Source organism: Lepisma saccharinum, chromosome 2 (assembly GCF_977018435.1).
Source record: "Lepisma saccharinum chromosome 2, izLepSacc3.1, whole genome shotgun sequence".
NCBI lineage: Eukaryota > Metazoa > Arthropoda > Insecta > Zygentoma > Lepismatidae > Lepisma > Lepisma saccharinum.
Window position 1 is genome coordinate 4,086,370 of NC_139230.1, and position 72,089 is coordinate 4,158,458.

Here is a 72,089-nt window from a genome sequence, read left to right on the forward strand (position 1 = left end):
ACACCGAGTGCCAACTATCCATGTGGTGCGCAAAAACAGAAACCCAGTTCAGACATCCAAAAAACAGAGATAACCCGAACCAAAATCCTAAACCCAAATGGATCGCCTTTCCATACCACCCCACCACATCTGGAAAATTTGCCAAGGCCCTCAAACCCTTCAACATCCGAGTAGCACATAAACCCATATCCCAAATCGGAAGGGCACTACCCAACTTCAAGAGATACTACCTACCCAAACTTGCATCCCCCGGTGTCTACAAGACCACATGCCAATGCCACAACACCTACATTGGCAGAACCATCCGCACCGTCCAAGAACGGATTAATGAACATGTAAAAGATTCCAAAAACGACACACCTAAATCAGGCCTCTCCCAACACCTCCACTCCACTAACCACACCATCTCCTCCGTATCCATGCTTCACCCAACCGGCTCAGTCATAGAAAACACCATCAAAGAAACCCATGCTATCATCCAGCAGAAACCAGCACTAAACCTGGACAATGGACAAGCACACCCAACTTGGCACCCTGTCCTCAGAAAGATCCCCGACCTGAAAAAGAAAAGATGCTATACACATACTCGACCCCCCTCCAGCCACGCGGGGAACAGGAACGGCACATTACCGAGCAACACGGCCCAGCCCCCCAACCCCCAACTGACAACGCCACCGGACAACAGGAAGCAGACGACGCAAACCAAGATGCGCGCGCCAGTGCTGCCGAACGGGAAAAATCGCAACCACCGCCGCCCGGGAACAAACAATGTACTGACGCGGTACCATCTCCGCTTCAAACGCCGTACCCTTTTGTGAATGAAGACAGTGGATCTTCGAAATTAATAGGATTGAACCATTAAATTGTGCAACACGGAATTACGAAATCTTTTAAATTTCACGTAAGTAATTTTAAACCGCGTTTACCGCAACCACCATGAACAGCTAGATAGATTACAATTTATTTCCTCCATGTGGTGGTAGTTGGATTGGCTTCTTTAGTGTACGCCAATGTTATTATTCTCCTTGTTCATTAATATCAGTGGAGCGGAGGAGGAAGTTTTTATAAAATATTTTGCAAATTGACAATAGTATTGATATTGTAGATCGGTACTTATAAGGTGCCATCAAATGAAAAGGTCCATTTCTGTGTACAGAGTTTATTACTGACATTGACTACACATATTTGCCATATGAGGTAAGGCATTTATCCCACTTGGGTACCAACTGATGAATACCTTGGTAGAAGAAGTCCTTGGGTTGCAAGGCAAGCCATTCTGTCACTGCAGCCTGCAGATCTGCACCCAAAGCATAGCGGCATCCTCTGAGGTGTTTCTTCATTGGATCGAAAATGTGGAAATCACAAGGACTCAAGTCAGGCCTGTAAGCAGGGTGGTCAAGCACTTCCCAACTGAAGGAATTCAACAGGCCCTGTGTTTCAATGGCAAGATGGGGACGAGTATTATCGTGCAGTAAAATGATGCCTGTGCTGAGCTTGCCGGGTTGCTTATGCTTTATTGCTGTCCACAAATGACGCAGTGTTTTGCAGTATGTGTCGGCATTAATGGTGTGTTCTTTTGCAAGGAACTCCACTAATAGGGAACCACGGTCATCGAAGAATTTACTTTCACATCAGGAATGAGCTTTGTCAATTGTCCTGACCGTGAATCATCCTTCAATGTTCATGGTGGTTGCGGTAAACGCGGTTTAAAATTACTTACGTGAAATTTAAAAGATTTCGTAATTCCGCGTTGCACAATTTAATGGTTCAATCCTATTAATTTCGAAGATCCACTGTCTTCATTCACAAAAGGGTACGGCGTTTGAAGCGGAGATGGTACCGCGTCAGTACATTGTTTGTACAACCACCGCCGCCCGGGAACAAACAATGTACTGACGCGGTACCATCTCCGCTTCAAACGCCGTACCCTTTTGTGAATGAAGACAGTGGATCTTCGAAATTAATAGGATTGAACCATTAAATTGTGCAACGCGGAATTACGAAATCTTTTAAATTTCACGTAAGTAATCCTTCAATGTGTTGCATCCCTTTCCTCACAGTTTTGTCCAATACACATTTGTCACAGTATACAGCTTGCATTCTCCGGTAAATGTCCACTTGATGCGTACCTTCAGCGTATCACACCACGGTGTTCTTCCATGGTCATGTCTGTGAGCGGCACCTCCATGGTTCCGTCACACAGCACCATGTTTCACTTGGAGGGCAGAAAGAGAAGTAATTAGCCAATGCCACCAGAGTCAACATTGCGCATGCACTGATCCCCTGCCGCTGAAATGTCACATACACCTATGGGTGGGTATACACAGCACTCAAATGCACTGTAGCAGGTAACATGTATTTCAGGATATTTTCCGTTGGACCTTTTCATTTGATGGGACCTTATACATGTATTGAGTGATTTTGTCGCATTATCGACTGCTGAATTACATATTGCATAATAACATCGTTCTTCTCGTGATTGGCTGGATAATTTCCGAAATATTTCAAATTTGTCAAAGATCAGTTTTAAAAAAAAAAATCATGAAATATAACTCTATCATAGCCTGATTTTCAGTGAAAGTTGATCAAAACTTGGTTGCCAATATATTAAGCATCAAAATGTGCTCAAAAATGGGTGCTAGTATTTGACAGGGTATTATAACACTTCTGGACGTTAGACTAAAGTGCACACCCATACAGCCAGACCACGAGTCGCCACTGCCTCTTTCTGTACTAAACTTCTATTGTTGTTCCTAATTAAAGAGAAGGAAAGCATTCTTTAAATATGGGATTGCACACTAGAAATACTATTAAGAAAAATGAACCTTGTAACTTACCTTTTGACCAGATGAGGACTATCTGCATGAAATACTAATGGTGGTTGGCCTTTATGTTTCAACTGGAAAACCAAACGTGCCTCTACTCCCTCATACAGTTCAAAGTGTCTCTAAAAAGTAGGAAATTACAACACATTCAACTTTTTATTCAAAAAGACATTTCTGGCGACAAAATTTCATTCAAATGAGAAAATACCACTGAGTTCCAAACTGGTGACTGCCTCTTGATATTAAATCAGTACAATATTAGCAGTTAAAATTTATATCACAACTTTATCATTATTGATTGAATTTCTTTCTTGGATTCTCCCTCCCTGATTTTATTTTTAACTTTCACTGAAAATCCATTAATTAGCTATATTTTAGAGCAATAATTTTTTCTTAAATTCACTATTGCACTCATCTCTACTGATGAATATTCATTTGTATACATGAGTTTTATTAGACTTTCAGCATATGATTGACACCTTTCTCTAGAGCATGATACCATTATTAATCAAGAGAAACAGAAAAGTACTATCTAACTCCAGTACTACTTTTGAATATAGTACTACTAATACAAAAGTCAGAAACTACATTATTATGATGCAACCAATCAGTTCTTTTCCAAAACTGATAACAGTTCTCCCAACCGATTACCACCAAAACTCTCAAATGTTGATTGATAATTGAAGGGCTTGGGTGTCAAACATGGTGACATTTTGGCCATTTCTGAGTTCATTAACCTCTTAACTGGGTATGACGTAATACTCCGTTCTGGCTCTACTGATTTATAATGGGCATGACGAGATACTACGTTCTCATGTTCTTACTGCTGATATCTGTTGTGTATGACGAGATACTTCGTACAATTACTTTCTTCTTTGTTTCACCAGATGGCTCTGACTTCCAGACTGTTGTAACCGTTAGAGTTAGCGGGAAGCAACGAACACAGCCCGACGTTCAGTTCTATCGCGTATGCAATAATGGCTCAGGCAAATCGGAAGCGACGGCGTGTTTTTCCTGCTGAGGAAATCCGAGATATATTGTAGTTGTAAATCTCGCATATTGTAAAAAGTACAAGAAGGACCAATAAAAGAATAAACAATACCTAAATGGTATGCCATGGAGCACAGAAATATTAACTCAAATATTGGTTTACGAAATTCATCAATTTATCAACAAAAATCCCCAGGGCAGATTGGGCTTTCGACGAGGAAATTACCCAGTTAAGAGGTTAAGAAAAAAGGTTATTAAAAGCTATACTGTAGATAAATTGTTTTCGTGTTGTGTTTACCAATTTCACAAGGCTTTATCGAGTCCAATGCAAATTGTATGACATGGCAATTTCACTCTAAAATTGAAGGATGGCACATTTTACTTTGTAACTCAATGACAACCAAAATGTCACTTACCATGTTTTACACCTGAGCCCTTCAATTAATAAAGAAACTTATGCCTGGTGAATGAACAACAGGTAAGAGGATAAGTTACATAAATATTAGCACAATATTACATTGCAATCTATAAATTTGATTGAATGTTTGATTTGGTTTACTTTGCCTTGCTTTTCTGCCACTTTTGGCTAATCACAATGATGAGAATGAGTGATGATATGATGAAATTGATGAATGGACACTCACAAACACCAATGCCCAGGCCAGGATTCAAACCTGGGACCCTTGGCATAGTAGTGCGATTTGCTAACCACTCCGCCACAGAGGCTGACTACTATAGATTTGACATTAAGCACATAATCACCACAATATTTGCCTAGCATTAGTATTTCAAGATGTTCGCTTTCAAGGAACTACGTATAATGTAAACTAAATACAAATATCATATCAATAATCATTCACACAAATACAACTATTTCCAGAGTAAAATAGAAAAGAGTGCTGTTGCACACCATAATTTTGTTCTAGACCAGCTATAAATGCTACAGTTGCCATGATTAACCATGTAAATCAGATATTATTATTAAAGAGCACTCACCTCAGTAAAAGACTCAACTTCGTATCCCAATATTGGGATGCTTTCCAGTGCAACTACGTCTTCTGAAGCTCTATATACATATAATACTTGCTCCTTCAAAACAAACCACATTCGTTTCCATGAACGACGAGAACGTCGCTGCAACCAACCACTCATCTGGGACCCAGCATCATTGGCACATACCTACAATTTCAGATGCACATGCATCAGTCAACAAAGTAAACATAACTTCACATAAGCACTAATACATTGAATGCTTTGTTTATGGTGTAATGGTGGTCATTTAAGTATATCTCTGTCCACTACATTTTAGATATGAAACTTTAGATCTATCATTAGGTTTGTGGAATTAATTCCTGACTTGCACATAACACTGTTGACTTAAATGACAGCTATACAATGTAGCACATATTGGTATTTCATGGTTTTTCAGCCCATCAAATTTAATTCTTACTGTGTTAGTACTTTGAGATATTGATACATCACTATGAGTCAATTATGACTGATTGACTCCAATGAAGACACACGTGACGAGGACAAATTGAGAAAATCTTTGGCACTGGCCTAGCATTTTTAGCTCTATCCGTTCATATTTTCCTTGGAGAGATTGTGAAGAAACAGGAATACTTACATGATGATGATGACAACAGCAACATCTTTCCATGTTTAACATTGAAATTGTTGTTGTTGAGTTGCTGTTTTAAGTGCACTTTATGTACAGATAGGCTAATTGGCATATTTTTGGTAAATAAGAAACTAAAATTTCGGTACAAAAACAAAGTCAATTTCAGGTTCAAAACTGGTAAATAAAATAAAATTTTGGTGTTATAGCTGTGAAAAAAATGGATCAAAAGCAGTATATAAAATGACATTTTGGTTTTAAAATGGTGAACATAATCCAAAATTTGATTTAAAAACTGCACTTATTAAAATAATAAACATAACCCTTCTAATAGCACATTTATGTAGTTACCAGAGTATTAAGTTTATCCCTAAAGGAGCCCATTCTTGCTTCTCAAATATTTACCGCAGAATTAATCAATTTTCCGTGAATTGCATAAATCACAGGATAATTCAAACTTCAGAAAGTGTTGAGTCGGTAAATAAACATAGGAATAAACTTAATACTCTGGTAACTACATAAATGTGCTATTAGAAGGGATAAGTTTATTTTGTGTAATAAGTGCAGCTTTTAAATCAAATTTAGGATTATATTCACAATTTTAAAACCAAAATGTCATTTCATATAGCACTTTTGACGGGATTATTCACCGCTATAACACCGAAATTTTATTTTATTTATTGCTTTTGAACCCGAAATAGACTGTTTTTGTACCAAAATTTTGCTTTTTCATTTACCAAAAATATGTGCCTCTAGCAATATGTAAATACAGGTAAAACTAACTGTTAAGGATAACTCACTTCTTTAAGCCGCTGAGGTATGTACTTTTTGTTTTTCTTGCCACTTGGGCCATACTTCTTGAACTGTGATCTTATGTATTCCAAGGATGACGACACTTCAGAATTCCCTTCTGTCTGTAATTCTTTCTTAATTATTTCACGCAAGCTTGTACCCGATGCTTCAAATTCTGGAACAAGACACACTATGAGTTGATACATTATGCTTCACATTTATGTTAAAATATTAAAAAGTAATAAATATCCCATAAACTAGAGTTTGATTTAGAATTTATAGAACCTGTATAAAGGCATGTTCATAATCGGCAATTTAAGAACTGAATGGCAGAGTAAAATACCTGTACAATGCACAGATCAGAGATTTTCAAAATTTTCTCAGATTCCCTTGTTGTTCAATAGTGTAATTACAGTGATTAGTGAAATTATTTTTAAAAAAAAAATCCTTAATGTATACAATCACACTAGTAATTTTATCTGTCCAAACACATTTGATCAACAGGTACTAATATTAAATTTTGAAATACTTAGCTTCATAAAAGTTCTCAAGAATCTGAGAATAATTCTGTGCACTTCTAGAAATGTCAATGCTTGAACTTACACCTTCAGTCAGTCATGAAACAAAAGTATCCTACAAGACATTTTACTACTCATGACAGTAACATTCGTTCAGATCTTCAGTATGCCTTAGGATCCTAGGGCAACACTGCAATACAATGTATCAGAACTTTTCCCTTCACCTGAAATGCTTGTATTAAGTTTTTATTAACATTACAGTGATTGGCTGTATTGAAGGGGGTGGGGGAACAAAATAATTCCCTCCCTTGCGAATATATATCATTGTTATTTCGTTACAATTACAAGGATTCGCTACAAGGATTTGCAGAATGGAAATGTCATTTTAAGGAAGGCAAGCTATAATTGTACAACTGGCAGCCAAATCTTCCCTAAACCTTAATATTCCTGGAATCAGAAATATAGCTGACCTTTAATTGAATCGGCAGGTTTAAGGAGGGAATGAAGACCAAAAAATGGCAAAATGACATTTTGTACTCGACAGCATCATAAAGCATCACTCTACACATGTGTGTGAAGAAAGATATAAAAAGCCATCCATAAAGGAAAATATAGAACCCTGAAATCAACATAAGGTGTAAGAAGGAAATGAATCCCGGACCTATTACCACAGCTATTACAATGCCACATTACTAATTAACGAAAAAACCTTTCTACGATGTCATGGTAACTTGGCCTACAACTTCTGACCACAATGAAGATCAGTCAGTGGATGAAGACTGTTGTTTGACTTGCCTACAAATTTCCAAAATTTGGGTATTATTTTGTATTATTCATTCCGTTGTGCACTTTCGTGTTGTAAACATCATGATAATATATTTTCTTTTCCATTGTACACTTTATTTCCATTTTTTCCCCAGCACAAACTTCATATGTTTTAAGAAGGAAATAAATCCACCACCTTTTTTTTTTACTTTTTACACAAGTTCTGGTTACATGTACATTGTTTTTCATGTACTACTCTATATCTACACACGGTTCTCACGTTCCAGTACGAATTTTGTTGTTCTTGGATGCACACTCTCTCATTTATACAGTTTTTCTTGATTTCCCACAAATTTACTTTTTGGACTTATTCCCTTCTTAAACCTGCTGATTCAATTATGCATTTCAAAGGCACCGTGACTAAAGAACTTATAAATGTTGGAAAATGTATAATGTGGAAAAATATAAAATCCAGGAATGCATAATCAAGAGTTCCACTGTATACTTCAGTTAATATATATTTTTTTCAAATCTTATTACAATGAAACAATTTGAATTTACTTCTATTTCATTAGGGACCATAACAATTACAACTGTTGAAATGTGACAAGTAAAATTTCTGAAGCGTTGTTCTTCAATTGAAACATTGCCGATCAGTCAAAAATATAATTCATGTACTTTTTTCTAATGCATATGGTAAGTTGATAATGATTAAATAATAAAGTTACTAGCTTTACATAGCACTACAAATATCAATATTATGTTGTCAAAGTGGCAGCAAAGTCGTTACTGAAGAATCTTTATTTACCAGGGGGACTCTTTGATCCCAAGAAAATGTTTCTAAAATCCCTGACTAGTTACTTCTTTCATTAATAATTACACAAATACATGTAGTAATTGCTGTTTCTTTTCCAATCAATCTAGAAGTACAGTCACACACTTCCTGATATACAGAACTCACTTCCAACACTACAATAGTAAATAATAATGTAAAAAATTTACCTTTTAAAAGTGTCTCGTAACAATCATCACAAACTCGTTCTGAATGAAATTTCATGTATCGAAGTGGTGCACGATTAGCTGAACAATTACCACAAACAACCTGGAAGAAACAACACAAAAAGTTATTAATTATATGAGCAATGTCTCACCAACAGTAAAATTTTGATGATCTAAACAGAATACTGCATTAAAGTTTTAGAATATTTGCTAGTAGACTTCAGTTAACCAATGTAAAATGAAGACTGTCATTTAAATTATAGATAACTTGTCATTTAAATTATAGTTATAGGGCAACACATGGCTAGGGTCACACAATAGCACAAATGAGCACTGAAATCAAGATAAAGCATAGTTTCACATGCAAGCTTTTATTACTACATGCTGTATTGTCATGACTAGTCACCTTGCGTGAATAAATATTTAATACTGTACTTGTTGATACAAAAGTAACCCTTATAATCTCTCTACTAATGGATATTACAAATGCACCAGCAGAGATGCAAGAACTTTATAAAAATGTCAATGCTGTTGTTACTGGTGTTCACAACTATTGCATGGTTTTTACATTTGTTCTAATGGCAATAATGCAATACTTGCCACAATTCAGTACACACACTCAACTGCAAGGTAAACAGAGAAATTCTATACAAAGGTAAAAAAATGTTTTCCCTCCTTGTCTAACACATACCTTTCCACATGCTCGGCAATGATGCCTTCGAAATGTAACGGTAAATTCTGCGGTGCATGACTGACACATGGTAACTCTCCGATCTTGTATCCACACTGGGGCCTAAAATCAAATATGAAAATAATCATATCTTGAAATAATAAGGTTGTTCTTTAAAACTCCTTAAAAAATAATAAATAATGCACAGCTGAAATTACCCTGGCTGACAACAATTACTGTCTACAAGATTTCCTCCACATAAATAAGATTTAGCATTCACCCAAAATCCTTGCCCCACCAAGCATGATCTGATTGGGCATCAAATTTGAAAATTTAATTTTTGATTTTCTCAATTTATTTTCATTGCCAACAAACAAGATATCTTACAGTAATTTCTAAAATGTTATAAACTTTGGGCACTGATTACTGTGGCATGTTTCATTATCCAATCAAGATGATAGTATATCATTAGTATGATAATCTAAGTTAGTTTAAGGTGTAGTATAGTACTTCATAAATTCTTCAGTTACTCATCAGGAAAAGGACATTTTTCCATGCAAGCAAATTATTAATGTAAAATTACTCTGACTATAACTGCTTCAACACACAAAGGTAACTTACACAATTTCTCACAACGAATTTGATACCACTTTTTTCTATTGATAGCATTTTCCATTTTTCCCATTTACAATGACTTATTTTTAATAAAATTAACACACACGGCAAACTTTACCTCATGACCAAGCTTGAATGATTCTCCAACTTCTTGCTTTGACGATTTTGTAGATAGGTTGGTGGGCATGAACGTTAACTGCCGTAAAATATAATCTTTTATTGCACCTTGAAGAGCATCCACCCAAACGCTTCTTTCTTGCAGTGACCTTAAAGACAAATAGATTGAATTTATTATTTTTGGATAACATATACATACATACATATATTGGCAACATTCTATAACACTGTGTCTTGCAGTTACACTCACCATATAAAATTCCAAGTGCTGACACTTAATTGCAGTTTGCAGGCAACATACAATAAATTAGTTTGTCTTTTTGTTTTATATTCTACACATTTTATTTTCCCAGTTTTACATCAGCTGTTTTCATATTACCTCGAGTTTAATAACTTAACAAGGGAAGAATGTATCATATAGGTATTACTTATATTTTTAAATACAGAACTTAAGAATTTATATGGAGAGTAACCTATAAAACAATAACAGTCAATATGCCATGTTTCAATGTTTCTGGGGGGGGGGGGGGTAAAGGCGGTCAGGGGCATGATGCTGATCACATCACCCCCACTCACGACCGGATCAAGGAACCCCCACACCCCCTATACGCCTTCATGGCGTGGTGCTAAGCACAGGGGAGCACTTTACCTTTACCTTTTTCAATGTGTATATGTGATTTTCTTGTTCAGAGTTGCTTCTCTGTCACTTTTGGCTAATCTATGATGATGATGATGATGAATAGACAAAATTGATGGATGGATACCTATGCCTAGATCAGAACCTTACATTACATGAGTTAACCACTGAACACACACAACCGCCAAGGCAGAATGTTCCATCATGTCACATCCCTATTTGCAATGTATGAAAATAATTTTCAATAAGTTCTAAGATGAATTACAGACAGTTCACCAATACACAATCTATAAAAACAGAAATAATGTGGATACAAAAAAAAAAAAAATTGTAATTTATAACCTTAAACTGGGAGTGCATTGAACATTCAGTAGTAGGTAGGGTTACCAGACGTCCGGATTTTCCCGGACATGTCCTACATTTTTTCCTTATGTCCGGCATCCGGGAGAAATTTGAAATATATCATAATCATAAATGTCCTACATTTTGAGCGTCACTTAATATTAATTAGGAAAATACATGATTCAGTTAAAGTGAAATTTATTTTGATTCAGTCATTGCCCAAAAAGAAAAGAAAAGTTTCTGCTAGAACAAAAATGGAAGCAGTTAATAAACAAAGTTTTGGGGCCACATTCTGACGATGCCACTGTTCAGTGCCTGAGTGGAATTTCTTGGGTTGGGATTTATACTGATGGAACAAGGTGTTTCCCATTCTTATTCAATATTTTGGTTGTAAAGCATGGGGCATAGAGAACATAGTTACTGAACTAAAAACTACCCTAGATGAAACTTCTGAAACCATTTCAAGTTACGGTAATTGCTCAATATTTGTTTGCCATTCCAGGTCATAATGAGAGAGTACTTTCATTACCATCAGCGCAATGGAGTCATGATAGAAATATTTCTTTTCAAAAAGTCTGTAAAAAGTTTGGTACTGGAGTTCAGTGTAATTTCAAAGAGTTCAACTGTTCAGTCTCTCATAAATATACTTTGACTAAAAAAAAAATTTTGATAAAAATTGGCTTCTCTGAGAAGTAAAGTTAAAACATGTGTACTGAGAAGTGTATCGTTTAGTATTGATTACAGGTTTGGAAATTTAGCATTTAAGAATTCATTGAGAAATCATGTTTTTTAAAAGCTGCAAAGTATAAACTTTACATTACTTTCTAACATGTTCTAGATATGTGTATTATTTATTGTGAATGTTAAAGTATCCTACATTTTAACTGAAAGTCCTACATTTTGGGATATTATGTCCTACTTTTCCTTTATAGCGATCTGGTAACCCTAGTAGTAGGGGATATGCAAGAAGCCATTCAACTCAATAGAAATAAGCTTCAAACAGTACATTTCTGAAAAAAATAATTTGATCAAGCAATATACTCTTCAAACGTTCAACAATAAATTCACATATATACATAAATGCACATGCAATTCTCACATGAATTTAAACCCAAAAATAAGATATTCATTAATCCTTTCTTAAAAACGGAAAATTTTGAAACAGATATGCACGAACTGAACAAGGTAATATTTGACTGCATGGATGAAACATTTCATTCAAGGAAATGTCTCTACTTATCACCGACAACAGCAAGAATTCTTACACTCGTTTTTCCTTATGAGATGTCGTAAAAACTAACACCGGTTACATGGAAAGTTTAAAAAATATAGCTGTAATGAGAAAACTCTTATCACATCCTTTTAAAAATGCCTGGGCATGCTTCAACTGCTAAATTTTGCAACAAAGTAACGTTTTTGTGTATTCATTGATCAGTAATGCCACTTTTCCACAACAAAACTTTGATAATTGTACAGATTTATAGTGTTCTCTTTAAAGCATTTCCTCTTATGGTAAGTAGTCTTAAATTTATTTGGAGTAGAAGTATACTTGCATTGTAAAAGTATTAAAAATAAAACATAACATACTGTGCTGCCAGAGTAAAGCTCCTTGTCTTGCTAATTATACTGAACTCATTTTTGTAATCTTCGGCCACAGGAATGCTAACTTTCATTCCAGCGAGAGGCAGTTCATAATTAACTTTGAAACCAGGACCTGGATTACAATATGTAGTGTAGAGGAGACAATCGTTAAGCTGAAAAATAATGAAAGTTATATACTTCTATTGTAATTATTTTACAGACACACACACCCAACTATAAAAATCAGGTTGAAATTGAAACAAGATGGATAATGTTTATGGTGTATAACTGTATCTGACCTGAACATGCACACAGATGGACAAATCAAGAGAACATATACAAAATATACCTTTTACATTATTATTCTTACAAAACTATATATTTTAATGCCAGAAAATTCACTATCCCCATACACTTTTGGTTGTTAGCGTAATTGCAACAATTGAGAATATTATTCTACATCATCTTACTTCCGATTTCATCAATGTGTTTCTTAAAACTTATTATAGCTTGGCATTAATAAAAAACAAAACACAAATATTTCTTTAACAAAGGATTCCACATACAGCATTAGCCATTATACATTAACAAGAAAATGTATGTTGAATAATTTTATTTTGTGTGCTTTCATATTTTGATGTTATGAACACTTAAACAGACAAACTTGTCTATACTAACAGGTCTGGTGGTACATTTTTCCAACATTACACAATCTTGATGGTCCCAATAAAGCCATATAAAATATAAAATTTTCCCAGGTTTTACAATTTTCCACAATTTTTTATGAATTTTAATCTTGTTTCCCAAAAAAACATAAAAACAAGGTTTCACCATTCTTTGTCTGTCAATTTTATGACCAAGAGCTTATTTGTAAGTTGAGAATTTTATTTCTCTTTTCATGGGAAATAAATAAATATATCATAATTCAAGCAAATAATAATTTCATTTTGCTTCTGACTGTACAACATAACTGCAGTTATTCTTTATAAATTAGTTACTTTGTCCAATCTTATTTATCCTTTTTGCTACTTGCATGAAGCCCAGAATAAAAGAACAAAAAAAACTAAAAGAAATGTCACTATATCAATGGACAAAAAAAACTAAAAGAAATGTCACTATATCAATATGTAATTTATAAAGCCTTCATTCACTGAAGTGAGTAATTCATGTAAACTAAGCCTGAGAAACACATTCTGGCAACAGTGTGAACAAACAACTCCCCACCAATCCAAAAATGTAAAAAGTAGCCATCTATCCTAGAGTAATTTTGGAAGTGGTTTATAACATTATTTACACTGCTTTATATTCATATTATTAATAATTAACAATTCTACTATATTCTCACCAAAATAAAATACCGAGGCTGCATTCCTTTCCTACAAAGCTTCAAAAGTTCACCTTCCTTGAGAAATTCTCTGCCTGGCTTGATAACTTCAAAATTTCCAAGTAAAGATTGTAATTGCAATAATTTGGAAAAGTGGTCCTTCAAAAGAAAAAGCACTCATATTAATGTGAATACACACATAATCAGTACAACATTAACCATGTTCTTACATCTGGCAAACCTCTAGTTAGAATATGCATTCACTAGCAAAAAATTAAAAGTTACGACTTCACCCTTCAATAATCATCAATTATATTTGTATGAGAAAGGATCTAGTCATGAGGCGAAAAAGATACTTGCTCTTCACAGACTGTCACCAAAGCCTGCAAAGGTTGTATATCTACCTCCCCATCTAACTATTTTTATTTTGGTTTAGCAAGGTGTATATGTCAAGTTGCAAATAGGTTCAAATTTTAAAAAAAATATTTTGTGTTTATTTAAAAGGATTTTCTTTATTAGGACAATACAAGTATGTTTAACAAGAAAATGAAAAAAAATTGCTTTCTTATTATGGGTATTTGCTAAAGATAAAAATAATCAACACATCTCCTTCATTGGTTTTGTACAAAAAATAAGTCATGCTCCTAATCACTCATCTACTTGAAATATATGAAATATAAATTTACAGAAATGTTTGTTAATGCATCTAGGAGATTCTGTTACACATATTATCAAAACCATAGAGAGTATTTATTTCTAAAAGCTTAATTTTTTTAATTCAATATACCATAATTAAAAAATGCACTGCAATGAGTAAGTTATGATTAATTTTTGAGCTAACCTCTGCCATACACGCCATTTTTTTAAAAAATAAAATAAAATGTAAGTCATCATTGCATAAAATAATTGGTACTCTGATATAGCTGGCTCCTGTATATTACTCTTACTATAGACAACTTAATGTGATGACTACAGTTAAAATGTTTTCATTTCATTATAAATTTCAGAATTACTGTCAAAATCCTGTCAATTTTAGGTATGTTGAATTAAAAAACAATCACCAAATTTCTCTTTTTGGCATTAAAAAATATGTATGATATTTAGTATTAGTTAATTAAAAAAGTAAACAGTAAGTTATCACACTTACCCCTTGTTTCATGCTTCTATTTGCATGGTCAGCTACATCTGAAACAATACGTAATGCTGTCTGGGTGTCTTCAAAGTCCAATGATTCAGGAGAAAGGTGTCTCAGGTAATCCTCTAGAAGTAATCTATATTGAGGAATCCTTTGAATGGGTTTGAGCATATAATGTTTCAAAGAAAGCTTCTGGCATCGCTGTGAAGTTTCAAAATCTTTCACAACTTTGGCAAACTTACCATATTTCTGGCAGCAATCGTCAAAAAAATTGCACTGTGTTTCAAAATTTTGTATGTATGAATTATATAATTTCAAAAATGGCCCTTTCTTCACAATCACATCAGCTATTTTCTGAGAACAGCTCCAATTTTCTATTCTACTTTCCAAGTCATGCAATATATCTTCATTCAGGCTTTGTAGTTGAGGTAGAAAATTTAATATTTTACACAAATCTGCTTCTGGAATTACTGCATGCTTTGATTCCTTACTAGTACCTTCGACTGTTCTTCTAAAATCAACATTTAATAATTTTAAAACATCAATGAAAACTTTCTCTGACGTCATTATTTCTTGTGCGATGTAAAATGCCTTCTTGGCTTTTCGTTGCTCCTCTGAAAGTAATGATTCTGCACTTCCATCAGGTACAGCTGTGTGATAGTTATCTTCGTTTTCAGATTCTGAATGTGCATCATTTTCAAAACTTTCTTCTGTTATTGCTGCTGTAGTTCCTGTTGTATCAGGGTGGCTTTTTTCTGAACAACTCTCATGCAACGATGAGTTGTCACAAAGTTCCTTGCATTCGTCCACTTTTAGAAGTGAATTATCTTTAAGCCGTTGGTCGGGTACCAACTGACAGCTACCATCGTTTTCTCTATCGCTCGTCCCAATTTCCTGGAAAGAATTGTCTTCCTCCAAATCATTTTTAGAACTATTTGCTTCAACAGGAGTCTCCTCGGTATCAGAACTATCTGGAGGATTACAATAAAACTGACTGTTACAAATTTCTTTCCTGTCCTTTGTTTTATATCCCCCACTTGACTTTTTAACTCCTTTCCCAAAAGATCCAAACAGAGCTGCAAATTTTCTTCGTACAGGGGAAGAACCTTCTGTATCACTACAGCTGCCTCCGATGCACTCGTCAAAAGAGCTATGGTGAGCAGCGTCTGAACTATCCACATCACCCATAGCACCACTCGACAAGTCATCTTCATCACACCACCATGAGCGACTTTTGTGCTTTCGTCTCCTGCACGATATGCTTTCAGGGGATGGGGAATCATCTTTTCTACTGTCACTCCACGATTGCCTTCGGTACACCTGTTTATTTTTATCATTTGTGCTTGCTTTACATTTTACCAGAAGCACAGCGCTTGGGGATGAAATATTCTGAGTACTTATCACAGGTGGAGCAGGACGTGCACCATTAGCATTTGTTGTCTTCCTATTTGTGCTTTTATCAGGCTGTTGTACAATTATTGTATTATTTTCGTTGCTTAATGTTTCAGATACTGAAGTGTCATGTAAAGGTAAGTTAAAACATTTTACACCAGTTGTAATTTCTTTACATGAATCCTCAAGTTTCTTTATACTGGATGCATCATTGGGACTTTCTACATGTTCGCTTCCATCAGCAGATAAAGTGTTACTTCCATTTTTAAAATCTAGCAATATGGTTTCAGCTTGCTGAATGGATAACTCAGCCCCTTTCAACACCTGCGAAATATCATCCTCGATGACAGGATTCAGTCTCATTTCACAACATTTCTCTGATGTATAACTAATCACGTTTTCAAATTCATTTTCCATTTCCTTAATGCCAGCCATGGATTGCTTATCACAGGTATCAGAATTTGGTAAAACAACAGACTCTATCTGCTGAGTGTCACTTTCACTACTATGCAGCGATAGATTTGCAGATTGGAACTCCAATTTACTAGATGAGACAGACTCATCGAGTGCTTCGGCAGACATCCACTCACAAGAATCACTACACTTCTCTTCAGACTCGGTCCTTTGCTTTTCTTTGTCTGCCATTTCAGAATGCTGATCTGACATATCGTCTCTATTTGGCTGAATATCTACACATATGGCACCACCGTTACCTGTAACGTTGTCTTCACATTGCACAATAGTAACTTTTTCCAGATTACAAATTTCAGATACAGTCTTTGACGAGTTTGTACGCTTTATTGGTCTTATATTAGCTTGTGTAGATGCTTCAACTTTGATGACTTGCTCACATTTTACCTTCTGCTTGGAATCTGTCTGAACAGCAGAACTTTCCACAGCCGATGCCCTATCAGGGACACACTCTTCCAACTGACTTGCATTTGACAATGTTCCTTCCAGGGTTGCACTTGATTTTAAGTCTTCTTCTGTAGTGTGGTCCACAGAACTACTGATGTCTTTTGTTTCATCCCTTTCCTCACTTTGTTCTTTAGATACATCTAATGTAGTACATTCTTGCGTACTTTCTACACTGTTTGATTGCACATCTGTATTGCACAAATCCTCTCTTGTTGACTTTTCCACTTCATGGTAACTAACTTCCTCATGTACTGAGCAAGATTGATCACTATTTTTATCCTGGGATACATTTTTCAGGCAAATTTCATTGTCATCTTTGGTTTCAGTTGCATTTAACAATTTCACATCAAACCATGATGAATTAGTACTATTAGGAACTGATTCCACATACTGTACACTATCTGATTTACTAATTTCATCAGGTGCATTGCTTTGGGACAGCTGCCTTCGATTCTTCTTCAAATTATAATTCACTTCAGCATAAATAGGAAATACTTTAGATGCCTGAATGCTTAAATTGTCTGATGGGTTGCTATGCTCCTCAACGACAGGAGATGCTTCATCTGCTTTGCTAAGAGATTTCTTCTTGGTCCGTCTTGGTGGTGGAACAGGGCCATTCTTCAACTCCCCAAGCCTATTATGATCTAAGGACGAGTCAATTAGCAAATCATCTGATGAATACTTGAAAGGGCACGATGGATATTCAGGGACTCTATTTCGTTCCAAGCTGGCAGTCTTGCAGGTGAAACCTTGGTACGCGAAAGTGGGAGTTCGACCTAAGCTTGCACTTTTTCTCTTGTCAATTTCCAATTTCCTTGTTACGGATGATGATGAATTTGTAAATATGGGAAGGGATGTGTGAGTATCCTGATTTGCTCTTTCTTGCAAATATTTCTTTTTCACAGGAAGCGCAGGTTTCTCATCAGCACAGGAGAAAGGGCTTTCTAACACCTTTTGCCTGGGGGAACGGGGTGGCCTTACCGGGCTTCCGCACTGTGAAAATTCATTTAAATTGTTAGCTTCTCCAAACTTCAGCACGGGGGATTTAACAAGCAAAGGTGAAAGATACTTTCCTTTTTCACTAAGTTTAGAAGTTACATAACTCTTTGGTTTTGATACATCTTGTTGAGAATTTAATTCTCGGTTTCTTTTTTCTGTCCATAATAATAATTCTGGGCACTTTGGGACGATAGCCGGCTTCAAATTTGCTTGTTCATCCTTGATACGTGGAGCAGTTGAAAGTTTGGGTGAAGTAGGGGTGACGGTTGTGGAAACTACGGGTTTGGGAAGAAGGGGAGGTTTTTCTGTTGCCTTTCCTGGGGGTTTATTAATATAGTCTTTCACAAATCTGTTAGGAAGAACTAGGCTTGTTAGTTTCACTACATTGCACGTGCAGTCCAGATCCGATGAACAAGTACAGGTACTGTCACTACTGTTCTTAACATAAGAGTCCTTCTGTGTTACATCATCACCCTCAAATATTCCATCGCAAGGTCTTTCAGAAGAAGTTCCATTAAGTCTTGAACGTGACAAATGTTGTTCGTCTTTTTCTTCAGTTCCTTTTATCTTACTAGCATCAAAATCTATTTCATCATACGTGTGGTCATCAGAATTTAATTTTCCAGTTCTGACAGCTGATGTGGAGACACCAGACCTACAAAAATAAAATAAACAAAATACAGGGCTGCTGATTTTATATTCTGCCATATTCAAAACATATCCCATGAACTAAACTTTACATGATCAAACAGCAAACGGTAGAAAATTTATCAGAATATCTTGCATGAATTTATCTTAAGAAACAAAATAAAAATATACATTCCAAACATTACAAAAGTTTTATCTTTTATTTAAATGTGTGGCTATGTCTCACTAATGAGCTCAGGGATGCTGCGATGGGTGGGCGAGGGTGGGCAAGCACCCACCCAAAAATTCCTCTGCCCAGCTGAACAAATTCAAGACGTAAGTGTTTAGGAAAATTTGAAAGCCTCAATAAAAAAAAGAATGTTCTTGTCTTGACTCCATTACATTTTTCTTATGAATATTGTTGAGAAATTTGTCAGAAATTATCCTATAAGAAGTTTCGCTTATTCGCTATTTTTGGATTTACATTAGTTTACTCAGTATGAAAAGGAAAATGGTTAGAAAATATAATGATGAATAATACCTGTCAAATTTATCTCTTATTTAAAACTTGAAACATGATTCAGTTAATACTTCTGTGGCTAGAGAAGTAGTGCAATATCTGGCTGTAGCCAAAGTACATGCTTTCTGAGGTGGGGAGTACAAAATCATACAAAATGGAACAAGTATCAAAAACAACCCAACATGTAAACAAACACACTTTACTTCTGTGTGGTATAAGAGAGAACTTCGATCCATGACAAGGCTATCTTATCCTAGCATTTTGGGTAATGGATGTTTTATTTCGATAGTATGATCAGAGGGTGCCAACTTCATGTAAACAATTGGGGATGGGGGGGAAGGCAAGATTAACAACAATAATTTTTATTCATGATTGGGAAAAGAGAGACGCGGTAGTATATAAATACGGAGAAACTAGTACTAACTTTTATCCGCGAAGCTGTTTTTTCTTCTTTTTCGATTAATTTCAGTGGCCACTGCCACCATCCTCGTTGGAACTTGCTGCGCTGTTGCTTGGCGTGCGTCTTTTGTTCGTAGTTCTCTGGCTGCCGTTAGGTGCGCTGCTAGGTGCACTGTGCATCTTGGTGCGTCGTCTGCTATTTCCGGGCGATAACTGCTGCAGTAGTGGAATCCAAATATGGTGCGCTTGCCCGCTATCGATGTTTAGTTCATGCGGGAAGTGCATTATGGCGTGCGTTTCCTTGATTCCTACCACAATCAACCCATCCACAAGCAACCCAGCCACAACCAACCCCCAGCGACCAATATAAATGGTTTGCCTTCCCCTACCATCCCACCACTTCCAACCGCATAGCCAAAGCCCTTCTCCCATTTGGCATCAAAGTAGCGCACAAACCCAACTCCAAAATAACTGATAAACTGAACAAGCACAAACGGTACTTCCTCTCCCCCCTTGACAACCCAGGTGTATATGATGCAGAGTGTGAATGCAAGGCTCATTACATTGGCAGGTCCATCAGATCTGTCAATGAAAGAATCCAACAACACCTAGCAGATGCGAAAAAAGCCCAACCCACTACTGGTCTTGCTAGACATATCAAATACAATAGCCATAAAATTCAAAAGGTTCGAGTCAAACACACTGCCCACACGCTCATAGACACCAAAATCAAGGAAACGCACGCCATAATGCACTTCCCGCATGAACTAAACATCGATAGCGGGCAAGCGCACCATATTTGGATTCCACTACTGCAGCAGTTATCGCCCGGAAATAGCAGACGACGCACCAAGATGCACAGTGCACCTAGCAGCGCACCTAACGGCAGCCAGAGAACTACGAACAAAAGACGCACGCCAAGCAACAGCGCAGCAAGTTCCAACGAGGATGGTGGCAGTGGCCACTGAAATTAATCGAAAAAGAAGAAAAAACAGCTTCGCGGATAAAAGTGAGTACTAGTTTCTCCGTATTTAATAATTTTTAATGTATAATGTATGTACTTCTTGAGGAATTTGGAAGGCAGAAAGTACTTTGCCCCTCTAAAGTCAATGCCTATGGTGATAATTGTATATACATGATACTTTTTTCAAGAGTTTTAAAGCGCTATGAACAAGAGAAGAATTGCTACGTAGCTACTGCAATGATCAAATTTGATTATTTTTTTGTCTAAATTACTTCCACAATATGGTAAGTAAAAATATTTGATTTCACAAGCGCCATGCATAATATTGAGTCCTATTGAGAAATCTCTTGTTCTGCATTGGCCAGACGAACATTTACTTCAGTAAGTTCAGTGAGAAATTCATCTTCAGGATTTCTACCCTCCCAACTTTGTCAACTTTAGATGGCAGCTGCTGATAAAGGATGAGCACCCCTCCACCCTAAATAAAATCCTGGCTACGGGCCTGGACCAAAACCTGCAGTGTGTTTTTTTCAATACGTAACGTCATAGTGTCTCTTCTCCACCTTTTTCTAGAGTGGAGTGCATAGAGAGAATTCACATGAGAAATTTGATTAGAAAAATTTATGAAAGAGAGAGAGAGGGGGGAGACATAAACCAAGGAAAAAAGGTATGTAAATGATAAATAAGAAAATGTACACCATTAAAAATAAATGAGGAAAGAAACACAAATGAAATCAGGAGAGAGCAGGGGGGGGGAGGGAATGTATGTTTGTGAAGCTCACATATATATTTTATAAATATACGTATCTGCCCACCCCAATTTATCAATATATGGTTCATGCCCACCCGGTCATAGTTTTCTGGTGCCGCACCTGAATGAGCTGAAATCAGAATACAATAGAGACATGATAAGTCTAAGGCAAATTTTCATTGAGCCTAAGGACCATAATTTATTTTTAATGTTTTGAATGGTTAACACTCCTGCATCTTTGAAGCAGAGTTCATTGCCAGTGGGAAAACCAAACTTTCAGTGTTGACCCATTGGAAAATAACCTGATATGTAAAGAAACAGTAGCGAGCTTCAATTTAGTAAAGCACATAACAGCAGCAATAGGAATCAATGCCCTGGTTGTGCATAACCCAACAAAAACAAAATAACTACCTGGCAGGCATTGATGTTGTGCATTGGATTGATCGAATTGGTTAATTTTATTTCACTTATCTGCCACTTTTGGCTAATCGTGAAGATGGGGATGATTGATGAATGGACACTCACAAACACCCATGCCCAGGCCAGGATTTGAACCTGGGACCCCTGGCATTGTAGTGCAATGTGCTAACCACTCCACCATGGTGGGCATTGAAGTTTAATTGTATATACTAGATATACTTTCAAGATAAGAGCCCCTGTCAATCAAGAAGGTTCTGCTGCATGATTGGAAAACAAGTGCATTGTCACCAAATGGATAAGTGACCGGATTTACCATGTGTCAAATGCAGCTTTCTGTAGGCTTTGAGCACAAGTGAAGAATGTGACATCCCTCCAACAAATGGGAATGAAGAATTAACGACAGGGCATGAATGTTATTTGCTTCTTTTCTCCTCACTATAACAAGAACATTTCTGCTAGATGCTTTCCTAGCTGATAGTGGCTCTAGGAATTGATGAAGACTTGTTCACTGAAGATTTGTTGGAAATTGAAGTGTTCTACCTAACCTTTCACATTTTTAATTGTTGAGTACATCTGCCATGAAGGAGAAAGCAAATATTGAGTAAGAAAAGGCCAAAGAAAGTAAAGATAAGTTACCAAAAACATATCTAAATTCAAGGATGTTTCACACTGAGCTGTAAGCGTGAAGGAAGAAGAAAAGAAGACTACAGCAAACAGAAAAATTAATGTGAGGTACTTTGCAGGAAATTCAAAACATGTTCAGCTGCTGAAATTTATAAGTAGCAGTGCTCGTATAAGATTAAGATATATCAGCTTAGTTCTAATAAACCACATGTGCCTGGTTGTATTCTTAAAACATAATTGGAATGTTCAGTATAACTGGCGGAAAAATTACGAGAAAAATAAAAAGAAATACTAAATTTATTAGAGGATGTATGGGAAAATTACTGCACTTGTGATTAGAAGCATGCTTTTCAACATACATATACCACACCAAAGATAGCATTTAAGATCAACCCTCAAACATTGCCCTTAGGATTCAATGTAGCAATTTTTCACAATAGAGGACATAATATTTAAAAATTCTACATAGACATGCAAAGACTTGTTTGTTACAGTTTTGAGGGTACTGAAACAGATGAATTGTCAAAAATGTTCTTGTGTTTGGTAAGTTTTAGTGCTTTGCTAAATCAAGTAAGTCATAAAGATCATTTGTGTGTAAACACTGGCAGTCATATTTTTCAGCCACACATGTGATATATGACAATTCTGGCAACTTAACTTCTTTGTGTGCCTCTAATACATAAGATATTTTATTCAATGTGACTATCTTAGTCAACGTGATGCATAAAAGTAAATTTTAACTTTTGGACAAAAATGAAATGATCATGTTATGGTTAAAATTTTGAGTCATCACATTTTAACCAGCCCCCTTAAAAATGTAGGGAACAATATCTTGCATGCCTATGATAGCTGTTAAAAATTACTTTCTCCATTTTGAATTCTTCCTATGCAGGTATATGCTTGCCAAATGGCTTGCTTTCACCCACAAATGCAGTACAGTAGAGTCTCGTTTATCCGACCTTCTGTATTATCCGACATACCACCGGGAAAAAAATCATAAATTTGCAACAAGAACTGCAAGTTGCGAGCGTGGTCTATTTTTAGTTTCTCCCAACTCTACCGCATGGCACGCCTCCCTACACTATGACTCATGTGTCTGTTACTCGCTACTGAGTGCAGTGCAGTTCATCATTGTATGCGGATCGGTTTATCGTCTGTTATATGCATATGTGTCTCTGTGAAAAACGCATGGATGAGCCAGTGAAATTTTCAAAGACAGTTTTTTTTAAGGAAAATAATTTACCCAGAAAAGCAGTTTTGGTGCTAGATAATGCTCCAATGCACCCTGATGCAGAGAAGCTTCAAGATGGTGACATTAAGGCAATGTTTCTGCCCCCAATGTAACTGCCATATGCCAACCTATGGATCAGGGCATTTTGGAAACGATAAAAAGGAACTATCGCAGGAAGCTACTGTCTACAGTGATAGAAGACATTGAAGGAGGACAAAACATGATTGAAACATATCAATGTAAAGGACGTTGCTTATTGGGTTTCAAGGGCCTGGGCTGACGTAAGGGCTCCAACAATTGCCAAATAATGGAAGAAGCTGCTAGACAATGATGAAAGTATGGGAACGGAAAGCTCAGATGAAACCGAAGAAACCATTCTACCTTTAGTGCAACGTATCCCTGGATGTGAGGATGCAACTTTGCAAAAAATCGAAAGTTGGATGAAGGATGATGATCAGTATGAAATAACTAATGAAGAAATTGTCGCTCTTGTCAATTGCGAAGACAATGAAATTGAAGATCCAGAACAAGCACGAACTGTTAAGCCTCTCAGAAATTCACATAACGACAGAGTTAAGGCTCTCGAAACTGCAATTAAATATATTGAGCAACAAGAAGCAGCTACAGGAATCGACTTAATGATGCTGCAAAGATGGCGAGACTTGGCAGCGAAGTAACGGCAATCATCAGGAAAGCAGACTACGATCAAAAATTTCTTTCAATCATCGCAGGACTGAACTTTTGAAGTACTGTACGTACGTACTGTGTTTAACTTCAGACAATTCTGTAACTGTAAGTTAATTTTTCCAGTTATTTTTTTCTGTATTGTTGTAAAACATGATTACTGTATTAGGTTCGTAATGTGTTTGATGATTAAGAGGCTTTTTCTTAACACTTCCCTATTATCCGACATTTTCGCTTATCCGACGTTCTGCCGGCCCATTTATGTCAGATAAGCGAGAGACTACTGTATTTTCCCCAAACACCTGCTACTACACTCTATCCCAGGAATCTCTGGAGCGAGTGAACGAAAACAAGTCTCTGCACAAGTAGTGGAGGGCTCGACCAGTGAACTCGTGAGAGAGGAAGCGAGTGCAGTTACCAACCATTTGCAGAAGCCCACACTGCTTCACTTCATCAACTTGCAGCTTTCCCTTCTCCACAGTTATACACTGATTTGCTCCAAAGATTCCGGAGACAGAGTATAGTTGTATCTAAATTGAAACCAAACTGACACTAATTCCAATTTCTTTGACCTAATACTTACTACATTGGTCTCTCCTAGCTCAGGCCTGTCCGAAAGAGAAAAATTTAATCTTACAATGTTAAAGACAACATTTTCCAACAATATCATTATGTAGCATTAGTGCCAGATGATACATAATCTAGGTGATATTTCATGATATTAAACACAAAATTGCTACTCAGCCAAATATCTTGGGATCACAATATTTATTGTGTCGGCAATATAACAGGAGGTTATTTCAGTCATTTACCGCGAGAGAGTTCGCCGCTTAGCGGCTCAGTCTTGCAGCAGGTCCCGGCAAATTGCGTTACAGGAAGTCTGTAACAGAAACAGCTTGTTTTGTAATGTTTCCACTTTTCACAATTACAGTTACAATTACAATTGAAATAAGAACGTACCTTGTCGCAAGAATGCTGGAAAAGGTGTCCTCCCAAATACAAATATTTCTGGCACCTTATTTCTGACATCTAATATTAGATTAGACATCGCAGGGAAGACAGGATCCCGGCGCATAAAGCAAACCGAAAGTGTAAAATTATATTTAAAAGTAATAATAATGATATAACCTCCTGTGTTATAAGAGATGTTGAAAATGACCTCCTTCAACAGCAATAAAACACGTTTCTTAGGTTCAAGAGATCCTGTCTCTCATAATTGCCTGACCACTTTTCTGCAAGAGTTTGTTTTCACGTAATTATCGTACATAAAAACTCTTTGTTCAAGACTATATTTGTTTAGCAGCATAACTAATGAATGAATAACAATTAACACACAATAAAGCACTAGCACTGAATAGCACACGAACTCAATAACACAGCATAAACAACACTTGTACTGATAAACGCAAACAGAAGTGAACATGAGCGTACACTCATTACGTCTGGTAGCTGACAGTGTTGCTAACCATTTTTCTGCAATGTCCCTTCAGATGTAGTCAAAATCTTCCTACGACTGACCAAATGTCTCTACGCCAAGTAAAGCGACTAAAAAAAACACCACCTCATGAGCATGCAAAACAGACGATAAAATATGAACATTTACTTACCAAATCTTTCTGTTCGGTGCTTCCACAATTAATGAAGGAGTGAATTTACAATACAGGACCCTCCCCGATTTTTGTAATATTTCACACACTCACTAATTGAGGCCTCCTAATCACGAATTTGAAGTTAAAATTTGGGTGTCACGTGTAGAAATTGAGTGGTCCGCGATCGGCACGATTGCTCATTATTTACTGGAAGATTTTGTGTTTCCAATACTTAAAAAACGAAATATACATTCCTGATATTACTACGACCTCAAATTTTAACTGTTTGCCTATCCTAACCTAACCTTACCGTGAATGGTTCATGGGGCTATCCGTCAATGGTTTGTGGGGCTACCCATGCATGGTTTTTCGACCCCAAATTTTAACTATGTCTGCCTTGCCTAACCTAACTTAACCTAACCTTACCAAGAATGGTCGGTGGGGCTATCCGTGAATGGTTTTGCACTAATTGTGATTACGAACTGATAAAAAAATCTTATTTTCGTAGCACTTTAACAGCAAACGTTCATCATCGAAGATGCCATTTTCGTATCTTGCAATTTTACGATCGATGCACTGTTGCCAAACTTAACTGTAATCAAATCAGTCCACATTCCACATGTTCTTCTACATCGTGATTGTCACTGTCACATGTAAGCACCTTCTTTGGGCAATATACCGAAATCCGTAAGTTTATTAATTAGCCCCACGGCCATCCTCTTGCACACTCCACCTAACAATCTGTACAACATTAACAACTTTTTTACTGTTCTCTTCCGCGATTCTTACAAGATCCATGCTCTCCAAGTATGAAATCAACAGTGTGGAAATGCTGTACACAGCGTAACTAATTGTGAACGTCAATTGTTCATATCAACAAATATGGCTACCATACTTCTATACGGAGAATCATTGCGAGAATTGAAAAGCTTATTTTACAACTTTTACACGTTAATGAACAATTTTTTCACATCACCCCAACATGTTAACTTGAGATAAATCATCACTACTAATTATTTCGTGAGTATAAGATGTAGCATAAAAATTACAGAAGGGTCCGGTATTGTAAATTCTTACCTTAATGAATAATGTTGAGTCGTTTACTGTTGATTATGTTATTTGAAGTCATACATGCTGCTGCTGTGAAGAGATAGATGTTGGTTGGTGATGCTGTATTTCCTGCAGTCTTTAACAATTCTGGTCCCATTTCATTTTTCTTTTTTTGTTTTTGAATCACTTAACATTGAAAATATTCTTTCAGTTTCCACGTTAGAATGTGGCAATGTTAGCACTATTTTCGCGAGAGTGGAAATGTTTTCAAAAAAGAACTTGCCTTGAAAGTTCTTGGTAACCGATAACATGTTCCAAAATTCTGATGGAGATTTGTTGGCTAATTCTTTTTTCTCCTCCTCGCTAAAGTATCCAGATAAACTAATCCAGTCATTCCAAACTGAGCACGAAGAAAGTGCAACTGACTGGCGAGTAAGCTTTGCACCTTTGCACAATAAAATGTTATTTTCCAAGATTGAAAAAGTCCCTACGTTTTCCCTCATTTGGCAAAATCTGTCCCTACGCAGGCGAAATATAGTGAAAAGTCCCTGCCGACAGGTGTCACATTCATGCAGTATGAAGCGCCCTCTCGCGGTTGACAACTCCCCCGATAAGCTGACGATGCTCTCGCGACAACTGAGGATAAAGTAGCGATGTCTAATCTAAGATTAGATGTCAGAAATAAGTTGCCAGAAATATTTGTATTTGGGAGGACACCATTTCCAGCATCCTTGGGACAATGCTTATTTCAATTGTAATTATAACTGTAATTGTGAAAAGTGGAAACATTACAAAACAAGCGGTTTCTGTTACGAACTTCCTGTAATGCAATTTGCCGGGACCTGTTGCATGAAAGGGCCGCTGAGCGGCAGACGCTCTCGCGGCAAACGACTGAAATAACCTCCCTGTATATTGTGCATCTGATATGTATATCTTAGCCAAAATTTTATGTCACTAATCATTCCAATCATATTTTACAACTTAACCTTTTGACGCCCAAGCCCTTTTTCAATAGTAAGCCTCGGTTGCCCAAGCCGATTTCGAGCAAAATGCAGAGTTTCAATTAAATTAGTGTAGTTCGGAAGCTAATTGCCCTAGAGAGATGAGTGATATACCGTTGTACGCGGAATGAACCAGAGACTCATACTATATGAAATTTTTGCAAATTCGGCGTATACGTGGCGGGGGGAGGGGGCTAACTCTCAAAACGACCTAGACACAGCATCTCGATCGAGACGCTTGGGCAATTGAGGGTTACTTTTGGGTATCTCGATCGAGACGCTTGGGCACCTAAAGGTTAATGTTTCAAGGGGAGGATCAAAATGGATCCCATTTAGTAAGTGCCTCTCCCTACCCCTTGCCTTCTATATCAAGAGATAGTTAAAACAGTGGTGTAGCAAGGGAGCAAGGATACCAGCTAAAGCTAGATTAAAAAATCTGCACCACCATTCTATTGAATGCAGAAGAAGGGTAGTGTTACACGACAGTGTCATCATGCAATTTTGTTGATATGATGAAAATTAATGAAACACAAAATCACAAATTTTAACTATACACAAATCACACTCAATTACAGCAGCATGTGCGTTTTCCTCTTTGCAAGTGTGTGTGTAAATTATCCTAATAGCCAAATTTACAGGAGATTTGGGGTGGACAGGTAAAATGATGCCGCACCAGGGGAAGCGAGATCATCATGCTTTTCAGATGTCATAAGTTTTCAGATTTCACACACTGATTCCAGTAATTAATTATGTATGATTTCCATTCTATCTTATTTTGTAGAAAAATGTTTCAGCTCTGAATATTTATGAAAAATGAGTACTGTAAAATGTAATAATAATAAATAGCCACTAAGTGAGATGGACAAAAATTTTAAACTTGATTTCTGGACAGCTCCTTAAAAATATTATTTCTACATAAGTGTAAAAGTGCTTATGATGCACTGCTGATGTTAATACTTGCCAAGACATTAAAATTTCAAGTTTTTGCAACTCACTGGAGTTGCGGTTGTCTAGTCGATAGTGGCATCTGACTGCCACACAGGAGACCCAGATTGGGTGATCTAAGACCGAAATTTTTCTAGGTTTGTCCCTGCATAAAGTGGATCTGGGGTTCACCCAGCCCCAAATCAATGGGTACCTGGGGAGGTGGCCAGAGCATACTGCTGATCACACCACCTCCAAAATGACTGAGATTGAGAATGTGTGGGGCCCTACCCCCACATTCCCTCTAAATATGCCTTCCTGGCACGGTGCAATATTCACGAGGAACTTTACCTTTACCACTGTAATAGCTACTTAATTATTATTACCACACTGGCCCATCATTATTTGTCCAAGTTCAAGCACTTTCTCTTACAAAATAAGACAAAATTGGAAATCGTGAATGATTAACTGCTTTAAGTTTTGAGTTTTAGAGTTACAATTTATATAGCTACTTTGAACCACAGTCAGATATTGCATATCAGTGAAATCAAACAATGTGATTCAAGCTAGTGGATCAAAAGTATGTTTTTTTTATGTTGGAAAAGTTTTAAAATCTGTAAATTGGGAGATCATACACTGAAATTTTGTAAAATTTTTATATACACTTTGAAGATTTGATCCAGATTTGTACAGTGCGCCTATTGGCAGACCGCAACTCCCATCAAATCGCATGTGATATCTCCACCGTTGAAAGTGCTAGCTTCGAAATGACTTCAAGTTCTCAGAATTACAGTTACAATCAAAATAAGCATGTTAATTGTCACGGGGGATGTTGGAAATGTTGTCCTCGTGCATCCACACATTTCTGGCATGTTTTTAGGAAATTTCGTGGAGCTTTGGTAAAAAGACCTGCTAAAAGGGAACTTTTGTTTCCTAACAGCTCGTGGCACAGAGTGGCAACTGAAAACATTGCTTTCCTCAAGACTTGAGAATTTCTTAATCCCATTCCATTTCAGTAATTTCGCGATTTCATTCCAGTCATATTTTTAAAGTGTTTACATGTTATAAGTGTTGTGATTTTCTATTGTTTTACAAATTGTATATTGTTCCAAGTGTTATTTGTGTTTTGCTATAGTTTTAATAATTGCACATGCATACACAGAACAACACAATTTCCAGCATCTCTTATGACAAAGTATGTGCTTATTTTGATTGTAATTGACACTTTAATGATTGTAACTGTATTTGTTTCAGGCATGAATTTGCAATAATTATCATAACATAGTAGGCCATAAACGTAAACACCTACATTATCTGGCCAAGGAACAAAAAAAGGCATCTTAGGGCAAATATTTAGCCCATCATTGCATAAAATTTAAAACAAATCTCCGGGATCAGCCCACAAATTTCCTAAAAACATGGCAGAAATGTGTGGATGCACGAGGGCATTTCCAACATCCCTTGTGACAATTAAGGTGCTTATTTAGAATGTAATTGTAACTGTAATTCTGAGAACTTGAAGTCATTACGAAGCTATCAGTTTCCATAGCAGAGATAATGTAAAAAATTTGCCGTCTGGCTGGCAGCCAAGCGGGCCTCTGACAGGCGCACAAGAGAAGGCGAAACGCACCGTATTTAAGCAAACTCCATCAATGCATTTCAATATGATGGACTTTAAACCTAGCACAATTAAACTAGAAGAAACACTTGGTATGGTTGATGTGTGTGAGCTAATTATATTTCCTCTCCATTTTATATAATAGATGTGTTACATTCAGTACTTTTGTTACATTCTCATTAATAAAACTGAAAGCATCAATGCAGAGGAAACTTACCACTCAGTAGAAAGTACAAAATTAAATTTGGAAATCTAATTTACAAATTAAAATTAACAGGCAAGAAATTGTTTTGTTACAAAAAATTAAAAAATTATATGAAAAAAATTAAATAGTACAGTATACATGTTGATCTTTGGCACACTACCTTGCAATTCCAATGATTTGTTTTATTGCAAGGTGAGTTATGGAACAAATGCACTCAATTAACAATTGTATTTTGTAACTTCATGTTATGTAGTGGACTACATAAGGTTTAGAACTTTTATAACAGCCAAATGTGAATCTACTAACTACTTTTGAAAAAAATATTGGTGAGATACCCTAGGTTTTCTAAAACTTAAAAATCCATGAAGGGCATAATAATAATAATAAAAAATATATATACATAAACTCCTCATAAAAATGCAACATACACACCTTTGTTTAGCCAAAGATGACCCACTGTTTCCTGTGGAATGAGACCATCGTTGCAAAGAGCCGCTAGTGCCTGTCTCACTTGCCGGAAACTGGGGTTTTGGAGGGGGAGCTGGCTTCTGTTTCACTAAAAGATAAAAAAATATGTAGACAATCGTGCACACACATATTTAGAAAGAGTAGCATGCATAGGTCTTGTATGCAACTTTTATTACAGAAGCAAACCCCACAAATTAACCACCATCTCACTACCTAAGAAATCTTATTGATGAGGCATGATAATATCCCAAGGAATATTTTCATGGTATGACTTAAGATGACCGGACCCCTCTCCGATTTTCTTCATATTTGGCATACTTACTAATTGAGGCCTGCTAATGACAAATCTGAAATTAAAATTTGTTGGAAACGTCTAGAAATTGCAAAATAATTGCAAACCATTGGCGCTAGCCCCATGAACCATTGACTTGTGGTTAGATTAGGCAAACATAGTTAAAATTTGGTGTCGTGGTAGTATTAGGAATATATATATTTCCTTGTGAAACAAAAAATTTCGCGAAAATCGACGGTTTCCATTCCAAAAACTAACACCTTATTTTCGCTTATTTTGCAATTTCTAGACGTTTTCGACAACTTTTAACTTCAGATTCATGATTAGGAGGCCTCAATTAGTGAGTATGCCAAATATGAAGAAAATCGGAGAGGGGTCCGGTCATCTTAAGTCGTTCCATTTTCATACGTTTTTAAAAGGAATGACTTAAAAGTTACACCTGATGGAATGTACTTAAATAAGAGCACCAAATCTACTCATGTAAACATAAAGGAATAGGATGTAAAAATCGTTCTGTACTCGGTAATTAATCAGTAAGCCTGTTCTGTATGTGCTTACAGGCAAGCACTGAAACACATTCATATTAAAAATATCGGTGTATTCGGAATATACCAGGATTGAACAATTGATAAAACATTAAAATGCTGACCACAATAAGTTTAATGTGAATATTCGTCTGAAGAAGACCCTGTTAGAGGTTGGAAATGTTACGGTTTGATGTATATTCTTTATACTATGAAAGTTTGCCTTGGTCAGCATGTTAATGTTTTATTAACATGGAAACAAGGCTTAACAGTGTTACCATTGAACAATTGGTACTTGAGATTATATTTTTGTTAGCATTTCCTTTCTCAGTGGTCTAGTCGCTAGGTGTCAGACTGCCATGGGGGAGAACCGGGTTCAATTCCCAGGGTGGGTGATGTAAGGTATGAGTTTCTTTGGCCTTGTTAATGCATAAAGTGAATCTGAGACTCACCCAGCCTCAAATCAAACGGTACCTGGGAGCAAAGGCAGCCAGAGCATGGTGCTGATTACATCACCTCAAAACTGGATGGGATCGAGAATGTGTGGGGCCCTACTCCCACATTACCTAAATGTGTCTTCATGGCACGGTGCAATATGAATGGGGAACTTTACCTACCGCACGCAATGGTATTTGACACACAGAAAAACTGTAAATGTACTCTACGAGAAATTTAATTTATTCAGGTGAACAAATCATGGTACACATATTTTATATGGTTCAATGTTTATTTATACCTGTTAGCGCACACTTCAGTGTCTTGGTCTTACCACGTTTTTCCCTTCCATATACTCGTTTATGATTGGTTACAAGCAGCTATTCATTTACGGTCATCTTGGATACAGATTGCTACTGCCATCTACTTCATGTGTGTGGGGTGCAAAGGGATATTACATCCATAAATGCTCTGGTTTTAAGTTAGGCGTATCAGGTCTAGGGCTCTTAGCATTAATGAAACATCCCTGCTTTCATTGTTAGGTTAGGTGGGTCAGGTTTAGGGCTCCTAGCATTAAAATAACATCCTTTTGTTTTCTGTAATTAAAATATATGGTAACGGTTCTGAATGTATAATGATTTTTTTCAAAGTTTCATAGGAGTAAGACGAAGTATTGAAGAATTGTACAAATATTTGTTACAGTAAATTTGAACATTGGTGAAAGTAATTACCACTGTTCTGTGTTCCGAAAAGTGTAATTTATTGGTGAAAAAAGTATGTAGAAAGTAACTTATGCAAGTATCCATGCTTCACATGAACAAGACATTTTTAGAGACATTATTTGAATACTAAGAGCCCTAAATCTGAGTTGCCTAACCTAACTATGAAATGCATCTGAACCACACACACGACCTACAGTGGAGTCGCTGTACTAACCGGTGTGCAATCACAGCATAGAATGGTTATTTTGATGAAATCCTGTCTCTCTACTGGCTGCTTTATGGAGGGGGAATTTTAACATTGTCGGCTCTTGCAAAATTGGCTGTAAACGCAGCAAAACAGGGTCACTGCCATAAAGGTGGTATCCACGCTAGTTCCTGACCCGACGGAACTGTAGATGGCAGCCAGTCCATAACCCAGACAACAGTAAACGAATGGCTGGTTGCAAGAGAAGAATCATGTATGAGTACACAGAAGGGAAAACCATTCTCAAGCAAATACGCAGTAAGTAATCACTAAACTCCAAATTATGTAACAGACATATATAGAAATAGAACCATGAAAAAAATGTGCATGTACCATGATGAAATCTAAATTAAACAATTGGAACTTGGACCGAACCAAAGCTGTCTAGCCTATCGTTATGAGATATGTCACACGAAAACTTAATTCCATTCTGCAACATGAGAAACAAATCATTCTGTAAATAAAATGGAATAAATATGTATTAAGCTGATTTAGTATGTGCATTTAGGCAATTCATATTATGTAGAAAACAGGTGCAGGTACCAGTTTCATAGATCGGAGACACATTAAAATCTGATATTTTGTGTTTCGCATGGTTTGTACTTACCAATTGTGCATTGCGGAACATAGTTCAAGATGCCATTATGCTTTTTACATGGAAAAAAACAACAATTTTTCACATAGAGAGTAATTTCTTTGACTCCTTTTTTTGCTTCCATAACACAGAATATGGCAGGCAAATCTTCTACCATAGTAGGCACGCAGTGTTTCCAACATCCTTCACTGAAAAATACCTACTATCGTGTTCGTCACTTGTGCAAATTGTACATTATGCACGGGTAGCTGACGGATAGCCCCACGAACCATTTCCGATAAAGTTATGTTAGGCAAGCAAAATAAAAAAGGGGGTTTGAAACACTGACAGGGGCTTACGTCATCAAACGTACGCAGCATCCGGTTGTCGTAGGGCAAGCAAATGAAAGCAATGGCAATTGTGCGTCGGTGAGAGATTTCTCTTGAAAAATACATGATTTCCCCAGCAAATATATTCCACGATGAAAGAAAATACCTCGACGAACGTTGTAAACCTTGGAGAAACTCATTTCCGTAAATAGTTTCTTGTGTAAAATTGAAGAAATGTGTCTCCGATGTATGAAGCTGTTACCCAGGTGCATGTATAATTAAGAGATTGACATCTAGTAATTGGAAGTTGAGCCCATATTAAAAAATTCCCATTTATGTCGTGACTAAGAAGTTCTGGGGTTCGCCCAGTGTCTAATTAATGGGGACCTGGTGGTAAATGTAGCGGGAGCATGATGCTGACAACATCACGTCCATTACGGTCTAAACCTGAAATGAGTCATCCTTACTTCCCCACCCTATGTGCCTTGATGGTATAGTGCAAAGTACAGAGGACACCTTTGCCTATTTCAAATGGCATGCCCCTTTTCACTCGCAAAGCACACTGCTTTCCATACATCGGATATAATAAAACAGTTGTTATATTACGCGTACATACACTTGAATTACTTCACTGGCATATTGCCTCTTCTATGCAGCTATTTTCACTAACGAAAGTCGGGAGGTCTAATACAGCTACACACACAATCATAATTCTATATTTCCAACTGTTTAAGTATACTAGATGTTGCATACTTATTGACCAAGATAGATTTGTGATTATCAAATCATATTAAATACGAATATATTTCAAGCTGTATCTTGTTCAAAATCAATAACACTTCCAAGTTTCTTGTTCACGTTCTTGGGAGACGAAAGGGAGGGTAAAATAAATGGTTTTGTTCCATAATAATAATCCATTGTGAATTACTGTTCTTGTAGAATTGCAATGTATAACGTAGCTTCACTTAGTTTTCCGAAACAACACAGTTTTCATTACGTACTTTCGGGATCTGTTTCTCGCTGACGTTTCTGATCTGTTGATGACTTGCCAACTCCATCTACACTTTCCGAAAAGCTCCCAGCTTACATAAAATTACCATTTCAGGCAATATAAATTCATCTTGCGATTGGTTATGAAATGTACCACTAAGTAAGAAGGCAAATAACATTCCTCAATCACTTTTCCCAGCAAAGAAAACTCGACTGAAAGTACAGGATAAAATAGGAAGCTTACTAATCTCCAGCTATTTTTGAGATTTCTGCCACATCATATGACAGGGTTCTATGTAAGCACTGACCTGTAGATGGCAATTTCTCACATTCCATGCCTTGTCTATGCCACTGAAAAAATAAATATCAGGTAGTAGGCATACTGTCTATATCGAACACTACATTCGACCTACTGTTGTCCAGGTCCCCCACTTCTTGTTCCCTCTCGATCTCATTCTCATTACGAAATAAGGTAATTCACAATTCTTCCACAGGAGGCGCAGTAGTATCGCAAAGAGCACCATCACACAAACAATACACAGCTGTTACGATAAAGTCGAAATATCGATGGGTTGAGAAAAGAAACTCCATTTGCCAGCATTTTGTTTATTTTAGCGATATAAAAGTCACAAAAACTCTTGGAGTATGCATTAATCATTGTCCTCCCCTTCATATTATTGTTATTCTTTGAATTTTGTTATTTGAAGTCGCTTTTCTACCTCCCTACGTTAATCATGACGGTGAGAATGAATGGAATGGTTTCATTTTCTTGTTCTTCTTTTGAGTCTATTTATGCACAGTTAGGCTAATCGGGACTGGACCTACAGTTTAAAGTGGGATCCGAACCACTATGTGCCCCCACCGGGTATCGAACCCGGGACCCCTTGATTAAACGGCGACGATGTTTCTAACACGCAATCGTAGTAGTGTAATGTAATCAAGGGGTCCCGGGTTCGATACCCGGTGGGGGCACATAGTGGTTCGGATCCCACTTTAAACTGTAGGTCCAGTCCCAATTAGCCTTACTGTGCATAAAATGGACATAAAACACCAAATCAACCAACCAAACCAAATCTAACACGCAATCGGGGAGGCCGAAGATGAATCGTGAATGGATGATGAAAAGATGTTTAAAAGTGGCGTGCCCAATGGCGGAGGGGGTGGTAGGGGTCATAACCCCCCTCCCTTTGGCAAAGTATAAAAATAGAACGTGAAACTCAGGAAAGATGACAAAAAGTGAAGACTGGCTACTAAAAAAAGTACATGTAATCCCCCTTCCGAATAACCTTGGCACGCCACTGTATGATGAAGGAAGAAACACGGGTAGTAGGCGTACTGTCTAATGTCCAACACTATATTCGTCGTACTGTTGTCCTGACCACCATAACATACCAGGATTTTGATTTGATTTTGTTTATTTTCATTCGCTTTTCTTCCACTTTTGGCTAGTCGCGAAGATGAGAATGAGTTAAGATGTGATATAACTGATGAAGGGACAGTCACAAAGAACACCTTTGGTCAGGTCGGGATTCGAACCCGAGCCCCTGGCGTCGTAACGCGCTGTGTTGTTAACCACTCCACCACGCAGGCCGGCAACTTACGAGGATTCGATCCTAAAAACCTTTTGGCAAGTGGGAAAAGTCCTTTGAGGGCCAACGTCTGACTAGTTGATTTTCAATGCAAAGAAGCTTGGTCAACTCATCAAATCACATCGCCGCTATTATCTGGCATTCTAAACCGGAGTGCGTTACTTCCCTTTAAGTGGCTAGTCAACTGCCCTGTCATATTGTTTTGGAACTCCCATTGGGAATCGAATCCGGGACAGTTCGCACCAAAGGGGAGAGTTCTATTCGATTCCATGGGAACTGCTGACTTCGAAAAAGTCTGAAAGGCCATTATATTTACTTTAAAGACTGTTAATTTTAGAGTTTCTACGAGTAAAAACCTGATTTTGAAAATACATAAAACCTTCATTTCGCAGCTTCTCTTTGCATACATACCAATAGTAACGGTGCCGCAATCCTTCAGGAATTGCCAAAAATTCTTGCTGCTGTTGGAATAGGAACTCTTATCTTATACTTTTTTATCACTTCAATAGAAAAGGTCGAAGTATGCTCCTGTTTGATTGTTTAACAGATAAGCAGAGTTTGTAAGCACTCGCAGAGTCCTGAGTTATGACACATTGGTACAGTACAATAGAAAGTATTGGAAACAGGTGCTTCCACGTTCAATGAGTTATGCCGGACTAAAAGGAATCACAAGGAAAAAATTAAGAAATAATGAATATATTTTTTTAGAATAATATCTAGAATGATATTTACGTGAACATTCATCGATACTTTCAAACAGTTTATTATTGTTGTCTTTTTTTATGATTGAATTGTCCACTTGGAATGGATAGATGCATTTGTCAACGTAGACTTTCAAGTTTTAGATTAAAATACTTTAACTACTCTTTCCAACGCTGTTCGTGCGTCTAAGAAACATTACATTTACTCATGGACGTCCGCAGAATTTTTTCCAGGGAGGGGCAAGGGAGGTATTTTTTCCCAGGTGGGGGGGGGCAAACAAGGCACATTTTCCCCAAAAATAGTGTTGTTCCCTAAAAAAACATAGCTTAAATTTGAATTTATGGTGTTCATGCAATAATTAACACATATTGTTGTGGCTAAAATGAAATTATATGTGTGAAATTCATAATTTTTAGTTGTCTTTCATCTTCCTGCCCCCCCCCCTTGCCCCCTTCCGGACGCCCATGCATTTACTCCTCCTTTTATATAATTCTCATTTGCAGAAACCGGTTTTTAAAACACAACGAAGACCACAACTGCAAGTACGAGTAGCACTGTGAAATGAATGAAAGAATAGACATAGCAAATAATGGGTGTACAATATGTAGTGATGTAGCTTTGGATTACTGAAAAGACTATGATTTTTTTCACGTGACAACAAAGTACTTCTAGACATAGGCGCGCGCAGACTACTTTATTTGGTGGTGTCTTGAGGGGAATTTCCATTGCCTTACTGGACAATGTTAGCCTAATTGTCGAAACTTCATATTCGTTTTTCACGGAAACTGTTAGGCACTAGTGTTGCCCACGGGACGAGACGGGTCAGGCTTTTAAAAATTCGAGACGAGACGAGATTGACCATGTGTCATAAGACAAACGAATATTTTCGAGACGAGACAGCATTTCCACGAGACTCCACGAGACGAGACAGGCCAAAGTCTCGTCTCGTGGGCAACACTATTAGGCACATGAAGATGAAATTTTCACATTATAGTCTCCGAGTGTTCATTATCACTTCAGCGTAGGTTTTTCTACACAGTGAAAGATGAACATCATCTTCACTATGTTATTAATAATTATTATAGTAAACAATATCACATTGTTTTGGGGAGGGAGCGAGAGCAGGGCATCTCGCACGGATATTAGATATTATTTTCATTGATGGTGTTTTCTGACACCCCCAACCCCACCCGCTCCCCGTGTACACGGCTATGTTTTTAGAAATCAACAACATATCGTTCGAGTTATGACTAGGTGAGCCTCCTCGTTATTTTATAGGGTTGCTTCGTATTCTTAAGTTTTCATGAAATGTGTTCGATAACATCATTGCTCCTTCTCCATCACATCAGAGGCAATGGTAAGCAACGCCTCATGATATATCTTGATATTGTAGCTACAATCCACTATTCTGGTGGTTTTAATTATAAAAAAATATTAGTTAGAGCCATGGGGAGAGGGTGATGGGGAATCCCCTTCTGGATACTGCTACCTTCCCTTCTGGTTGCAAAAAAATTATATTCACTTATCAAAGGGGACGAAATTTGGGTGAGGAAAATACGAAGTACTCCTTACAAGTATTGGTGAACTCATTAAAATTCCCCCCAGACAAACACACATACACATTTGTCACATTCATTTGAATCATTTTCCAATCATAATATCAAGAAATTATATAATGAGTGTGTTTTAGTTCTGTGGCTTTCTTCCTGGCCGCTAAATCCCCCGCTGACTCAGCAGAAGTTCATACTATTTATCATCTAAAAACTTTACATATCCTATAAATGAGTTTCAGAGTTGTGTGGCTGTCTGATAGTGGTGCACTAGAGTGGGACGTGCAGAGAAAGCGGACTACAATTCTCTGAATGTTAGTCTTCTACAATTGGTACAGTCACGGATACTTCTGGGCAGGGTGGAATTTATAAAATTTGGACCTTTAGGCTGTCCTTTATTTTGAGACCTGCCGACATCATCATCATCATCATAATAATAATTATTATTATTATTAAAAGTTTTTTTATCATGGCAATTCACCTTCCACTAATTGCATGCTTAGTATTAATAATCTTTTAAATATATACACATCTAATTAACAATTATTCATTAAACTTTGATATAACAATACGCTTAGATTTAACAAAAGAACAACGACCTAAAACTGTTTCCTTCTGGTTTTCATGGCAGCAAACTGATGAATCAGAGACTCAAAGTCAATTTCCTGCAGGACATCAGCATTCGCTGTGACGGATGCCAAACTAGAAAGTCTGCTATCCGACGCTGAATTTCTGAGGGCAGTTTTAATTCTATTTAGAACACTGAACGACCCGCTCTCCACTAGCATTTGATGGTGATATACGCACAAGAGTTCTCAGAGCTATGCCAAAATTTTGGAAAAGCAACCTTCTTTCATGAAAATAAGCAAGGGTTTGACATGTTGCTTTCTTTTTCTATTTTCCAATACTAAGGAATTTTAGTAGTGAACGATCTTTGTCACTTCTGTCCTTCATGACAACGCTGCGGTGTCTCATTTTTGTGCGCCCCCTTCGACTTGCTACCCTAGGCTATAGCTTGGGATAGCCTAGTGCCAAATCCCCCTGCTTCTGGGTTGTAACGATTCCATTGACTTTCAATGGGATTATTCCAACCCAGAAGTGTCCGAGACTGTACTTATTCTATCACTACGTTTCCAAAGAGCCCCTCCTCTCGTTTTCAGGTGAACAGTGTCCCCCCCCCCCCGATGGTAACCCACGACAGACCTGTGATTTTACTACGAACCCAGTGCGCTAACTAGCTTTTCAACGACGCAGTGTTGCTACGGTAAAAGTATTGTAATACTTACGAGTAAGCAGCTAGAAGCTTTCTTCAACGCGCTTACATACGCAAAACATTTCATCTACCTCCTGCGTTGCAAGCAGCCGAATCCTCTGGGGAATATCTCCCAATGTACACAGCCTCCGCAAACAGTAGTTTCCATGCCGCTGTTACGGGCAGAAAACATTACTCAAATGAGTAAGACGTGATATTTCTCAACAACTTCACAAAGGCGCACGTGAGGTAATCTAATTTTATGTTCAAAGGCTGGTGATTGACGGCTCCGTTTAGACTTGCGCAGTGAGTTTTTCTCAGAGTTAACAAATTTTTAAAAATTACCAGCATTGTTTACGCTCTGCCAAGTGTGCTTTTGCGATGTGATTTAAGATTGCGTCACACTTCATTCGCCAGACCTGTTGATCATGATCTGAATGAGTGCGTTGAGTGTTCGATTCACAATCTCGTCTCCGAAGGTTCTGGCTTCGAATCCAGGTGCGATCGTGTGGGTTCCGTTGTGTATTTCATCTGTTCGCCATCCGTCCACCTAGTCGCAATTGACCTAAAGATGTGGAAAAGCAACGTTATGTGCCGAAATGAAAATTAGAGCGAAAAGAAATAGATCTGGACGTTATTCAAGTCATGGAGCTACAAAACAATTTCCATTTCGGAGATTGCGTGTTCAGACCCAGCGAAATTTATTCCAGTCTTTTAGAATCGGTGGGTATGAGTGATTGATTTGGTTTATTTTAATTTGCTCTGCCACTTTTTGGCTAATCGCAAAGATGTATGAGTGATGATACGATGAAATTGATGAAAGGGCATTCACAAAGAACATCCATCTCCTGATTGGGATTCGAACACGGGGCCCCTGGTGTCGGAGCGCGTTGCGTTAAACACAGCGCCACGGAGGTCGGCTCAGTGGACCTTCCGACCCGATTCTTCTTTTCCGTTCGTCTTCCAACAGCAACGATGTAAAACATTCACACCATGATCCGAAGCTGACAAAAGTGACTGATTTGCGCAATTGTGAAGTAACAATAAGAAGTTCTAAATCACAATATGGACGATTATGTAAAGATTGTGGCACAGTCATAGCTACCGCAAAGAGGCATGGAGGGACATGCCTCCCCCTCCTCCCCACTGTAAAATGAATGTCGATGGGAAATTGCATATTTCACACGTGTAATTCAATTTCAATCATGGTACATTCCATTAATTATTATGAGGAAATGTATAAATGGTACAGGTTCATTGTAAGATCGTTAAAATCTCGAATTCGTGCAAAGATTCGTGGAAGTGGGGGGTGAAAATAGAACTCTTCTTCCTCCTGCCTGAAATAATCTTGCTCAAAGAGCACCGAAAAGAAAGTGAAAAGTTGCTGATGATGTAAATTGTGTCAAATTTAGCTTAGCTGTGCCATTGTGAGACGCGTCCAGTGCAATTTTCTGCATAAAAGAATGCAACATATTTGTTATGCAACAGGCCATGAAAATATCAGAGAAAAAATCCTCTTTGTATCCATCCCTCATAGTGGCTGCTGCTCATCATCCTTGCTTGATACACACGCTCCACAAGAGTGTCTTCTCCATTTCGGTGTCTTGTGATGAACCTCGCTTGTTGGGCAATCGCGCTCACAAAAGGCATTGTTACGTAAACTACCAAGAAAGCATGAGCAGCTAATGAAGGCCGTCAGCTGTTTACGTAACTCATGTGGGAGGAAGCGCTATCATCACAGGTAACAGAGTCACATAGATATAAGAAAAACCTTCAGCGGCATATTCCGTAGTGCACGACGCTAACAGACGTAATATCCACATGCAACAGACGATCCATGACACCAACTGAACTGAGGATTATTCCATAATTACTTCACGTACTAATTTTAACCTTACAGTTAAGAATCGGCTGGACCTTTGGCATGGGCAGCTTTTTTCGAAATTTCATCTCCTTGTGAAAAATCTTTTTTATATTCCAAACTCTGAAAAGTTATATCTGCTTAGAATTCTTTCTAGAATATTCACGTGAATCTTCGTGTAGTTTGCTTTCGCTGTTGTCTACATATTATAAATAGTTTAATGGACTTGCACAGCCACGAAACCAAGGGAATCGAGCTCGGGTCTCCCGCGTGGCAGTCAGACGCCGACCGACTAAACCACCTCGGTGCGAAGATGAGTTATGATGATGAAAGTGATGAAGGAACACTAACAAAGAGCACCTATGCCCAGACTTGGATTCGAACCCAAGACATCTGGAGTCGTAGTGCGCCACGGAGGCCGGCTCGAAGATGTACAATTAATAAATTGTTGAACGGTGCTTATGTCAATATAGTTTTAATTCTTTTAATACGAAAACGAAACTGAATGTTCGTTCTGCGTGTACCAAGAATATTTTTTGCAAGTAACGTATTTAAAAGACAACAATAGAAAATGCGAGAAGTCTATAAGAAGGCTGGGTGTGATTGCTCCGTAAGATGCCATCGTTTGTGCTGACGCTCGCTGAATATTCTCATAGCTGACAGTACAATGCACTGGAAAATTAACTCCCAGAAATTTCTTGTCAACATTCTAGATTTTTAAGTCTCAACATCCACTGTTCTACCTTTCCCGGTGGCCTCTGTGGCTGTTGCAGAGGAACTTCCTGGCATTCAGGCAACAGTGAAGGAAGAAATATGCACGAAGGAACGCGCCTGAATCTAGGGGGTTTGTCGAAGTCGACATTCCAGCCATAGCTTTAAAATAAGGGGACAGGTGCGGAGGTAATCTGCGAACGAACGTACGTACGTACGTACATAGATAGGCTTTTATTAGCCTCTTGTGTTTAAGAGATAAGACTGTGTGAGTTTTCCGCGAGAACGAGTGAGGTAATGTTTGCAAAGTGTTGTCGCTTTTAAAAGTGCACTCTATTTGAACAGTTTTGGAGTTCTACTTGCACGATTGAAGGCGGCTATAGTAGAAAAACTTTCCAATAATTCTCTGGATGTTAGAGATAATGGATATACATTAGCATGCAATGTTCATTGGACATTATCCATTGCCTGGTGTTTTAAACTATGCTTATTCTAACACTCTCTCGAAACGTAGTGTTAGAATAAGTATAACTTAAAGCACTAGACAATGGATAATGTCCAATTAACATTGCATCCTAACGAGAAACCTTCTGTCAATATATTCTTGAAACTACAATCATTACAGTCGAGCAAAAACTGTGACAACTGGAAAATCCAGGACGTTCATTATTCTCTACATTTGTTCCATTAGTGAGTTTAAAGACCAACTTTGTTAGCTAAAATAACAATGAAAGAAGAAACCTAAAATTAATATCACTTTATTCAATGTAATATCCCATAATGTTTACCAAACGGACAAAATGTTTCTTTCAGCAAAAGAAGACTGTTTATTTATAAGTAAGATATTTAAATTCTGTTGTTATTATATAACAGCCAAATCTTCTTGTTCTTTTGGCTCTACAACTCTATGTGAGTTTCGGCCTACTCAATGATTTTCATCCAGTTTTCCTCTTTTCCAATTCTTTATCTTCATTGTTCTCAGATCTTCAAGCACATCACCTTCCCATTTGATTTTTGGCCTTCCCTTTGGTCTTGTTGAGATTGGTTTCCACAAGGTCACTTTCTTTTATTTCTCTTACAATATTTGTGTGTTTAAATAACGACTCAATCTCCTCATTTGTTTTTCTTATCCAATGATTGTCAATTATAGTCGGGCCATAAATTGTCCACCTTCCCTTTCTTTCAAAAATCAAGAGCTTTTGCTACATGTGCTTTTTTAGTACCAAGATTTAACAACCAAAGGTCACTACTGGTTTTTTAGTGGAATGTACTTGGAATGCTTTTATAAGAGTTTTGATGTAAATAGGAATTTAGGTGCATAATATGCTTTATTATCTACAGTAACTATCTCGGTTACTTCTTCTATAGTATTGTTTCGGTTTATTATTACTCCAAGATATTTGAATGAATTTACATTGTCTATTGTTGTCTTTGTGACTGTCATCAGTTGCATCACATCATCACTCATCCTCGTCGTCGCGATTACATAAAATGGCATAAAAGCAACGATAAATGTAAAAAATCAAATCAAATGGAGCTATTGGGTGTGTGAGAGGTTTAAGTGCAAGGAAGTCCAAGAGGTCGAACAGAGGCGACATAAAGAATACTTTTTCCTCGTTGCCCCAAGTGGACCTTGAAGGTAGATTTCTTGGAGTGTAGCACACAATATTTGTCAAGAAACTGTTGCTTTCAAAATTACAAACTGACAGAAAAACGACGTAAAATAACCCCATTCAATCAATCAAATTTTCAAACATGTGTTGTGATAAAAATGAAGCAAGTCACTAGAGTATTCTTCAGTTTCATCGGCATATTATCATAGACACTTAATAAAATTTTATTGGTATTTGATGTAGTGGCTAAAGGTTGCATACATGTTTCATTCTCCTTTATTTTCAACATCGCACCCCCTAAATTTCATTCCGCACAACCTCAGCACCTCTAGATGATTAATCCTGGCGACGCTGCTGCATGGAATGGAAGATTTTTCGCTATCTTTCAAAATTTTTTTACTAACATGCTGAATGACGCTAAATTACCTTGTGGTATAACCTTACGTATAAATGTACATACAATTACCAAGTTAGAAATTCTCTGTGGGCCATGTGCAGTCTCAGAAAAGGGTCGGCTGCTTTAAACCACAACAGTGCTGGTTCGTAGGCCTATAGCCTATCATTTGTTCTTGCTTGTGACTCTTCAGAATCATGCATCACCTTCATCTTCTGAAGAACCATTAACTTGAATTTATTAATCTTGGTCTTCAGATTATCGGCCGAAAAGCCACCAATCGCAACTCCTGCCATTGTTGTTCATATTTGGTTCCCACGTACCAACAACAAATATCATAACTTCTTTTACAGGAAGCTCAAAATGCTGTCCTTCGAGCAGAGGACATTCTTAATACGGTTCAAACTCCCTACAGTTCGTTAGATGATCTTCCATTGTTGATATCCTGATATAAAAAAATGGAATCTATCTGTACTCAGTATGTTTTCTAATAAATAAATATTTCCTTCAAGGCTGTTGGCTTCCGAAACGTGTAACAAGATAAACCCCATAGTGGAAATGGCCCTTTACTTCTGGCTTCATTATTTCCTTTCATAATGCACCTGGAATATTGGCTGCTTCCCACACTATAATTCACTGTGTTCAATTTACTGCACAGAAACTGATAACGTATAGTAGTTTAAAGTAATTTTGAAGAAATACTCTCGCTTATAAAAATTTGAATGACGTTTGAAAAAGATTAAGTTCAGCGTGCAAGTTTTGCAATCAAACTGCGGTTACTATTTTGTCGCAAGTTTTTCTAAGGTGCGTAAGCAACCGTGAGAATGATACGTGACTCACTGGAGTTGTGGAATGAATGCTTACTCAGCGTTGCACGGAAACATAAACAAAGTAAGTCACAATATTAAGAGGTGCTTATTTTCACACAATGAATGTTTTCCAAACTCAAGTCAATAAAAAACACTACAAATGGAACAGTTGTTTTGCATCATTTACGCACTTACTGCCATTCTTTACTTAGAGCAAAGCAAACAAAGCAAAGCAAAGGTGAGGTAAGGTAAGGTAAGGCTAGATTAAGTTAGGTGAGGTGACGAAAGAAAAGGAAATTAAAATAAATTAAAGAAAAGGAAATAATAAGTAAAGGAGAGGAAACGAAAGGTGGGGAAGGGATACATTAGATTTTTGGTGACAGAGTGATTTCGATAAATTGCACAGACATGGTGGAAGTTGGTGTTTCTTCCGCCATAATGGAGGGCGGGGTTATGTAATCCATTACTGGATTCAAATGTAAATAAGAAATTATGTATTTGTAAGAAAGGAAAACTACTCTCTTGTTGAGGAGAGACTTTTATACATAATTTCACGGGGAAGGATTAACCTTTGTTGCCTGAAATGCGTGAGGTTTGTAGAGGAATCCAGTTCCGTTAATTCGAAACCTGCTTTCATTTATTTACATTGTTGTTAGGTAGTGGCAGAAATTCCGTTCGAACATTTTGGTTTGAAACAGTTATATCTTATTAAAATGTCGATCATGAAATACGTAGTTACAGATTGCAATGTACTGGGACGTTATTTATTCATATGTACTGTAGATATGCTTGTATTTTTCCCACCGCATGTCGATTTTATGGATTTTAGGCTAATCGCGACGATGAAGTGAAAGATGGTTAGATGAAACTGACGAAGGGATACTCACAATGTAATGCCCGCAAACATACCAGGTCTCGAAGCTGGGACGTCGATGATGAGATCGTGAGTCAAGCACGCGACACACTCGGTTACCGAGGCGGCTATGTGTAGTGTAGAGAGACTGCTCAATTAGAAATCATAGAAGCAGTGATTTATCAACCCACCCCTTTTCTTTCCTTTCTTTTTTTTTGTTAAAAAGGCCCAATTTATGGTAATTTTCACTATGAGTTTACACTTAAATCCCCCTAAATATAAACGTGCATCTGTCAGATGGACAAACCCCTGCATAGAAGTGACAGAGCTCAAGAGATTGATTTCACATGCTGTTAAGTTTCTGTTGTTCAAAGCATGATGATGGTTCCAGCCAGTTTATCAGTACGTGCTTACTTTACGGCTTACATGCAGGAAGAAAGTAATTGCGACAGGAGAAGGAGGGGAGGGGATGTCTTCAAGTGTCATCAGTGGAAAGAAGACAGGCTTCGAGCTCACCAATTACAGTTATCCACATCACAAGTAGGGTGACTCGTATGTTAGATCTTCAGTTTCATTCTACGTGCTACCACTTTGATAGATGGAGATGCTGCTATCTTATGTCTTCTTTTTAAAAGTTCGACGATGCTTCAGGTATATTTATGTTACACACTGCAGGGTGCGATATTCTTAGAAAATGGTAGAGGGTGAGGAAGGTCGTGAGCCTCGGTGGCTGAGAGCACTGTTGAGTGGTCGACTCACGATTACACCCAAGAATGTTCCAGGTACCTTAGGATTATGCACCCCCCGATTTTCTGAGCGAGAATACCTCATCCCCACACCACAATTTTGTTCATATCCGGGGTTCTGACATACAGGAGTTTGTGAGCAAGTTTAGAGCCAAAATGGCCATTAACTGGGAATTTGTGAATAAGTTTAGGGAGTGTTGAGAAAATTTTGGGGGCGCGTGTGGCTAAATCACTGCAGACATGGATGTATGTGTAAGTCCACCTTATGCACAGAAAGGCTAATCGGGACAGGAATCCGAACCACTACGTGCCTCCACCGGGTATCGAAGCCGGGACCTCTTGATTACAAGACGGTGACGTTACCACTGTGTCGTTGAGGAGGCAGGATGTATGTATGTGTTGCAAGTTTGATATCAATCCATGCAAAGGGGGAAAAAGGGCAGCAAGAGCATTAAGCATTTCCCACTCTCGAACTCAAGGAATTTCTTACTTTTCTACTTCACGGATACAATCTTAGTCTGCAGCAAGGACGAAGGAAGGGAACGTTGATTTTATTTATGCTCCAAGAGAAAAGTAGAAAGTTGATGGCTTTCTGCTTCTTACTTCTTTTCAAACTGTTAATGAAGACGATGAGACTGTGAGGCTCTTTCCAGACACATCGAATTTTCGCCCTTGTGAATACGCCCACGTAGCCCTGTGTACTTCTCACGCCGTGCTCCGTCCGGCACCGAGGAGAGAAGACGTCTTGCACACGTCTATGCACCATGGGTCTTCAAGCTTCCACAATGGTTATTTCTATTCCACGCCCGTCCCGCATGGTAGACGTGTCTGAAAGGGTCACAAGCATTAACACACTTTGTAGAAAAATATTGCAGCCCGTTAGTTATTCCAGGTCATTCACAGCAGTGATTTACCCACACAACCCCAACACCCCTTTAACAACCCTCCATAATGTTCTTAACGCCCCTCTAATTTTTTTTTCACGCAAACCCAATTTATTGTCATTTTGGCTCTAAATATACCCTTACACACCCAAAACACGAACTTGCACCCCCTAATGACAAATTCTGAATGAACCCCTGATTCACAGCCTGTGGCATTCGAGTCAGCACATTCACGACTTAACAATAAACTGAGGACACCTTTGACTTACTAGGTAAATATTTCTACTCATCATCAACTCGATAATTCCTTTCTGGGAGAGCGATAAGCTGCATCATCTTTTGTGTATTTTTCTTATTTTACGTCGCTTTTCTGACCCCTTAGGACAATCGTGACGATGTCTGACGCAATGCCAGCATTCTTATTATTGCGTAGTCCTATCTGTCTCTATTAGCCTCTCTGCGTACAAAGTGGGATAATTTGCTACCATCGATACAACTTAGTGTAAAAGCTAAGATGGCAGACCCTGCGTTCTTCCAATCGACGAAGGGCAAAGAACGATTTATCTTCTGTAGCAGAGGTGGCAGAAGGAGTTGAAAGATATTACAGGTAGTTCGTAGTAGACATTTGGTAAAAATAGTTTATTGCACTGAACAAATCCTCCCATCACATAATTTGGTCGCTCCCGATGCGATTGTTTTCCCAGTGTCCCAAATTGGGACTCAGGTAAAAGAACGAATTTCATGATCAGCACTACATGTGCCAGTGTCGCAAAGCAGCACCGTAGCTACGTAGATAATTTGGCGCCGTCCCCTTACCCGTACTACAAGCACCGACATTTTGTGTGCGTACTTCGATATTTTCTTCTTATGCCATGGTTTGTGATATATACATCCTACAAATTTTGAAATGAGAAAACAAAGAAAAACTCATTATAAAATAATATGGGTTATATTTAAAGAGCATTTCTGATTAAAAAAAAACCAGCATATTTAAGAATATTTCAATTACGTCTTCGTGTCTGAAGAACATCACCTAAAACTAGGGCTACCATACGTCCTGGTTTTCCCGAACATGTCCTCTTGTCGGACCCTGAAATTTGCGTCCGGGCGGGTTTTTACTTTGTGTTAAAATGTCCGGGTTTTTACTTTTATCCAATCATCATAGGTCAGAGATCACGAAGTTACAACTTTTCGAATCATTAAACGACTGATGTTGGCACTACTTGATTTGATTTGATTTGATTTAGTTTATTTTGCTTCGCGTTTTGTGCCTCTTGGCTAATTTGCGAAGATGGGGATGAGTGATGAAATGATGAAATTGATGAATGGACATTCACAAACAACCAAGCCCGACCGGGATTCGAACCCGGGACCCTTGGCGTCGCAGCGCGATGTGCTAACCACTCGGCCACAGGGTCGGGCATGTTGGCACTACTGGACGATGCGCTAAGCGTTAGTCGTTTGTTGTTACAGTTTCAAGTTCCGGTCGATGTGATTTCCGCGTCATTCGTTTGTTCGTGTTTCGAAGTTGAAGTTAGAGTTTGCGAACACGGTGCAAGCTAAATATGCCTAACAGAAACTGCAAGTTTACTAATATGTTACAAGAAAAGAATAATATTTTATTTAATGGTGATAAATTGTGTGATTTATGTAATGTTTTCGTGTTTGTGAATAAATTGATGGTGTGCGTGGCTTTCGAAGAAAATGTCCTCTTTTTAGCATTTCAAAATATGGTAGCCTTACCTAAAACATACTATTACAATTACTTTGGGAAACAAAATTCCAACAGCATGTTACCAGAACATACATACCTCTACCAAGTGTAAATTTCTCCGTCGCATATTCAGACTTCGTTGTGTTTATAAAAGGGGAGGGGGAAGCTTTGAATGGCGCCCTAGGCTTCAGCCCCCTAGCGTAGGGTAGATCGGGGCAAGTTGAGACGGAGGCAAGTTGATACATTGCCATTTACGAGGGAACGTGCACGCGCTGGGTAATGTCCGTTAAACAGAAGACGCCGTTCAGCAGTCCCTATTGCCTGAGCGTGTGCATGGCTAACGAACAATTTTGTGCGCGAAGTTATCCGACCAAGTGTATTTTTCAGGGTGTAAAGTAACTTTTTTGTATGTTGTTTGAAGTCTCCTGGTGGACTTACATGAACTGTGAATTATTTTGTCTTGGTGGATGTGTGTTGTGCCACTAAAAGGTAAGAAAAGTCGGTTATTGTTGTTTATTTTTCTGTTGTCTGTAGTACGTTATAGTTCGTTAATCGAAATTGCGCCGGGTTGAGGAAAGTTGATACGGCTGAATTGGGGCAGGTTGATACGGTGTATCAACTTACCCCAGCTGCTTCTAATTATTTTTTTGTTTATTTGTTTACAGAAAATGGTCCGGGATTACGTCAAAAAGACCAGTCGAGGAGAAATACCAGTTAAAACATTTAAGAAAGCCTACGCCGATGTAAAAATGGTACCTTGTCACTGAGAGAAGCCGCAAAGACATATGTAATCGACAAAATGACTCTTATGCGGTATAAAAAGAAAAAAGAAGTAAACCAAAATGAGGATACCAAAATACCAAACATCTTCAGTGAAGATTTAGAACTGCAACTAAAGGAATACATTGTCCACTGTTCAAGTATCTACTATGGTTTGACGCCTAAAAACATCAGAGAGTTCGCATATGAATTAGCAGTAGCTAACAAGGTGAAAATTCCTGACACTTGGATAAATAATAAAATTTCCTCGAAAGAATGGTTTACTGTATACATGAAAAGGCATCCTAGACTGTCTCTTAGAGAGCCTGAAGGCACGAGTCTAAGCCGTGGTACTAGCTTTAACCGACACAACGTAGGCATATTTTTCAGTAACTCGAAAGCTGTTCTGGAGAAGTACAAATTTGAGAGCAAAGATATTTGGAACACCGATGAAACAGGTATTCACACTGTTCAGCGCCCTGGGAAAATTGTTGCAGAAAAGGATGTACGTTAAGTAGTCAAGGTAACGTCAGCAGAAAGGGGCACAATTGAAACACTTGTCTCTGCCGTAAATGCGATTGGAAACTCCGTGCCCTCAATGTTCACATTTCCAAGGGTCTATTTTAAAGATCACTTTATTCACAGCGGACCCCGTGGTTGTATTGGAACTTCATATCCCACAGGATGGATGACAGCGTCCTCATTTTTGCTATTTATGAAACACTTTCAGAGCCACGTGAAGGCAAGTGAAGATCACACATGTCTATTGATACTGGACAATCATGATTCTCATTTGTCGATTGAAGTCTTGAATTTCTGCAAGGACAACGGGATCATTATGTTGTCATTTCCGCCTCATACTTCCCACAAACTTCAACCCCTGGACAGATCGGTTTATGGACCTTTTAACAAGTTTTATTTTGCAGCAATTGACAGTTGGATGACCAGCAATCCAGGGAAGACCTTTACTATATACGACATACCAGGAGTCGTTAGTAGTTAGTAGAATTGGAATTAGATAAGAGCTGACAATAGACCTTTTAATTGACATTAATGGCTTTTTTATTCATTTTCGAGGGGTGACGCTATTGTTATTTAATCTAGCGCCACGTGGCGACACGTGACGGGGGTGGAGGAGGAGATGAGTCATCGATGACTCATGCACACGTGTGAGTTTGAAATTAATGGTTTTCCATTAGTGCACAAAAGACACTATTATGCATTCCGTTTTTGACCTAAGCTAACCTTTTGTTGTATATTATATATGCGTTTCTGCCGGATATGAGTCACAGATGATTTATACAGACGTTGGAGTTTGGAATTAATGGTTTTTCCATTAAGGTACAAAAGACACTATTGTGGAGTTCGTTTTCGGACTATTCTAACACTATTGTTGTATATTATATATGCGTTTCTGCCGGATATGAGTCAGGGGTGCTTTATGCACACGTGGGAACTTGGAATTAATGGTTTTTCCATTAATGTACAAAAGACATTTTCGGCCTATTCTAAGGCCATTTGGCGTCGGTGGTGAGTCATATTTGGTATAATTAAGGATCCGGATTTACCCGTATTCAACCGGTGCCGACGCGTTCGATCGGAGGTAGAAGATATTATAACACATGTTCGCTTTAAAGGCGAAGAAATTGAACGATGTATTCTATATGAAAACGAAGTATGCGAGCGGAATCCATGTTATTAATATTAACCTGTTACGGAAGAACCTGTTATGTGGTTGCATTGATCGGCACCCTCAAACCGCGCGCGTTCATGGACACGCGTGGGGAAGAAAGGGGCGCCATTGTTACGGTCCCCTTCGCTTGGTCTTCTTCCGAAGTTGAATGGAAGTCAAGTGTCGCCAAATTTTTACACACGAGTATTGATTTTCTTTGAGGTTCCAATTTTATTTGGTGGAAGTAATCTACGTGGTATTTCTGCCGCCTTTCGTAACATTGCAAAGACTATTTGACCAAAACCGTAAGGAATTTGGCTGAACTAGGAACATTCAGTTCCAGTATCTACAAGTTAAAGTGGATGGCATCCACTATTTGCCCTTATTTCTGGGTTGCGAACCACAGACCATTTGATTATTGGGTTATAAACATCAGGATTCATGTAAAATTGACCAGATGTTTTTACTGTTAGAGACAATATTTCGCATTTTTGTGTATTTTTACTCAGAAAACGCTATTTGAACGATTCAAGCAAGAGTTCGCATGGCAATTTAGACACACAAACTGTGTTTCTTCAACTTTAGCTGAAATTTAGGTTTATTTTTAACTCTAATATCACAATTTCTTGTATTCAGGCAACATTTTTTATTAAATTTTGGACTCACAAAGACATTTTTCAACTTTTAACTTGTTATTTTAAAAGTTTATTTCCATTTTTTACTCTAATATCACAATTTCTTCTATTCAGACAACATTTTTTATTAAATTTTGGACTCACAAAGACATTTTTCAACTTTTAACTTGCTATTTTAAAAGTTTATTTCCATTTTTTTTACTCTAATATCACAATTTCATCTATTCTGGCAGGAGTGTTTATTGCAGTTTAGACTTGCAAAGATAATTTTTTCAACTTCTTTTATTAATTTTTCTATTTATTGCCTTTTGTATCTTATATTTTTAATTCTTAACTTTGAGTTTTGTTCTTTATTTAAAAAAATTCTCTAATCACTAAGGAAGAAGTACTTTTAAGTAAAACTGTACCCACAAACTTTATTATTACTATTATTATTAGTATTATTATTATTGTTGTTGTTGTTTTTGTTTTGATGTAGTTGTTGAATCTTGTTGTTGTTAGGGTTTATTGACTTCCACTACGCTATTTTTGGTTTGCTTCGTAGGAAAGTTTGTTTATTTTAGAGTTTCCTTGGTATTTTCTTACTGTTAGGGTAGGTAAAGTTTCTTAAATATATGAGTAGGGTTCCATATATTCTTGTTCTTGCATGTTTTTCATATGATGTGATCACCACAACTCTCCAAGTGCTTTTACTGCATGTTTCCATTTTTATTGAGGCTTAGTGATTCCTAGAGCCACTTTATGCATGAGAGAAAGCTTGAAAATTTTGATCTCAGATAGCCGTCAACCTTATGTCAGAGTATTTTCGAGTATATTTTAGTCTTATTATGGCCCACTAGAATATCACGGCTTGCTTTTTTTTAAAGTATGTTGCGCAGTTATTGTATTTTTGCTTTTGCTTTCTAGATAAACTGTATGAAATGTTTAATATTTGTACTTTTTGCACTTATAAGAGGCCAAACTTTTACTGTAACTAAAATTATTATGTCTCTGGGCACTGAAACCCCTTTACCAAGAGTACTATAACTGCATGTTTATTAATATTGTTTCTTTCATCCCTCAAATATAACAATTTAACAATATAATGACTAATCACAGGACAAGTCGATGTTAGCAGATGACTACGTGGCTCTTAAGTCCACCTGCCAAACTTTTCTTACCATGCTATTTACCCTTATAGTCTTTTATTCGGGGTACGTTTCAAGTACTATTGAATTTTTGAGTGTTTGATTAACACCAGGGGTTATTTGTATCTGTTATGCTTTATTATTTGAGGCTTCTTTTTTTATTCTACAATCACTATATGTCCCTGAGAACTAAATTTCCACTGACTGAAGCTTAAAGCTTACGCTCTGCAGCATGTTGAATGGTTAAGCACTGGTCAATATGAATTTTACAGAGGCTAGTAGGAGGCATAGGAACACACGCCAGAGCATTATTAGCGTGCAAGAAGCACTTTCAGGGAGTACTACGAGGAAACGAAGTTGATTTTTTTGAGTGCTTTACCAGTTACACAGCCAATATTTGCTATTTCAAGTAACTACATGTACCAGAACATTTTACAGCCCAACACTAACTAGACTTCAATTTATACTATATTAGGGGCTAAATGTAGCAAGAACACTGATTGTACATATTTTTGAGAATCCAACTATATCAGGATTTTTTCTATGTAAGTATATTTTTATTGATTACTAACTTTAACAGACCAATCAGGAAGACAACAAAATTCACTAAACTTAGTACTATAGTGTAGGTGATTGCATGAAAAGTAGAAATTATAACATCCACAAGATTTCGCTTTTTTTGCTTTTGTGACTAATCGTGACGCTGAGGATGAATGGATGGCCAAAAATCTTAAGGACTGGATGTATTTTACCACTACAGACGCCTATGTAGAAACACTAGAGTACTGTTAGCTTTCAAAATTGAGGTTATACTGTACTGATTCTTAAATATTTTGTACTTGGCACGTTATAGTTATATCCATTTCAGGACAAATATTGCTAAAACTCTCAAATTTACTGGTACAAGTTGATATTTCTGCTATCAGAGGAATTAACAACCCTATTTTACAAACAAATGGTATTGTTTACACTTTATTTACTTCAATCTGAGACTAATATTTTACAGTAATTGAATCATTCAGCCCTAGTCAATACTTTACTGCATCAGAAAGTTTGTTATTAATCTAATAAGTATGCTATTTTGGGATATTCTAATGCAAACGTTGTTTAATTCACTGGTTATAATGCAAACTTTTGCACAAATTCGATATATTCACTACCTTCAAACCAAACAATTGTACTTATTTAGCGCATTTCATTTATATTTCTTGTAATTAACTTATGTTTCTTATAATTAACAAACTAAACTAATTACTTTGGCATGTTAAAAACCTTATTTTTTACTATTTCCTATTCTATCAGGTTCTATATTGCTGTTTTTATCAATTATGTAAGACCACACTCTGGTAAATGCCTATATATTCTCTTTTATACACACGCACGCACGCTACACACACACACACACACACACACACACACACACACACACACACACACACACACACACACACACACACATTTACACACTTATACGAACATACATCTGACGTTTTTCAATATTTTGCTATGAAGTTTGCATCCACGCTATTCAAACAAGGGCAGGCAATGTAGTATTTATGAGTATTAGTAATCCCAAAGTGGTGTTTTTTGTGTCCAAGTTCAGATGAGAGTCTGCTATGTGCCTTTTGCAGGGGATTGCATGTGAAGTGTATGCATATTGAGCATTATTGAGTGTGTAGGCTTCCAAGTTTTGCTGTTATTTTCCTATAATTCTGCGAGACTGTAGAGAGTTCTCCCTTTTCAACCAGTTTTCTTTCATTGATTGGATACTTTTTGGGAACTTAGCAGTTTTTTATGTTATGAAGCAGATTGTTGTAGAATATTTTGCATGGTCATTTGTGATATTGAGTGCCTGCTGTAACGGAAGTAAGTATCTTTCCTTCTTGTGTTGATGTTCTCGTGTAGGTTTCCTATTTTCGGTCAAGTTGCAGTAGGGAACTTAGCAGTTTTTTATGTTATGAAGCAGATTGTTGTAGAATATTTTGCATGGTCTTTTGTGATATTGAGTGGGTGCTGTAATGGTAGTAAGTATCTTTCCTTTTTGTGTTGATGTTCTTGTGTAGGTTTCCTATTTTCGGTCAAGTTGCAGTACTTAGAATAATCACTATTGTCTTATTGATCTACGAAGCTCCTTTGAATAATCATTTGCATGTGACCCTATACTCCACGCTGTACTTTGTTCTGGGAGCTATCTTTTGAAGCCTTGGCATTCTGCTAGTACAGTATTATTAGCGTAGAGGTAAATTAGTTCGTGAAAATATGTATTTTTCTGATTAACTATAGTCGCTTAGTTGTTCTAGCAGGTATAAGTAGTTACTGCTGATGTTGTTAATTTTCTATTCGCAGGGGCTATGTATGATGTAGCGTATTTGTGTTGGCTGTCCCTTTTATGCCTATGTTGTTGAGTTTCTCCATAAGCATGTCCTGTATTACTCTATTCTATGCCTTGTTGCTGCTAGATATCTGAGGTATGTTGCTGGTTCATATCTGATGTAGCTTGTTTGACTATCTATTATTTTTGCTATGGCTGTGGCTATTGATGTCCCTTTCTGAATTCCATGTTGGTTTCTGTTTATCCTTGTTGCTGCTTGTTATCTGAGTTAGGTTGTTTGACTGCAGGACTATCCTTTTTTAACTTTATTGTTGATTGTTGTTTTGTTTATTTCCTTATTTGTTTTTATTTGTTTACTGAATCTATTTGTTTTGTGTCTTGTAATATTATTTACTATAGTAACAAAATTATTTTTAAAAATTGATATTTATCAACATACTTGTATATTTCTTGTTCAGTATTTGTCAAAGTTTAATTTATTTTGTCCGCTATCTTTAGCAAGTAACACTATTTTGAAATTTAATATATAAATTCATGAAAATTTACTGTAATTTTAGTATATCAACTAACATATTTATTTTAACAACAATAACAAAATTGTACAAAAGTTCAAATAGCAGAAGAATTGTACTCTTAAATTATTAACTTTGAAAGAATAGTATTTTTAAAACATTAACTTTGTAAAAATTGTACTTTTAAAACATTCACTTTGAAAAAATTGTACTTTTAAACATTAACTTTGTAAAAATTGTACTTTTAAATTATTAACTTTGAAAAAATTGTACTTTTAAAACATTAACTTTGAAAAAATTGTACTTTTAAACATTAACTTTGTAAAAATTGTACTTTTACACCAGAAATAATCAAATATATGGGAAAAAAGGAGAAGTTCTGTTGCTCAGAATAATAAATGTTGGATGGAAGAAAAATAATTTTGTTACTATAGTAAATAATATTACAAGACACAAAACAAATAGATTCAGTAAACAAATAAAAACAAATAAGGAAATAAACAAAACAGCAATCAACAATAAAGTTAAAAAAGGATAGTCCTGCAGTCAAACAACCTAACTCAGATAACAAGCAGCAACAAGGATAAACAGAAACCAACATGGAATTCAGAAAGGGACATCAATAGCCACAGCCATAGCAAAAATAATAGATAGTCAAACAAGCTACATCAGATATGAACCAGCAACATACCTCAGATATCTAGCAGCAACAAGGCATAGAATAGAGTAATACAGGACATGCTTATGGAGAAACTCAACAACATAGGCATAAAAGGGACAGCCAACACAAATACGCTACATCATACATAGCCCCTGCGAATAGAAAATTAACAACATCAGCAGTAACTACTTATACCTGCTAGAACAACTAAGCGACTATAGTTAATCAGAAAAATACATATTTTCACGAACTAATTTACCTCTACGCTAATAATACTGTACTAGCAGAATGCCAAGGCTTCAAAAGATAGCTCCCAGAACAAAGTACAGCGTGGAGTATAGGGTCACATGCAAATGATTATTCAAAGGAGCTTCGTAGATCAATAAGACAATAGTGATTATTCTAAGTACTGCAACTTGACCGAAAATAGGAAACCTACACAAGAACATCAACACAAAAAGGAAAGATACTTACTACCATTATAATAATAATAATAATAATAATAATATATCTTTATTGAGCGGGCGAGGTTCAGCGTACGCTGTTCTCCCACCTAACCCTTGTCAGAATACAGTCTACAGTTACAAACGGTATATATATCCAATAAGAAAAAAAGAAAGAAAAACAATAATAATAATAATAATAATAATACAAATAATAGTAAATAAGTAAGAAAGATGAAAAAAAAAAATGCAAATCAAATAAGAACTGTAAAGATACAATTAATGAGTATATGTATACACAAAAAAGAAAAAAATACATAACTAAATTCTAAATACAATTTTAAGTATATATATATATATATAGGCACACACACATGTACACATAAATGCATATTTGGTAATGTTTGATGGTGCAAGAATAGAAATATTTGACATGAAGTAATATCAAATTCTTACATTGACATTAATACATTGTGGGATGTATTTTTATTCGTGTGTGCTTCTAGATTCAAACTGTTTACATAGTAGATAGTCCTTTGCTGTGGATTTAAGAGCATGCAGTGTTGATTGGTTAGTTATTGTTATGGGCAATTTATTCCAGGTTGAAACTGCATTTACCGAGAATGATGATTTGAAGGAGGCGGTACTGTGATGATATGTAAAAAGTTTGTTATGCCCTCGCGTGAAGTGTGAGTGTATTTGAGTGCCTACTTTAACTTTTCTAAATAGATAATCTGGTTTACTTACTTTCAAAATTTTGTTTATGAAGGTGATATAGTGCAGATGCCTTCTTCTGTCCATTGTTAATATTTTCTTTGTGTTCAAATGGGGCAGGATATGTTCATATTTCCTTATGTTCAATGCAAATCGTATACAAGAATTTTGCATCACCTGAATTTTCCTTTTATCTCTGACTGAGACCCCAGGACCATAAACTACATCACAGTAATCAAAGAGTGACCACAATAAGAGCTCAACTAGCTTCAGTTTAACTTTTTCCGTTAGATAATTTTGAGACCTATATAAATTTCTGAGAATGTAGAATGATTTTCTACACAGTCCATTGATGTGTTCTGTCCAAGTGAGAGAACTATCAATCACCAAACCCAGGTTTTTAGATGTTGTTTTATGCGGTATGCACGTCCCACGTATCTTCAAGACTATGTCGTTATACTTGTCGTTTGTAATTGTTTGTCTGTTCCCCAGTAACATGTATGTGGATTTTTTGGGATTTAATATCAGTGCATTGGAGTCACACCAGGTGGAAATTCTTTTTAATTCATTGTTGAGGACCATAACATCACGTCTAACTGTAATTGGCGTGGTAGGTAGGTATATCTGTGTGTCATCAGCATAGAAATGGTATGTACATGTTTGTATTGCTCTCGATAGGTCTGCTGTGTATAAAGTAAACAGTAGTGGCCCCAATATTGATCCCTGAGGCACCCCAGTTTTTATTGGCACAGATTTTGAAAATGATAGTGGAGTGCCAGGCATTTGTACTTTCTGGTGTCTGTCTGTAAGATAAGAGTTGAACCACTTGATTGCTAGTGGGCTGAAGTTATAATATCTGAGTTTAGCTAAAAGTAGATCATGCCGTACACTATCGAAGGCTTTGCTGAGGTCTAAGAGGACTAGTATAACTGCACACCGTTCATCCATGAAATGAAGGAAGTCATCTACTACTTTTGTGAGTGCAGTGGCTGTACTATGTTTACTGCGAAAACCTGACTGTAATTTTGGTAAAATATTGTTCGCATCAACAAATTTGGTGAGTTGCTGACACACTACTTTTTCAATAATTTTGGAGACAACAGGCAACAAGCTTATTGGTCTGAGGTCATCAAGACTTTGAATATTCTTCTTCTTTGCTAGTGGGATTACATGAGCTTCCTTCCATATGGAGGGAAATTCTCCAGTGCAAATAGAGAAATTGATGATTTGTGTTAGTGCAGGTAGTACAAAGGGAAGCGATAACTTTAACATTTTAACTGTGATTTTATCAGCTCCAGCTGCATTTGAGTGTATACTATGTATTGCCTTATATATGTCAAGTTCTGTTATTGTTTTAATTGCGAAACATAAATCTGTGGTATTCTCATTCCTGTTTGTCATGAAGTAATTGTACTGTTCTTGGATAAGTGTTTCAGAAAAATTCAGATTCTGTGTTACACTAACAAAATGGTTGTTTATAACATCTGCATCCCTAAGATTAGATGGAAGGGCATCAATATTATTTGTAGTTTTATCAACAATACCTAAATCTTTTAATTTTTGCCAGGTACCACGTGTGTTCATATTTCTGCTGTTTATATGGGATGTGAAATATGCTTTCTTTTCCTGCCTTGTAATTGACGTTGTGAAGTTACGCAGGTCCTTGTATTGTAGCCAGTCGTGTGGGTTATTTGTTCGTTTAAATTTACGTAAGGCATTATCCCTGAGTTTCATTACTAGTTTTACATTATCTGTGATCCATGGAGTATATTTTTTACCTACCCTTGCCGTTTTAGTAGGTGCATGAATTTCAAAGACGCTGATGATTTTTGAATTAAAATAGTTTATTTTGTCTTCAATATCATGGATAGGTTTCAGCAATTCCCAATCTACGGCTTTCATATCATTTTCGAATTTATCACTACAGCACCCACTCAATATCACAAAAGACCATGCAAAATATTCTACAACAATCTGCTTCATAACATAAAAAACTGCTAAGTTCCCTACTGCAACTTGACCGAAAATAGGAAACCTACACGAGAACATCAACACAAGAAGGAAAGATACTTACTTCCGTTACAGCAGGCACTCAATATCACAAATGACCATGCAAAATATTCTACAACAATCTGCTTCATAACATAAAAAACTGCTAAGTTCCCAAAAAGTATCCAATCAATGAAAGAAAACTGGTTGAAAAGGGAGAACTCTCTACAGTCTCGCAGAATTATAGGAAAATAACAGCAAAACTTGGAAGCCTACACACTCAATAATGCTCAATATGCATACACTTCACATGCAATCCCCTGCAAAAGGCACATAGCAGACTCTCATCTGAACTTGGACACAAAAAACACCACTTTGGGATTACTAATACTCATAAATACTACATTGCCTGCCCTTGTTTGAATAGCGTGGATGCAAACTTCATAGCAAAATATTGAAAAACGTCAGATGTATGTTCGTATAAGTGTGTAAAGTGTGTGTGTGTGTGTGTGTGTGTGTGTGTGTGTGTGTGTGTGTGTGTGTGTGTGTGTGTGTGTGTGTGTGTGTGTGTAGCGTGCGTGCGTGTGTATAAAAGAGAATATATAGGCATTTACCAGAGTGTGGTCTTACATAATTGATAAAAACAGCAATATAGAACCTGATAGAATAGGAAATAGTAAAAAATAAGGTTTTTAACATGCCAAAGTAATTAGTTTAGTTTGTTAATTATAAGAAACATAAGTTAATTACAAGAAATATAAATGAAATGCGCTAAATAAGTACAATTGTTTGGTTTGAAGGTAGTGAATATATCGAATTTGTGCAAAAGTTTGCATTATAACCAGTGAATTAAACAACGTTTGCATTAGAATATCCCAAAATAGCATACTTATTAGATTAATAACAAACTTTCTGATGCAGTAAAGTATTGACTAGGGCTGAATGATTCAATTACTGTAAAATATTAGTCTCAGATTGAAGTAAATAAAGTGTAAACAATACCATTTGTTTGTAAAATAGGGTTGTTAATTCCTCTGATAGCAGAAATATCAACTTGTACCAGTAAATTTGAGAGTTTTAGCAATATTTGTCCTGAAATGGATATAACTATAACGTGCCAAGTACAAAATATTTAAGAATCAGTACAGTATAACCTCAATTTTGAAAGCTAACAGTACTCTAGTGTTTCTACATAGGCGTCTGTAGTGGTAAAATACATCCAGTCCTTAAGATTTTTGGCCATCCATTCATCCTCAGCGTCACGATTAGTCACAAAAGCAAAAAAAGCGAAATCTTGTGGATGTTATAATTTCTACTTTTCATGCAATCACCTACACTATAGTACTAAGTTTAGTGAATTTTGTTGTCTTCCTGATTGGTCTGTTAAAGTTAGTAATCAATAAAAATATACTTACATAGAAAAAATCCTGATATAGTTGGATTCTCAAAAATATGTACAATCAGTGTTCTTGCTACATTTAGCCCCTAATATAGTATAAATTGAAGTCTAGTTAGTGTTGGGCTGTAAAATGTTCTGGTACATGTAGTTACTTGAAATAGCAAATATTGGCTGTGTAACTGGTAAAGCACTCAAAAAAATCAACTTCGTTTCCTCGTAGTACTCCCTGAAAGTGCTTCTTGCACGCTAATAATGCTCTGGCGTGTGTTCCTATGCCTCCTACTAGCCTCTGTAAAATTCATATTGACCAGTGCTTAACCATTCAACATGCTGCAGAGCGTAAGCTTTAAGCTTCAGTCAGTGGAAATTTAGTTCTCAGGGACATATAGTGATTGTAGAATAAAAAAAGAAGCCTCAAATAATAAAGCATAACAGATACAAATAACCCCTGGTGTTAATCAAACACTCAAAAATTCAATAGTACTTGAAACGTACCCCGAATAAAAGACTATAAGGGTAAATAGCATGGTAAGAAAAGTTTGGCAGGTGGACTTAAGAGCCACGTAGTCATCTGCTAACATCGACTTGTCCTGTGATTAGTCATTATATTGTTAAATTGTTATATTTGAGGGATGAAAGAAACAATATTAATAAACATGCAGTTATAGTACTCTTGGTAAAGGGGTTTCAGTGCCCAGAGACATAATAATTTTAGTTACAGTAAAAGTTTGGCCTCTTATAAGTGCAAAAAGTACAAATATTAAACATTTCATACAGTTTATCTAGAAAGCAAAAGCAAAAATACAATAACTGCGCAACATACTTTAAAAAAAAGCAAGCCGTGATATTCTAGTGGGCCATAATAAGACTAAAATATACTCGAAAATACTCTGACATAAGGTTGACGGCTATCTGAGATCAAAATTTTCAAGCTTTCTCTCATGCATAAAGTGGCTCTAGGAATCACTAAGCCTCAATAAAAATGGAAACATGCAGTAAAAGCACTTGGAGAGTTGTGGTGATCACATCATATGAAAAACATGCAAGAACAAGAATATATGGAACCCTACTCATATATTTAAGAAACTTTACCTACCCTAACAGTAAGAAAATACCAAGGAAACTCTAAAATAAACAAACTTTCCTACGAAGCAAACCAAAAATAGCGTAGTGGAAGTCAATAAACCCTAACAACAACAAGATTCAACAACTACATCAAAACAAAAACAACAACAACAATAATAATAATACTAATAATAATAGTAATAATAAAGTTTGTGGGTACAGTTTTACTTAAAAGTACTTCTTCCTTAGTGATTAGAGAATTTTTTTAAATAAAGAACAAAACTCAAAGTTAAGAATTAAAAATATAAGATACAAAAGGCAATAAATAGAAAAATTAATAAAAGAAGTTGAAAAAATTATCTTTGCAAGTCTAAACTGCAATAAACACTCCTGCCAGAATAGATGAAATTGTGATATTAGAGTAAAAAAAATGGAAATAAACTTTTAAAATAGCAAGTTAAAAGTTGAAAAATGTCTTTGTGAGTCCAAAATTTAATAAAAAATGTTGTCTGAATAGAAGAAATTGTGATATTAGAGTAAAAAATGGAAATAAACTTTTAAAATAACAAGTTAAAAGTTGAAAAATGTCTTTGTGAGTCCAAAATTTAATAAAAAATGTTGCCTGAATACAAGAAATTGTGATATTAGAGTTAAAAATAAACCTAAATTTCAGCTAAAGTTGAAGAAACACAGTTTGTGTGTCTAAATTGCCATGCGAACTCTTGCTTGAATCGTTCAAATAGCGTTTTCTGAGTAAAAATACACAAAAATGCGAAATATTGTCTCTAACAGTAAAAACATCTGGTCAATTTTACATGAATCCTGATGTTTATAACCCAATAATCAAATGGTCTGTGGTTCGCAACCCAGAAATAAGGGCAAATAGTGGATGCCATCCACTTTAACTTGTAGATACTGGAACTGAATGTTCCTAGTTCAGCCAAATTCCTTACGGTTTTGGTCAAATAGTCTTTGCAATGTTACGAAAGGCGGCAGAAATACCACGTAGATTACTTCCACCAAATAAAATTGGAACCTCAAAGAAAATCAATACTCGTGTGTAAAAATTTGGCGACACTTGACTTCCATTCAACTTCGGAAGAAGACCAAGCGAAGGGGACCGTAACAATGGCGCCCCTTTCTTCCCCACGCGTGTCCATGAACGCGCGCGGTTTGAGGGTGCCGATCAATGCAACCACATAACAGGTTCTTCCGTAACAGGTTAATATTAATAACATGGATTCCGCTCGCATACTTCGTTTTCATATAGAATACATCGTTCAATTTCTTCGCCTTTAAAGCGAACATGTGTTATAATATCTTCTACCTCCGATCGAACGCGTCGGCACCGGTTGAATACGGGTAAATCCGGATCCTTAATTATACCAAATATGACTCACCACCGACGCCAAATGGCCTTAGAATAGGCCGAAAATGTCTTTTGTACATTAATGGAAAAACCATTAATTCCAAGTTCCCACGTGTGCATAAAGCACCCCTGACTCATATCCGGCAGAAACGCATATATAATATACAACAATAGTGTTAGAATAGTCCGAAAACGAACTCCACAATAGTGTCTTTTGTACCTTAATGGAAAAACCATTAATTCCAAACTCCAACGTCTGTATAAATCATCTGTGACTCATATCCGGCAGAAACGCATATATAATATACAACAAAAGGTTAGCTTAGGTCAAAAACGGAATACATAATAGTGTATTTTGTGCACTAATGGAAAACCATTAATTTCAAACTCACACGTGTGCATGAGTCATCGATGACTCATCTCCTCCTCCACCCCCGACACGTGTCGCCACGTGGCGCTAGATTAAATAACAATAGCGTCACCCCTCGAAAATGAATAAAAAAGCCATTAATGTCAATTAAAAGGTCTATTGTCAGCTCTTATCTAATTCCAATTCTACTGTAGTTCACTACCCAATGCTCTAACACCAAAAAATATTATATCAGGTTTTCAAGCAACGGGAATCATGCCATTCAATCCACATATTTTTACTGAAGAGGATTATTTAGCATGTTCCGTAACTGATCGACCAATGACCGAAGAAAATGAGCAAGATCGTTTACCTGATGGAAGTAGAATCTCTGAAACCAACGTCTTGGGATTAGAAGCCACCCCTTCCACCAGCAGTGACAATCAAGAATTGCATCGTGTGTCAGTAAGCCCAGAAGAGTTACGTCCGTACCCTAAGGCTGAAAAACGAAAAGCAAATCGAAAAGGGGAACAACGAATGATATCGTCAATTCTTACAGACACACCAGTGAAGAACAGGTTAGAAAATGAAGCTCGAACAAGAGTTAACAATAAATTATTGAGATCAGAAACAGTTAAAGAAGATTGTGCCATTCTTTGAAAAAAGGTACAAGGGAGTCAGCAAATAATAGTAGTAAGAAAATATATAATGGACCGATCGAAAGAGAAACTCGAGGCCAAAAGAAGAAAATACCAAACAGAAAATATTTGAAGAATAATAATTCAGAGTCAGAAGATGACAGTTTGTGTCTAATTGCCTCGAACCATTTTAAGCTTCTAAGCCTGGTGAAAAATGGATACAATGCATTTCCTGCAGTAGATGGGCTCACTTGAAATGCGGAAACGATAGTTCTATGTACACCTGTGTTCACTGTAAATCAAATATGTGCATAACAGAAAGTGATAGTGACTGACTGCATGTAGGCTATCCATCATGATACGATATTTTGTTCATGTTTGTATGCTTTTCCTGAATATTAAATTTTAATTCAAAATTACTTTCTTGTATTTTGTCTTATTTAATCCAACTATGTCACATCGTTATCAACCTACTTCAAATTAGTATCAACTTACCCCATACCAGTACCAACTTGCCCCAGGACGGACAAATTATATCTGTGAAATTTTTATGTGCTTTTTATAAAGGTAAAGAGTTAAGCTACCGAGTAGTAACATGTTTTATTTTCTTACTAGCAACATAAAAAAGAAAGAAAATCAAACTCTCAAATTGTATCAACTTGCCCCGCTCTTCCCTACCCCTCGATACAGGTCCGTCGCAAAGTCTATTGCAAACATCTTTATTCCTCACCTGTCGGGGCGATGGAGCACCTTACTTTGTGCAAACAAAAATCCTTGCCTGTAGATGTGCACCGTGTACTTCATGTCTTATTTATTCTTTATTGAGAAACTGGAGAGCGTGTCACGGGAAGTCGAGTGATTATCAATTCAGCCTCAACATTTCATCTGCCGCTTCGATGGAGAAGACTATTGATCAAATATTTTTTTTGGATAATTTGACAAGGTTTTGGGAGGGAGGGGTCCGGACGATCCACGCCCGGCAACGACGGTGCCTTGTTACCATCACGTGGACTTTTTTTGTGCGTGTTTACAAGTGCAGTCCTTTGCTACCGTCCTGTCTTGTGAAAGAAGTTGCATTCCAGCGTCCCGCAAGGGTCGTGAGAAAGATCTGGCCTGCGATGCAGCAGAGGTAATGGAGGAGGAAGACCTTGAAAGGCAACGCTGGATCTTCGCACGATAACCTGGCGTTGACGCTGTTTTTATTTTGCGAGATTGCACGCAGGCACATTTGCTGATGCAGAGCAACAGACAACATTCGCGAGACCAGCCGAGTATAAGGGTCTCCCCGATTGCGTAGTGGTAATGTCGTCGCCTTGTAATCAAGGGGTTCCGGGTTCGATACCCGGTGGAGGCACATGACAGTGGTTCGGATCCCTCTTTAAACTGCAGGTTCAGTCCCGATTAGCCTTCCTGTGCATAAAGTTGACTTAACAATTGAATCAATTGATATTCAATAGTGGGACGCACATGGCTAGCATATTTGTCGCCTGGAGCAGAACCTTACTTTCTGTCGCCGCTTCCCTTTGATGTACTGAAGAAATCTGATCCAATTTCTGATTCAAATTGTTCTCTTCTCCCGTCAGTTTTTGCGTTTACTTATTCTCAGCATGCGATTGATTAGGTGCCAAAACTGAAAGGGGGGAGGCAAGGACAGTTTACTTTATCTTGGTATACAAGGCTTAGCATTAAGATGCCATAGTGTGGGGACAAAAAGTGGCAAAATGTGGGCTGCTTATTCTTATAATTTACATGTTTCCTTTCTTTGCAATATCAACACAAACCGCCACTCTCCAATGTCCTGTTGTAGAAGAAGTGAATTAAAGAACTAATACGTTGAAACACAATGGATTGGTTGTTGCTCGATTTGGTTCTTTAAGTCCATTTTATGCACAATAAGGCTAATCGGAACTGGACCTACAGTTTAAAGTGGGATCCGAACCACTATGTGCCTCCACCGGGTATCGAACCCGGGATCCCTTGATTACAAGGCGACGACGCTACCATTGCGCCATCGGGGAGGAGAAATGGAGAAATTCGAAGTGAAATATGATTTTGTATAAAGTAATAGAACTGAATTTCGTACTTGTAGGATACATATTCATTTGTACTCGTGTACGAAACGTGTTACTGGTTGATATCTAAAATAAGAAAGGCTTTTTTGCTTGTCTGTTCTTTCGATTCCCTGTCCTTTCGGTTGATTGATTGATTTAGTTTATTTTACTTCGCGTTTTGTGCCTCTTGGCTAATTTGCGAAGATGGGGATGAGTGATGAAATGATGAAATTGATGAGTGTACATTCACAAACAACCAAGCCCGAGTGGGATTCGAACCAGGGACCCTTGGCGTCGCAGCGCGACCTGTCCTTTTGATTCCCTGCGTTTTCGATTTCCTGTTTCTTTTTCTCCCTCGGGCAAAAGGGTCGCAACACGACAGGTCGCCAAAAGACCTGGTCTCTGTCTTTTAGTGCTCATGTCTATTAGTACTCATATCTTTTAGGTGCTAAATTATCACTTCCATTGACATGTCTGAATTATTTGGTCTGCATTAAAACAACACTGTCGTCTATATATGTGCGTGGGGAGGAGGACATGCACGATGCTTTAAAGCATCCCCAAGTACCGAGGTCACCGCATGTCACTGCTTTCGATCCCCTGTCTTATAAATTCCCTGCCTTGTTCTAATCTGTGTTTACCCTCACGGGCCACACTTTGACTTTCGCGTTGCTTCGCAAGATACTTCATTGAACTAATAATGCCGATCAATCACTCTAAAGCTTTATCTTCGTCATCGTCTACCTCATTTCCACGTAGTGCATCCGGTAATTGCAATACTGCAGTTCAATGCAATAGGACGTTCCATCTTCCATTCAATCTTTCAACTTTCATCTTCATTGCGTCTTCCAATCGATTTTAAAATCAATAGCTTTTAGAACTAGATTATTAATTAAATTAATAAATGTAATTTAGGTTGATGATGTTCTGGCGGGTAGAATTAACTCGCGACTCTTTCAGGATTCGGTCGTGTGTCGAGTATGCTGGCAAAAGAAAAATCCGACTGCTTTACCAGGAAACCAATTCAGGTCATCCTGCAGTTAGTCAATTGTCTAGCGTTGCAAACCACGTGATGCGATCAAGAAAAGTCCTTTAGCGGCTTCAAAGTTGACCGAGGCGTAGTACTTGCATCCTAAGTACAGATCATTTCGAGTCTCTTGGTGTCGTGTTCCCTGCTTCCGGCCTCGGTGGCAGAGTAGTGATTATATCGTGCTACCATCCTAGGAGACCTGGGTTCGAATTCTGGGCAAGGTGTGGATGTGCGTTTGCCCTATCACTTCGTCACCCATTCTCGTTGTTTAGAATACAAATCTAAAGATTTAGAAAAGTAACAGAAACACACCAAAAAAGATAGAACGTGTGACATGCCAGCCATTTTTAGTTCCTATTATCTACGGTGAGAATGGATTAATTTCATGAATTGATGAAATTGAGTGATTGATTGATTGATTTGGTTTATTTTACTTCGCTTTTCTGCCACTTTTGACTAATCGCAAAGATGAGGATGAGTGATGAAATTGCTGAAGGCACACTCACAAAGCACATCCATGCCCAGGCCGGGATTCGAACCCGGGAATCGGTGAAATAGATGAGAATAAAACACAACAAACAACACCCTTGCTTTATCTGGAATTCGAACCCAGGGCCACTGGTTGTACACACACTATGTTAATCACTACAACATGAAGATATATGGACGAGCTGACATTAAATGAATTGACTGTAACGCGAGTTAATTTATTGCTTTAATATGCAAAGGCAAATCTCTGATACCCAATGCCTAGAGATGGCACAATTTAAAACAAAGAGTGTAAATTCGTACGGTACATCCTCTGACTGTCATGCAAACTGCCTGGTACGGACAACGAAGTTAGTAATAAGGTGTGTTTTATACAGCGTATTTTGATACATTTGTAGGTTTAATTGTATATTCTGCAAATATGCTGTATAAAGAAACAAACTGCCGGAGTACTAAGTGAGTTGAGTGTACGTTTCTCGTGAGATGGATTTTTCCTAACGTGTCTAACACAAACAGCTCTTGGGGCTGACACCCGAATAAATGTCGGGGTGTAAAGGCAGCCGACGTGTGGTGCTCATGGAGGTAAAGGTTCAATAGGAGTTCCCTGTTACCTGTCAACCCCTATTTTAGCATCTGAACCCTTTTACACACTGGTTTCGAGAGATCATTTATTCTCGGATCTTCAAATTGAACATCTTAATGCAAAAGTAGGTCTACAGTTAAAGAAGGCTTTGATCTGATCATATCCATATTCATCACTGTACCACAACTGTGCCAGTTGCCGAATCAAATGAACTCATTATTTTGGCAGAATGGTGCTGTATCTCACTATACTCTCTACATGCGAGTATTACTAAACCAAGAATTTCCTCAAAGATGATAGGTCGCAAGGGAGGCAATTGAATGGCCACTACAGTCACCAGACTTTATTCCTTCTTTGTAGGGTGGTTAAGGACAAGGCGCAGACCTAAAAACCTCGTACGATCGGGGACACAAGTTATTTCCGGGGCCAACCTGTGAAAAAAAATATTTTTATCATATATCAGACAGACTCTGGGAATGTACTGACAGTGAAGGACAACTATTCAGTACATTTAAAGCTGATACTTCTCACTGTAGGAATTAACACTCTTACATGTAAATTACAATAATTAAGTTAGACATTAGTTCTGTCACATGTATATATTGTTTTCAATTTTTACTGAATAAATCGCTGTAGATCTACTTTTGAAACCCTTTATATTTTTAAAGATTGATTGATTGATTGATTTGGTGTTTAAAGTCCACTTTATGCACAGTAAGGCTAATTGGGACTGGACCTACAGTTTAAAGTGGAATCCGAACCACTATGTGCCTCCAACGAGTATCGAACCCGGGACCCCTTGATTACAAGGCGACGACGCTACCACTGCGCCATCGGGGAGGCCCTTATATTTTTAAAGAGAATATTACTCTTATTCATTACACTATGGAAGTTAAGGAAACTATAGCAAAATTTAAATTAGGATAAAAAGTGCAAGGTTAAATTCAAGAGGACAATTCAGATTGATTATGGCAATTTGCACATGCTCGCCATGAAAGTCATCTCCTTTGTTGCATTCTTGCGTACCCTACAAATTACGTAACAATTACTGTAGCACAGAACCTCGCTTCCTTCCACTAAGCAGCACACGCAACTCGCCCTCAACACGCGAGGCACTTTCCATCGCTTTCCTTTCGAAACGTTCTCATTCATTTCTCAGAAACAGACGGGAATATTCAAATAAATTGAAAATAGGGTCCATGGAAGGGGCAGTTGGAAGTGATTCGTGGAAAATTGGCACCGAATTGAGGAAGAGAATTCGAACTGGGGTAGGTAAAATTTCAGTAAGGACAGTCAGTAATTTTGTTCCTTCAGTCTCGTTTTAAAACACTCCTTCTACTGCATCGTTTGTTTATAAATTACCTATTTGTTCCATTTTGTGAGAGGTTCATTTATTTAAGTGCATTAAAAATCAGGAAGATTGTTGTTGCCCAACTTAGAATAAACTTTGTTGAGTACATGCTCTCTTATGCACGGATCAGATGAAAACACAGTTCATTGTTTATCTAAAGAAGTGACAACATCGTAGCTTTTACCATAAATAGCATGTGTGTGTGTGTGTGTGTGTGTGAGAGAGAGAGAGAGAGAGAGAGAGAGAGAGAGACACTGGCATATTGGTCCGATCCTAAGTACGAAATTTATGCCCCATCAACGACTAAACCCATATATTTAGATGAACAAAAATATGGGTGGACCAAATCATTTGCAGATAAGTAACGAATGAGGGCGAGAGAAATATGGTCAGCGTATCTCACAGTGAAGTCAGCATGCCGGTCAACTGGGTCAGTTTGCCTGGATGATCTCCTCAGGAAATACTGCACATGTTCAACATTTGCTCAGTGCATTGTTTTCACACACATATCAACATATTTTCCCTCTGAGCAGGGTGCGAATTGGCAGGGGTAGGGGACTCCCTCCCCATTATACCCCAGTATCCCTGGAAATAGAGGTAAATTTTCATCCTTGTGAGTGATGATTTTTGTCCCCCTTCCCCAAATAACAATATAAAGTCGCATTTTGTAGCTTTTCTTCTGAAAGCTTGTTGATGAAGCAAGTATCGTTTCGTGCTTTCAAGCATCATTAGTTCAATTATTGACAACACATGCGGTTATTGCGAAACTAATAGCATGTTCACACTTTAGCATCAAGAAATACCCAAGAATACAAGGCACT

General features: G+C 37.2%; 1 protein-coding gene across 1 annotated transcript; it reads right to left on the reverse strand.

Moving 5' to 3' along the window:
- Positions 1-2,084: 2,084 nt before the first annotated feature.
- LOC145983877 (uncharacterized) lies at positions 2,085-35,876 on the reverse strand. The gene is made up of 11 exons (XM_083116949.1): positions 35,731-35,876; positions 31,277-31,400; positions 14,941-18,892; positions 13,815-13,952; positions 12,476-12,642; positions 9,911-10,058; positions 9,199-9,300; positions 8,511-8,610; positions 6,234-6,400; positions 4,812-4,994; positions 2,085-2,947 (listed from the first exon to the last, which is right to left on the reverse strand). Exons 1-11 carry the CDS (start codon positions 35,756-35,758, stop codon positions 2,834-2,836), a joined length of 5,223 nt encoding a protein of 1,740 aa, XP_082973075.1. The 5' UTR covers positions 35,759-35,876; the 3' UTR covers positions 2,085-2,833.
- Positions 35,877-72,089: the final 36,213 nt, after the last annotated feature.

What these genes read in the sequence shown, in the direction of transcription:
- LOC145983877 (XM_083116949.1), bottom strand. Translation starts at nt 35,758, where the DNA reads ATGGAATGTGAGAAATTGCCATCTACAG. An exon ending in ATAGAAGCATGAAACAAGGG is followed by an intron (nt 13,953 to 14,940) that starts GTAAGTGTGATA and finishes TTTCTTTTGAAG; the next exon opens with GACCACTTTTCCAAATTATT. An exon ending in TACCTCAGCGGCTTAAAGAA is followed by an intron (nt 4,995 to 6,233) that starts GTGAGTTATCCT and finishes CTGAAATTGTAG; the next exon opens with GTATGTGCCAATGATGCTGG.